At 50.2% G+C, this 71,547-nt stretch overlaps 2 long non-coding RNA genes across 2 annotated transcripts; one reads left to right on the top strand and one right to left on the bottom strand.

Annotated features, from left to right (window-relative positions):
• Nucleotides 1–51,326: 51,326 nt before the first annotated feature.
• On the bottom strand, nucleotides 51,327–58,786 carry LOC121825052 (uncharacterized). Its single transcript, XR_013047043.1, has 4 exons — nucleotides 58,650–58,786; nucleotides 58,032–58,198; nucleotides 57,195–57,357; nucleotides 51,327–53,388 (listed from the first exon to the last, which is right to left on the bottom strand). It is a non-coding gene; the product is annotated as an uncharacterized LOC121825052 (long non-coding RNA).
• A 536-nt stretch (nucleotides 58,787–59,322) lies between these two features.
• Nucleotides 59,323–68,603, top strand: LOC121825050 (uncharacterized). The gene is made up of 3 exons (XR_013047042.1): nucleotides 59,323–63,660; nucleotides 67,569–67,696; nucleotides 68,187–68,603. It is a non-coding gene; the product is annotated as an uncharacterized LOC121825050 (long non-coding RNA).
• The last annotated feature ends 2,944 nt before the right edge of the window (nucleotides 68,604–71,547 follow it).

The following is a 71,547-nucleotide window of genomic DNA, read 5'->3' as shown; positions in this document are numbered from 1 at the left end:
ATATGGAGGTGCATAACCTTTAATCCCAATTCTCAGGAGGCAGAAGAAGGCAAATTTCTGTGAGTTTGAGGCCAGCCTGGTCTACACAATGAGTTCTAGGACTACCAGGCTTACACAGAGAGATCCTGTTTCAATACACACACACACACACACACACACACACACACACACACACACACACACACACACACCATCCATCCATCCATCCATCCATCCATCCATCCATCCATCCATCCATCCATCACCCATCAAAGGCTTGAAATTGTTCAGGGATTGATGAAAATGTTGGAAATAAGACTGGCCTGTAGGTTGAATACTTCAAAGTATTTGGGTCTATCTGCTTCTAACAAGGCAGATCCTAGCATCCAAGACTGATAGCCTGAGAACTCGGTAGGCTGGGTACCAATTCATAGAGAGAGACAGACCTCTGGAGGGGAGTTTATCTTACTGCTCCAAGGTCAAGGGCAGGGCTTGGGGCCAGAGATACTGAAGTACATATGAAAGTTCCACCAACCTTCCTAGGGAATACCGTTTGTTCTCTCTCCATTGCCTCGAACTTGGGAGGTGGGTGGACGGAGGACACACTGAGCTGGCATCAGTGTCCTGTGGAGTGACAGTGTCAGCAAAAGAAACAGACGAGTCACTGGAGCAGCAACCGGGCCTTTCCTAGTAGGAAACACGAAGCTGAGTGGCTCTTTTATGATTTCCAACAAAAAACTATCTTCAGCAAATCTGAAATAAACATGTGAATAAAAACAAAAAAGAGCGTGGTCATGTCCCGTCACAGAGGACAACTGTATGGAATGCAGTGGAGGTTTGCAGCTGGCCTCGAGATCCTGACGTCTGTCCATACCTCACCTTGGCTGTTTTGGCAAGATGATGCCATCAGGTGAGGTGAGTTCTAGCGCAGGGTTCCGTTAGCATCAGCCTCCAGGCCAATCCTGGTTCAGGTCCTCTTCAGTAAATAAGGCTCACTGACCCACAAACTTCAGGCCTATTTTTATTTATTTATTTTTTGGTTTTTAGAGACAGGGTTTCTGTGTGTAGCTTTGCACCTTTCCTAGAACTCACTCTGTAGACCAGGCTAGCCTCGAACTTACAGAGATCCACCTGCCTCTGCCTCCTGAGTGCTGGGATTAAAGGCGTGCGCCACCACTGCCCCAGGCCTACTTTCTTAGGACTGCATGTTGATACTTCACACCAGGGTGGCAGAGTTCAATGTTAGGAAGAGAGCATGCGGCCCACAATGCCTAAACTATTGAAAATCTGGCCCTTCACTGAAAAAGTCTGGTGACCCCAGGTCTAAGGTCTCTCCAGGTGGACACTGTCAGTCTTATTGAAAGTCCTCACAAAGGAAGTACTTGTAATTCTAGACTGTTCTTTGTGGAACTGTTGGTTTGTGAGATGTATAAAAGACTCACATTGTAGGGCTGGGGAGACGGCTCCGTCAGTAAAACACCTGCTGTGTAAGCGAGAGGCCCTGAGTTCAGATTCCCAGAACCCATGAAAAAAGCCAGGCAAGGTAATGCATGCCTGTAATCCTAACACTGGGAAGGCAGAGGGTGGAGGGAAGGTTAAAACAAACCACAGATCCCCCAAAGTCCATTGGCCAGCCATCCTAGCCAAGTCCATGATATTCAGGCTCAACGAGAGACCCTGTCTCAAGAAACAAAGGTAGGCAGTGATCAAGGAAAGACTGGCAACATCTGCGTCAAGCTTCCACATGCACAGGTACACACAAGAATATACACACAGCTCAGCACACATACCCCGCACATAGCACCCTGCACATACCGATAGACAATCAAATAAATAAAAGAATATTGTTGTGAGGACAGCTCTCCAGAGGGAGGTGCGGGCTCCGATGAAGCTTCCCCTGAAGTTTCTTCTTCCTTCTTACCTCCTGGCCATCTCCACTTCAGTCCTCAGCAACATGGGTGTGTGTTCACCTGTCTGTCTCCTGTGGTGGTTTGAATAGGAATGGCCCCCACAGGCTCGTAGATTTGGATGCTTGGTCATCAGGGAGTGGCATTACTTAGAAGGATTAGGAGGTGTGGCCTTGTTGGAGGAAGTGGGTCACTAGGGGTGGGCTTTGAAGTTTCAGAACCTCAAGCCAGTCCCAGTGGCTCTCTGTCTCTCTGTCTCTCTGTCTCTCCCTGCTACCGGCAGATCTGAATTCAAAGGTAGAACTCTCAGCTACCTCTCTAGGTCCATGCCTACCTGCACTCTCCCATGCTCCCCACCGTGATGACCGCGGACTAAACCTCTGAAACTGTAAGCCAGCTCCAGTGAAATGTTGTCCTTTATAAGAGTTGCCGTGGTCATGGTGTCTCTTCACAGCACTAGGACACTGACTAAGAGACCTCCCAAACCAGCTCTTAGGAGCACAAGGCCAGGATGGAGGAAAACTTGTAACATTTCCAGACAGGGATCTGCAACTAAAGTGCATCTTCTGAAGGTTACCGGATGAGCAGGAACTTTACTTGTCATTCTTTGTGACCGGCTTTGACCACAGCCTTAATTAATGGTCAGCGCGCCTCCTCCTTTGAACAAACGCAGATCACAAAACCGAAGCCAGACACGGTGACATACATTTGGATTCCTAGCACTCCGAAGGGTCCTCCTGAGGCAGGAGGATTTAGAGTTGGAGGCCAGCCTGGACAGCACAGTAAGACCCTGTCTTAAAAAACAGAAACAAACAAACAAAAAAGGAGAGAAGTAAGTTGTCACTAGGTGAATCCCATCCAAACTGTGGCAAGCCCTTGCTCAGTTGGAGAAAGCTGCCACGGCCGTCATCAAACTGACTTTTCCTGCTGCACTGCTGCGGGGAAAGAAGATTAAATTTACAATTTGTTCTGTCTCCCTCCCTCCGTCCTTCCCTCCCTCCTTCCCTCCTTCCTTCCCTCCTTCCCTCCCTCCCTCCCTCCCTCCCTTCTTTCCTCTTTCCTTCCTGATACTGAAAATAAAGCCAAGGCTCCCACATGCTAGGCAAGCACTCTATCACTGAGGTACATCTTTAACTTGATCAATTTTTACTTAGCATCCTTTGGGGGAATTCTTCTCCTCCTCCTTCTTTTTCATCTTGTTATTCCTCTTCTTCCTCCTCCTCCCTTCTTCCTCTTCCTCTTCCTCCTTTCTCCTTTTCCCTCTGCCTCCTTTTCCTTCCTTCCCTCCTCCTCCTCATTATTATTATTCCTCTTCCTTTTTCTCCTTCTTCCTTCTCCTTCTTTTTCTTTCTTCCCACTCCTGAGGATGGAACTCAAGACCTCACAGACACCAGACAAGCACCCTACCACTGAGCTGTGTCCCAACTCTCTTTTTACCTCTTGATTTGGAGGTAAGAGTCTCACTTGCTTAGATTGCCTGGAACTCACTCTATAAACCTGTCAAATCTTACACCTGTGATGCTCCTGCCTCAGCCTCACAAGGAGCTGGAACTACAGGCCTGGGCCATCAGGCCTAACTTGAAACTGGCTATTTCTTTTCTGTTCTACTTTGCTTTTTGAGACAGGGTGTTGGTATGTAGCCCTGGCGGGCCTGAAACTCATTATATAGACCAGGCTACCCTTGATCCTGTGTTATTCCTCTTACCTCCACCTACTGAACGCTAGGATCACGGGCAGGCAGGTGCTACCTCTCCAGGCAATGTTCCCAGCCCGAAAATGACATACCAGTCACAGGGCATTCGGCTGTTGTGTCTGCTTGATTGCCGGGCCTTGTTCTGCTTCCCCTCCCCCACCGATGTCAGCTGTCAGTCATCGGGCCCAGCTGTCAGTCATCGGGCCCAGCGGTGTAGAGGACTGATCTCTGCATACCTCTGTCCCAGACACTGCTCACACTCCCTGCCACTGAGTGAACCCTCATTGTGTTTTCATTATTGTTTCCACTTGCTGGTGGTAGAAGTTGACATCCCTGCCCAGAACGTGGACACTAGGAAGGATCAGAACCAAGGCCTACCCCTCCCTTGGGCTGACATCCCGCGGCCTCTCTGCAGATGTGGCCCAGGATCGTGGCAGCCCTCACTCACAGGCCCACTCCTTCTGTTTGGCCTTCAAGCAGCAAAGTGGAACATCCCCAGCATTCTTAGATCCAGAAGCCACGCCCCTTCACGGAGACCTCTGTCCCTTTCTCTGCCTTCCTGGAGGTGGCAGTTCAAAGGTCAAGCCGTGCCAGCAATCAACAGTCCTGGGAAGGAAGTACAAGTGAAAACCCAGCCATGATGAGCCACCCTTTCACAGCTACTAAACTGAGTGACTAAATCAAAGCACCGACAATTCCAAGTGTCCACAGGAATCTGGAACAACTAGAGTTCTTACATACTGCTGGGACATAAGTTAGTATAACTGCCTTAGAAACTTCTTACTGATTTTACAGTATTTATTTTTATGTGCACTGGTGTTTTGCCTGCATATATGTTAGATCTTGGAGTTATAGACAGTGGTGAGCTGCCATATGGGGGCGGGGAATTGAACCCAGGTCCTCTGGAAGAACAGTCAGCCCTCTTAACCGCTGAGCCATCTCTCCAGCCCCAAAACTTCTTACCTTTATCTACCAAAACTAAATAGATTCCTTCCCCGTTAGTGTTATTCCATTCCCAACACAAATATCTTACCAACGTTCATGGCAGCACCATTTGTCATAACTAAGAACTAGAAGAACTTCAAATGCCCATCAAAATAAAATAGGGAAATTGCAATATATCCGTAAAGTGAAACACCATACAACAATAAGACTGTAGGAAGCACAACTCACACAATGACATGGAAGAATCTCACCCACACAGTTTTGAACAATCAATCACACACAAGACTATAGCATATGGTTTCATTTGGGTGAAGCACCCGGCAGCCAAAACTGTTGTGTGCAAGGTAATGGTTCCCCCAGGCAGAGAGATACAAGGACTGGAAGGACTCAGGAAAGGGGCTTCTGGGGCTCTGGCAATGCCGTTTCTTGAGCTGAATGTAAGATGCAAATTCATTCCTTTTATGAAACTTGATTCAGCTACATCTACTCTTATATAGTTTGTGCATCATACTAAATGCATGTTATATTAAAAAAATGAAAAGTTTCAAAAATACAGAGGCATGCGGCCAGTCACTTCTTTCCACCCCATCCTTACCCAGTAAAGTTCATTTTTAAGGGAAATGAGTTACAGATGCCGAGGGCTACATCTGCAGTGCCTCCAAGAGGAGGTTAGCTCCCTCCCAGCATTCCCAGATCCAGAAATCACACCCTCTTCTCAGAGGCCTCTTGCCCATTTCTCTGTCTTAGGGGAGGTAACAATGGGGAGATAAAACCATGTCACGACTGAGAATCCTACGGAAGGGCCTCACTGGTCCCTGGGATGGTCTCCTGCTATGTGGATCATCTCTGGGTGTGCACGCACTGCAACTCCCGTGTTGGACTTGGGCCCTGAAGATGATAGGATGTGAAGCCACAGGACTTTAGCATCAAGCAGACCCACTGTTCATTTCCCACATCCGATTCCTTCCTACCCCTGCTTCCGTCCGTGGCCAGGCTTCTAGGAGTGTAGCTCCGCGGCCTCTCTTGTTTCTAGAGCGTTGGTAGCTGACCCTTGGAAACGCTGACGATGGGGGAATGGAGCATGTGAGAGCACGAGAGTTCTTGGTGACTTGGTTGCAACAAGCCCGGAGTCCCGATCTCTAGAGAGTGAGAGGACCGGGTGGCCTCTGAGAAATGTGAGGATCCCTGAGTTAGGACTAAGGGAAGAGTTCCTTCCAGGCTGTGGTACAGGGTCTGGGGGAGGGCAAGAGGTCAGATTGTGGTCACAGTGAGGTGTCCCAGGGTGCTGTCCAATGTCATCTTCAACAATTGGGTTTTTTGTTTGTTTGTTTGTTTGTTTGTTTGTTTTCAGTCCCTGCAGGTCCCAGATGCTTTATTGTCAGAGGACATCGTGGTGGACAGCGCAGCAAATCCATCGTGGAGGAGCAGGTCATCTACCGGACAGTGGGGTTCAATATTGACCTTAAATTTTTCAAATCACAGCAAGCAAATCCCCAAGTCTGTATTTTGAAATCTGTTGCTATTTCCAGGGCACTCCCACAGCACCTAGACGGCGATTGCCAGAGTTACGTGGCACGTACCCAGCATCCTCCCCGAGTGTAAGACATGAGTGTACAGATGCAAGGGTGTGCCGTCAGCCCGCAGGGACTGACGTGAGGTGATTGACATGTGACAAATGGTGAGTTTGAGTGGCACAAGTTGAAAGCCTAGAGCAGCGAAGGCCCAGAACAGCGGAGTCATCTTGGGGAACGAGATGTCCCCAAAGATGGTGACAGTTTCTACCAGCAGGAGAATCAGAGACAGTCTAACTCGGAGGGTACACACAGGATGAATCAGAGCAGATGGGCTGCTTTGCAACCTCACCGGGAAGGCGGGAGACGAGGGCATCAGCCTGCACCGTTCGCACTCAGGGAGATTCTGGCAGGAAACTTATGCTCTAGCGCAGGTGCCATGATTGACTATTGAGGGGTCTGTGGGAGGAGAAGGTGACCCAGAGCAGCCTCCATACTCACTGGGCTCATTCCTGCCTTGGGTGCCTTGCTGATGCCAATCCTGTCATGGAAGACCATTCCTTCTTCCCAGATTGCGTTTCTCTCCTCTCTCATCTCTAATAAAATCCTCTGCAAAGTTGCTCTGCCTAATCCCCCCAATTCTAGCCAAGACACAACCTATTTCTGACCAATCAGGAGTACAAAGAATTTTATGGTGGGGCTCTTGGAAAGGTCATGTTTTCTTGATAAAAATACAGATTCGGCGGATGTGAACTGTTTCCCCTTTCTCCCACTCTTCAGGCCTGGAACTCAAATGTGATGCCTGGCAGTGATGAGGCCATTTGTGGTCATGAGGACAGAGTCAAGGATAGCAGGAGTCTTAATTGTTAGTGACTCGAAGAGCAGTTACATCTAACCAGATCACCTACATCCGGGCTTCTACGACGCGAGGAACAACTCTGATTTGTCAGGAGCTTCAGTAACCAAACGTGACTTCCAACTCATTACATGGCAGCCCTGAATGCCTATTTCTTCTTGGCACAAGCACAGCTTGGCACAGCCGTAAAACCCAAGGCAAGGCAGGCAGACAAAATTAACCAAAACAAACAGGCAAACACAAACAAACAAAATCAAGAGCCAGTGATTTAAATAAGGAGATTGATGATGAGAAGTAACCAGAGGCTCAGAGACATGTCCACCCGAGGGCCTGCCTAGTTGGCTGTTCTGAGGGTCAGCAGGCACTCTGCAGTCCTCCAGGGTCAGCTTTTGTCTTCCTTCTTGCTCTCTTAGGAAGAACAGGATCCCAGGGAGGAGAGGATCCATGACTCTTGTGTTTTGTTCCCATTATAAAGAAGAACTTCTGAGCAAACCCCTCCCGACTTTCATTGACTCACTGATCAGAGGTGCCTCTTCCTACCCTAGCCCACTGAGAAAGACTGGGTCACCATCAGGGCAAATGGATGTTGGAGAAGCCATCAGGACCAGAGAAGGCAGGCAGGCAGGCAGGCAGGCAGGCAGGGGAGTCTCCTGTTCAAGGGAATTGCATGGGTTCACGGTCTAAAGCAGGAAAAGAAGACCCCTTGGACAGAAGGCAGGCATGGAGCAGAGGCTGAAGGCCACCCCAGAGTTTCTCAGAGAGGCAGCCGCAAGTCTGAAGGTCCAGGGGCCTGATCTTAAAGGAAGGGAGCTCCCTGTCCTTATGACCCCTGGGTCTCTGCTCCTGAGATGAGTGGCTTTGGCAGAATGAGGTCAGTGAGAAATAGACAACTGATCAGGCCTGTGAGGTCGACTGAAGACAGGGCTGGTCCCGTCCAAGGTGAGGAAGCTCCGGGGATCACTCTGTACTCCACACCCACATTAACAACAACACACGGTCGTATGTGTTTCCTGTTTGCAGAACTCTCTGGACAGAAGTGATAGTACCCAGGCAGCGGAGTAAACCCATAAAAGGTGTCAGGCCCAGAAAGTACAGACAAAGGTATTCACTCCAGAAGGCTGGGGCCTGCAGAGTCCAGTTTGGACCACTGGTTGCCAGTTCCGCAGGCACAGACTCGGGAGGTTACTCCCGAGGTTTCCTGGCCAGATAACAGGATTCTCAGTTCTTCAACCTTACTCCCCTTTCTGGACAGTGAGGTGCTTAGAATATACCCCTTTGGGGTTCCTGGAATGACTCAGGGGAACTGGGAAGCCCAACCCCACTCAGTGTTTCAGAGAACAATCGAGGTCATCTCAGTGAATGCTGCTGACGCTTATGGAGGGCAAACTGTTCCCATCTCCAGACTATACCTGAAGGAAGCCTGGGCCCCGGCACAGGCTGCCACCCAGTACCTGGCCACCGCTTCCTCACTGAGTGGAAGTCCAGGCTGGGACCCAGGCCAGGCGCCTCCCCTACTCCCTGGAGGCAGGCGGCTGCTAATGGCTCTCCCCACAAGCTAGCTGGTTCATTAAAGATTTGTTCTGTGGAGTTGCAATCAAAATAAACAGACGGCCTGAAAGCCAGGGAACTAAAAACCAATTAAGAAGGAATAGAGATGGAAGGGGGGTTGGGGGGGAAAGAGGAAAAAGAGGCCTGGGCCTTCCAAAGACTCAGTTCCCATGGCAGCCAGCTTCCAAAATAGTCTGGGAATGAAAAATAATGAAAACCACCGGGGAGAGCAAAGCTGTCCTGGCAAGAGAGTCCCGACCTCGGGGTTGGCTAAATCCCCCTGCCCACAGCTCCCAGAGGGCACCTGGTGACCCGGTGACCTGCCCCACCCCCACTCCATCTCTGTCTTTTCCAAAGTTGTAAATAGCGCTGCCCCTCTGATGGACCCTCCGCCTAGGTGCTAATGCAAAGAAGCCATACTTAACATCCACCTTGTGGGTGGTAGGAGAAACCAGAGAGATGTGAGGGACTAGGGATGTGGCTGTCTGAACTCGGACGGTCAGGACACCGGGAGCGGAACAGGAAAGGGCCCTGGGCTGGCTGTGGAAGTGCATGATTCAAAACTGAGATCTGAGGTCTGAGTAGGGGCTGAGCCAGAGGCAGTCAGGGGTCCCCTGCAGGAGGGATCAGTGTAGCAAAGCGCCTCCCCCACCTTCCACTGCCCCTAAACTGGGAAAGTTTGGGAGTAGGAGAAAGAAAACCTTGGTGGTCAGTCAAGCATGGTGGTGTATGCTTGTAATCCCAACATGGCTTAGGAAAGAGGATAATGTGTTCCAGGCCAGCCTGGGCTACGTAGTGAGATCCTGTCTTAATACATACATAAATAAAAAGGCAAAACAACAACAATAACAACAACAAAAATCAAAACCACCAAACCAACAGTTTAGTGGGGCTAACAAAGATTAATCTGGGCATGCTCCCTGCCAAGCTTCACGCTTACTTAGCACTAAGAGGCCAGAGCTCCAGGAGGCAGGGAGTCAAGGAGCCCGGCATTGACCTGTGGACCAGCTGTAACCCTTTTTCCAGGGCCAGACACACAAAAAAGTGGGAGCACCAAGCATGACACCTACCACAAGATCAGCAGCCCTGCCGAGGCCTGCTCCAGAGAGACCCAGTCTCCCAAGTAAGTGACGGAGCCAAGGGCGTCTACAAGAGCATCCGCTGTGCCTGTCTGGAGCAGTGGAGGACAGCAGAGGCGGTGTGAGGGTTGATGCACCACAGTTGATGGGAGCTGTTCTCTGGGGGCAGAGGGCACAGCCATTGTCCCCCAATTCAGTGTCCTCTGATGCCATTGAGCAGAACAAAGGGTATATGGGCCGAAGCACACTGGCCCGGGGGGGCGGGGGTCCCGAAACAAACAGGCCACACTGGTCCTGTCCCCAGGTGGAACAGAACTACGGTAAGGTTGTTTTTGATTTTTACATTCTTTTTTTTAAAAATTTATTTATTTATTATGTATACAGTGTTCTGTCTGCATGTGTCCCTGCAGGCCAGAAGAGGGCACCAGATCTCATTATGGATGGTTGTGAGCCTCCATGTGGTTGCTGGGAATTGAACTCAGGACCTTTGGAAGAACAAGCAGTGCTCTTAACCTCTGAGCCATCTCTCCAGCCCCGATTTTTACATTCTAATTCATCGATTTCTAGGGAGAGAGATAGCACAGTGCACTTGTGGAGGTCAGGTTCTCTCCTTCCCAGCACATGGGTCCGGGAATTGAACTCAGACCATCAGGCTCGGTGGCAAGCACCTTTCCTCAGCCAGTGAGAGGTCACACAGCTTCCAGACGGTGGGGCTTAAGACAGACACGCCTGACCACAAAAATCTGCTCTGTGTGACCTCGTGCTGACGACTCTTTGTCTGAGCTTCAGCCACCCTCTTAGCAGCCAGTGAGTATAACAACACAGCCCCCCATGGGGTGTATCCACCAGCACCCAGGGCGGACGGAGCACCCAGTCCTGCCCCTCCCCCGAGACTTCAGCTTCCTTACCTGAAAGACTGGACGGGGCCATCTTGGGTTAAGTGTACAGAACACTGAAAACTGAAAGGGCTGCAGGTGTATTCACAAGCATCCGGTTGGAGAACATGCTAGAAGCCTCCCCCACCCCCACCCCCCATTCTAGCCCTTTTGTCCTCTGCTTTTGTCTCAGCCCTCCCCTCCCCTGCACAGTCTCTCCCTGGTGGCCGTGCAGATGAAGGATGCTCTGGCAGCTTGCTGACTCACAGGGGGCCTAAGAAACTAAGAGGGCAGGGTGGTGGTGGGAATGACTAGGGGCTTTTGGGGAGGGGTGTTTTGTTTTGGTTTCATTTTTGTTTGTTTGTTTGTGGCAAGGCCTCGCTCTGTATTTTAGGCTCCTCTGAGATTCACCCTGTAGCACAGGCTAGTCTCAAACTTGTAGCAATTCTCCTGCCTCAGCCTTCCAAGTGCTGCACTTGTTGATATTCTGATCCCGCCCCTTGGCACCACCCTGTGCCCTGATGTAGAACCCTATTCTTAAGGGAAAACCCCGCCCCTTCCCTTCTTCTCCTTAGCTTCATTTCCACGAGGCGAGGCGTGCACCTCTCGGACCCCTCCCTCCCCCCCTCTATTCCCCTCTCTCTCTCTCTCTCTCTCTCTCTCTCTCTCTCTCTCTCTCTCTCTCTCTCTCTCTCCCTCTCCCTCTCTCTGTCTTTCTGCCTCTTCATCTCTCTACTATAATAAGATGCAGCGTCTGGGTGGTGTATCTCCACCTGCCGCCCTGCTGTCATGCCCACATGGACTGGGACGCCCGCCACCCCGTCGCTGCTTCTGGGGGTCCCGCCACGTACAATTCCTAACACCACTTACATGGTTGAGCACCACGCCCAGCTCAGAAATCAAGACTATCATTCCTCTTGTGCTACCCCCAGCCCCCCCCCCCCCCCCGCACCCCGCACCCCTTTACAACGGAGGGAAATGTGGATCACAAGCAGGGGACTTAATCTGGAGTCACTTGGTTTGTGAGGACCTGGGTTCCCCAAGGTGCTCTTTCTCCAAGGCTATTGCTCCTGCCCCTGTCCCCAGTCACCAGCAGGATGACTTTTCAAGCCTTGGGACCTGTCTAGGGCCAGTGTGAGGAACCATCTGGGGCCTGAGTGCAGTCAAAATGTTAGGGCCATCCTGGGGTAGGAAGAGAGTAGGGAGACATGTCAAACCGTGGCCAGCTTGGTTGGTTGCCCAGGGCCACCCGGAATGAGTGGGCAAGGCACTCAGTGGCAGTCCTACTCAGGAGGAGGGAATTCTTACTGGGCAGTGAGTTTGAGTGTAAAGTTGGATACTTTCCCTAACGTCCTCCATTCCTGCTTACCTCCCTAAGATTCGGGACAGGAAGAACGCTTGTCTTATCTCACAGGCCTCAGGGAGATTCCAAAGCTGACAGACGAGTGTTCAAAGCCTGTAAACCTCTCCTCGTTAGTCATTAACACACTCACTATTTGTTTGTGTTTCCAGGCAGCAGATCTGCTGTTCAGGTTAAACCTCTTCCCTCTCCTCTCTCCTAGACGACGGAGCTCTTGATGGGAATCTTGTCTGTTCCCAGACCTAGAAGTGAGTCCAAGCCCGGGGCGGAGCAATCCTCGCTTTGTCTTGGTGAGATTGCTGTTTACCTCTCAGGCAGGGTGTGGGCCCTGAGACCAGCCAAGCTAGGGGAAGCCCGTGTGGCAGGCGGGTTTCCTGTTCCCGCTAGGAAACCAACAGGCAGGTCAGATCAGTGGCCACAGGACACACATTGTGTGGTGCTGGCGTGTGCTGGCGCTCACAGAAACCGACGTGGTAGCCCTGGGAAGGACTGGCGGCTTTCCTCCCTTTCTTTTTCTCCTTCTGTCTCTTCTGCTCCTCCTCCCCCCATCTCCCTTCCTTTTGACCCCAGGGCGGAGGCAGGAGAGGGAGAGTGCTGGCCTCCATGTACCTGTTTCCGTTAAGGAGGGAGGCTCCCTGGGAGGTCAGGAGTATGGCTCGGCCAGCTTAAAGGAACCAGGGGATGGAGAGTGACAGGCAGATCAGCAAGGGAGACCTTATTGGACAACTCCAGAAATACTGGGCTAAGGGAGTGGCCTGGCGACTCAGGGTACCAGTCTGACTGGGGGAGGGGAAGGCCTATTTCCTAATATTCGGCCTCTGAACACAGCTAAACCTAATGCTAACAACCACTGAGTCAGGATCAGGCACACAGGCCTGCTGTCAGGGAGCGTCAAACCACACAGCTGTAGGGAAATGGAGGTCTCCCTGACACCCAAGGGGAAAACCAGGGACCTCGGCACCACCTCAGACACAGCAAGAGGAGTGGCTGATGGAAGGGTCCAGAGCAGCACAGAGGAGAACCCAGTACCAGCAGACTTGGTTTCTGACCAACAAAGAGTCCAAGTTCTGGGGGTTGGGATGGGGGCGTAAAGGCGTGTCCATCCCAGGGAAGTGGAGGCAGGAGGATCAGAAGTTCAAAGTCATTCTTAACTACAAAGCGAATTTAAAGCCAGCCTAGGCCACATGAGATTCTCTTTTAAGAAAAAAAGAAATAGGTCTCTTGATGTCTCCTTTAAGGGAGAGGCAGATCCTTCTCCATCTGTCAGTCAGAAGAAAAGAAACCCACGCTCTCCATGAAAGTCTCACATGGCCCCAAGGATCACAAACTCCAAGATCCTCCCAGGCCTCGTATATGGACTAAGGAGGGGCTTTTACCTAGGGTCCTGGCGATTGTGGACATTTCACTTGTGCCCAGTGTGAGTGTGCTTGCTTCCTGGGGGGCAGATGACAGGGTTGCCACTAAGTGTGAGAAATAGATGTGTCTGCCTAGGGAGGTACACACTGACTCCTCACCCCACGTTCAGTTGATAGGTCCACAGATTGCTTCTGTCTGGGCATAGTTATACGCTGACTCCTAACCCCACGTTCATTTGATAGGCCCACGGATTGCTTCGGTCTGGACAGAATGTGCCTCCCTGCAGGGCTATAGATAAAGGCGAGCCCATGAAACTGTCAGGCAAGCTGGTCTGGACAACCTAAGGCCAGGCCACGGTGAATTCCTGCCCGTCACAGAGCCTTTGGAGCCAGGCAGCTTTATTATTTTCAGGCAGATACAGTAATAGGGACCAGGTGTGAGCAAGAGAGGCGCCATGAAAACGGCCTCAGAGACCAGCTAAGGACAAGCTACAAACTCCTAAGGGGTCGATGTGTGGATGGACATGCCTCCCAGGAGCTTTTCCGTGTCTTCTTTGAATATCTTCTTTTAAAAACTTATCTTCTGTATTCATTTTGTGTGTGTGAGTATCTTGTGTACTTTCACAAAGAAAAGACCAAATTCTCCACTGCCTCTGTCCAAACTATCACAAATCTCAGATGATCACTTCCCACAAAATGCCTACCCCAAGCCCCGGCATATGACACGTGCCTTTAATCCCAGCACTCAGTCAGAGGCAGGCAGATCTCTGTGAGTTCGAGGCTAGCCTGGTCTACCTAGAGAGTTGCAGGACAGCCAGGGCTATGAAAAGAGACTTTGTCTCATTCTCCTACCCCATTCTCCCCCACCCCCCACCTAAAATATCTGCCGGACTCAGCAGCCCTGTATTGAAGGGAGTTTGTGCTTCAGAGCAAGGAGAGGTTTGCTGTAATTTCCACACGGAAACAGCCTTGATCCCAGCCCCGACTCACCTCCAAGTATTCCTCTCCAGACTCAGGCACTCAAAATTACTCAACGAGAGTCTGAGGACATAGCTCAGTGAGTGAAAACTGTCTGCTGTACTCGCATGAGGACCTGAGTTTGGATCCCTGGCACGCGTGTAAAAGCTGGGCACGGTGGCACGCATCTGTAAGCCCAGCTCTGAGGCAGACAGGCAAGTCCCTCGAGTGGGCTGGCAGCCAGTCCAGGCAATTAGGGAACTCCAGGCTCAGGGAGAGATCCTGTCTCAAAAACTAATGTGGAGAGTGATGGAGGATCCCCGATGTCAACCTCCAGCGTCCACAGGTGTGCACTTACACCTCCGCTCCCCCCCCCCCCCCCCCCCCCCGCTCCAACCCAAACGCATATACAGAAGCAAACACACAGGGAATTTAGTGATGCTAAAAATAAGAAGAAAGCTGGCCGCTCCTTGGGAGGCTCCGATTTGATGTAGCGCTGAAGGGTAACTGATTCGGCTGGTGGTTGGTGCCTACTTTGTAGCGGAATCTATTGGAGATGGTGTAACAAATAAGTTACGGTCTGTGTCTTCCAGGAAAACCAAATCCTGTAGATTTCAAACCATGAAAGGAGGTGTGCAGGCTACCAATGTAAAGGTATCCAAGTGGACAGAAATAAATAGCATCCCACAGTGGCGTAAGAAAATGGAGTTACTCCCATCCAAAGAACACAGAGGCTCCATGAAGAAGACTATCTCCTCTTCTCAAAATACACGTTCTTATAGTGGTGCTTTCTCATCAGGACCGCCAGCCCGCAAATAATGGCATGAGACTTATTAATCAAGCTTAGGCTTGATTCTAACTAGTTTTTTGGTTTTGTTTGTTTGGTTTTGGTTTGGTTTGGTTTTTCGAGACAGGGTTTCTCCGTGTAGTTTTGGCGCCTGTCCTGGAGCTCACTCTGTAGACCAGGCTGGCCTCGAGATCCACCTGGCTCTGCCTCCCGGGTGCTGGGATTAAAGGTGTCTGCCACCACCACCCAGCCTAACTAGTTCTTATAACCTAAATTAACCCATATTTTTTTCATCTATGTTCTCCCATGAGGCTTGTTACCTCATCTCCATACTGCCCATTCAGACCGGTGAGATCGCTCTGAGTATGGCTAGTGACTCCATCTTCTTCCTAAAGTTCTCTCTCTGCCCGGAAGTCCCGCCTACACTCTCCTAGACGCTTTGGCCATTCAGCTTTCTATTACACCAATCACAGTAATACATCTTCACACAGTGTACAAATATCCCACATGTTCTACCACCCAGCAGCAGCAGCTCTAGACACATGCTGTAAAAAAATGGGGTGCATGAAGACATTCAATCTGGCTTTCTATGTAATGTCTAAAGTGTAGGGATGTCTGTGTAGGGGCAAAAAATGAACAAATAAGGCATATTCACCTGGTGAAATACAATTGCAATGGTGTGAGAGTGGGTCATGTGTTGAAAGGTTGGTCCCCAGGAGAGTGACATGGCAAATGATGCGCCCTAAATTTAAGAGGTGGAGCTTAGTGGAACCATGATCAGATTAGGGAGGCGCTGCCTCAGAGGAGATCTGGGTAGTTTTCAAGGCATGTTGAGTTAGTTCTAAGAAAAGATGATTGTTTCAAAAATAAAGCATATACAGAGACAGAGAGAGAGACAGAGAGAGAGAGACAGACAGAGACAGACAGAGAGAGAGAGAGAGAGAGAGAGAGAGAGAGAGAGAGAGAGAGAGAGAATAGCACTTGGGGCCTAGAGAGACACACCAGCAGTTAAGAGTACTTGCTGCTCTTATAGAAGACCGAGGTCAGTTCCTATCACCCAGGCAGAGTGCCACACAACCATCTGTAACTCCAGCTCCAGCTCCAGCTCCAGGGTATTCAAGGCCTTTAACCTCCTTGGGCACTGTACTCACATGCACATACCCATAGACAGACAGACAGACCACACACACACACACACACACACACACACACACACACACACACACACTTTTAAAAATAAAGTCTAATGTTTCAAATCTGGTCCCTATTCCTTGCCCTGGCTTCCTATTTGATAATAAATATGATCTCTCTCTCTCTCTCTCTCTCTCTCTCTCTCTCTCTCTCTCTCTCTCTCTCTCTCTCTCTCCATCTATCCATCTCTATCTCTCATTCTCTTCTACCACTATGATACCATCCACCATGAAACCATCACCAGAACTGAGTCAACGCCAGCATTGTGCCCTCAAACCCCAAGAACTGCGAACTAAATAAACTTCTTCCCCAGACTTCAGAGATGTTGTTACAACAATGGGAAAGACTGATTAATATGGCTCTGCATAGTGCAAAATGAATGTGTTAGAGCTTAATGGATCTACATGGGAGACATTTGGTCAACAACACAAAAATTGCAGAAACATAGTTACAATGATACAATTAGTATACATTTTTTTGTTGTTGTTGTTTTTGTTTTTTCGAGACAGGATTTCTCTGCATTGCTTTGCGCCTTTCCTGGAACTCACTTGGTAGCCCAGGCTGGCCTCGAACTCACAGAGATCCACCTGCCTCTGCCTCCCGAGTGCTGGGATTAAAGGTGTGTGCCAGTACCATCCAGGATACCTGTTGTTTTTGCAGAAAGTGATCCAGTGCATGAACATAAAAGCTATCTATTGACTTGAGAACACTGTCTATGGGGACAGAGAGAGATATAAGAGGAAGAAGGTGGTCCTAACTGTGCCTTTAGTACTTCACATTTACTTATTTTGTGTATACAGAGGTGGGAAATGTCGAAACAATCACTAGACTGGCCAGAGACTTTCTATAGCTGCATTACTACAGGGAACATAGACTTCATACAATGACGTCAACAAAGTCAACTCAACAAACGGCAGCTCCAACCAATGAATTCTCCAAGAAGAGGCTGAGCTGAGTTCCAGAGTCACTATGTTGTGCCACCTATCCCCAGAGACTGTTGAGAGACAGACTCTTGAAAGCAAAAAGAAGCTATGCAAGGGGCTATCTACCGAGAATTCTATACCCAGCAAGACTGTCCTAAAACAAACAAACAAACAAACAAAAAAAAAAACGAAGATGCACTTAAGATCCTCCCAGATAACCAAATAGAATAGATACCATTGTAGCTAGAGTTTTCCTGCCTTGCCCACAATCAGGACAAATCTCTGTCACCTGCCAGTCCCACAGTGGCTCAGACCCAACCAAGTAAACACAGAGACTTATATTGCTTACAAACTGTATGGCCGTAGCAGGCTTCTTGCTAACTGTTCTTATAGCTTAAATTAATCCATTTCTATAAATCTATACCTTGCCACGTGGCTCGTGGCTTACCGGCGTCTTCACATGCTTTTTGTCATGGCGGCGGCTGGCGGCGACTCCTTCCGCCTTCCTGTTCTTTCTTTTCTCCTCTCTGTTAGTCCCGCCTATACTTCCTGCCTAGCCACTGGCCAATCAGTGTTTTATTTATTGACCAATCAGAGCAACAGATTTGACATACAGACCATCCCACAGCATACCATGTTGACTATAACAGTCTAGACAGAGATGTTCAAACTGAAGGTTTCAGATCTCCCTGTAGTACTGTTTACAAGAGATTCATGGGCCCTCAGAGGTGTGAAAAAAAAAAAGGTGAAATGGTTGTATCATGATAAGTGAAGGGAAGCCAGCACACTGCCTGGGTTCTTTCCTTGCGGCTGTGATAGAATATTCTGCCAAAACTAACAGAAAGGGAGTCAAGCTTCACTCTTACCTTGCAGCTCAAGATACAACCCACTGGGGTGGGGAAATCAAGGCAATGGGAACATGAAGCAGCTGTCACATCACTTCTACAGTCACGAAATAGCAATGAATACTTGGCTAGGCTCAGCTCACCCTCTCCATTTTTACGGTCCAACATCCCAATCTGGAATAATTCCCAACAGGCACACCCAAAGGCCCACTTCCAAAGTGACGTTAGACTCTGTCAAGATGACAATTAGCACCGATCAGCACAAAGAGTGATACCAATATCAGATGAAACCTACCTCAAGGCGGAAAGTGTATTTAAAAATGTAGAAGAATCATATATAATGGAGCAAGGAAATTGACCATCTGTAACCCACGTTTTTCTCCCGGACTATTTGTAAAACCTCACTGTGCACTATGTATAAACCAGAAAAAAACATTTAAATAATGTAGAAGAAAAGAAGTACTAGGAAAAAAAAAAGAGTACAGCGATTAGTGGACTAGAAAATGAGCACAGCAAATATCAACAAAACTAAAAAGCTAATTCTTCAAAAGACGGTGAAATAGAATCAGGCATTGCGGCTCATGCCGGTGATCCTGGGTTCAGGATCTCAGGAGGTTCAGGCAAGAAGATAAGTGATTTAAGGCCAGCCTGGCTAGATGAGACCCTGTCGTAAAGAAACAAACAAACAAAACCAGAAACAAAATCCACAAGTCTCTGGCGAGCGAGCAGGATCAATGTCAGAGGAGTAAAGGTACAAAGCCGATTTGCTGTAGCAGCCCTGGTCCTCCGCCTTCTGAACTGTGTTGTGGAACTGGAGTGGTAACACATTTCTGTGATGCCCAGCCTTCAGGAAGCGGAGGCAGAAGAATGGCGAGTTCAAAACCATCCTGGGCTGCATAGCAAGACCCTATCCCTAAAAACTGCCCGGGAGCGGGGAAGATGGCCCCGTGGGTAAAGATCCTTACTGCCAAGCCTGACAACTTGAGTTTGAATCCCAGGACCCACGGAGTGAAAGGAGACAACAGACTCCCGTAAGTTGTATTCTGATACTCACATACATATAGTGGTGTGCACGTGTGCATGCACACACACATACACACATAATGTGATTTTAAAGTTTTTTTTTAAACACCTTTTATGTAGAAATGGTCTTCTGTCTTGTTCATATCACTATTGCTTTGAACATTGTTTGCCGCAGTCAACCCTAATCCTAATCAACGCTAGGGCCTGGGGCAGAACTGGACTGGGTCAGGCAGGATGGGGGATTGTGGAGAGCGGTGGACAGAGCCTGGACCTTGGGTGGTCAGGCGAAGTGGTTATAGAGGTAACAGGTGAGGCCATCCTGTGACCAGGCTGAAGCAGCCCCTTGAACAGCCGGTGGCATAAGTGGCAACCATCGAAAATGACTGCCACGCTTGCTTTTAATGGCCTCCTAGCTTCCCCGCTGGCCTTTCCCACGATCCCTCTTAAAGGGCAGAACAATGGGCAGATCTGGCTCTTCTGGGACTAGGAATATCACGAGTAGTATGTGTGTTAGGTGTTCATCTGAAAACCCGGAAAACCCAACTCAAACAAGCTTAAAGAATGGAGGCACTGAGTGTGTGTGTGTGTGTGTGTGTGTGTGTGTGTGTGTGTGTGTGTGCATTTAGCCCAGCTCACACCATGGTTCCAAAGACCCATGATGCTGGCTGCACATGGTCCTATATCGCACCTCCCTCCATGAGCTGCAGCTTCTATGGTGTGAGAGAAATGACTTCAGCAGATCTAATTTCCCATCCTCCAACCAAACCACCTAAGACAAAAGAAATCTCCAAATGCTTCCCTTGCAAGTCTTGTGACTAGTACTTTCTCATTAGCCAATATCTGGTCATGGGACCTGGATCCAAGCCAAGACTGAGTCCAGCCAATTGGGAACCACCCCTGGAGCTACCACTAAGATGAGTGGTTTGGCTCAAAATATTGAACCTCACTCTCCTTACATATTAAAGAGGATGTTTCCAATGTCTCATGTGTGATGTGTTCAGACAACATAGATAAGATCAACATTTAGGCTCTTAACACAGTGCCCGGCATGCTCTGATTTGACCAACAGCAGCCATGAGCACTGACGCTGAAGACCGGGCCTCTGTTCCCACTCCTGAAGTGAGCAAGTTGGGCCATGGCCTGAGATTTGAACCGAATGTCAATTAGCACTCAAATCAGGCTGGGGCTGGCCCCTGAAAGATGGGAAATCAGCATAGAATGTGATCCTCAGTCTTTACGTATAAACTTAAGGCACAAGGGGCCCAGGGGAGTCTCCAGTAGCCCCAAAGACGAAGAGTTATAAACGGCTCTGCTCAAACATGGCTTTCTTGTCGGGGAGGAAGCCCTCTCTACTTTGCAGCCTCCCAGGGGATCGTGTTGGGGTCCTTGCTATAGGACCAGACCATAAAATGGCCACAAGCAAGTGAAGAAGAGCAGAAAGGCCGTAGTGTCCCCTCTAGCTCAGTTTGTGGTCGGTGATGGGGGTCATATGCCCTGACAGGCCTTTACCCAGGGGGAAAAATCTTTCTAATAGCCCCGAAGAATGCCCTAATCTGACAACTTGTTTAGCAGATTATTGGGCCTGGCTTTGATCTTCACTAGGCATAATGAGTGTGGCTCTGGGGCCAATCAACAGTCACTAATTACGAGAATAGCCAGCAACAGGGGGCCTTCCCAGGAATGGGGCCCTCTGCTTGCAGAATTAGAGGGTGGGGGTGTTTATGAGTGAGTCAGACCCAGGGGGAAGCCATGGGGCTGCTGGGTCACCAGGACTAGCCCTGGGGTCACTCTGGGAAAGTACTGTAAGCTGGGAAGCCACATGTGACACTTGATACCGCCCAGGGGCTGGGCAGGGTAATGGATTCACTCACTCCCTGCAACAGCAACCGGACAGTGAGAACACGGTCCTGATTCAGTACTAACACGCGTGTGGCATCAGGAGACAGGGAGCCGAAACCACCCTGACCTGCAGCTGGCCCACTTGTGGGAGACTTAACTGACTCTCAGCTCCCGCGTCTCCCCCTTCTAAGGTCCCTGGGTATTGACAGAAGAGGAGGTACTAAGCCCTGTGACTCATCATCCTTCAGAGTAGAGGGATCTGCCCTTGAGGTCCTACATTAGGGATGTGGTCAGGAAGACAGAGAAAAACAGGGCTGATTGTCCGGAGTCACAGGGGCCAGAAGCAGCGTGGGGGTAGGAACACTTGCTCTAGACACGGTGTAGAAAGAACTGCATCCAGACTGGGAATGTAGCTCAATGGGTAGAGTCCTTGCATTGCATGCGCAATAGCTCAGGTTTGATCTCAGTACTGCATAAAGACCAGAGCCAGCAGTGCAGGAGTATAATCCCGGCACCGGGGAGGTACATATAGGAAGGTCAGTAGTTCAGCTACATGAGACCGCTGGGCTAAGCCATGTACACTCCTCTGAGCAGGGGTTGTTTTCAACACTGTTGTGACCACAGACGATGTACTTTGTTTATGTGGAGTACCAAAATACAGAGATAAAATTATTAATACAGCTCAAAATTAGTGAAATGAAACGTTTAGTTTATTTTAACTTCAAAAAATAATGACCAGTCAGGAGGTGGTGGTGCACGCCTTTAATCCCAGCACTCGGGAGGCAGAGGCAGGCGGATCTCTATAAGTTTGAGGCCAGCCTGGTCTACAGAGAGAGTTTCAGGACAGGCTCCAAAGCTACACAAAGAAGCCCTGTCTTGAAAAAACAAAAACAAACAAACAAAAACCAAAAACCAAAAACCAAACCAAAACATATTATACAACATTAAATATATACTTAGAGAAATAGAAACATCATTTTAGTTAATAGAATAAATTATTAGAATCTTACTTCTTTTTTTTTTTTTTCTTCTGAGACAGGGTTTCTTTGTGCAGCTTTGTGCCTTTCCTAGATCTCTCTCTGTAGACCAGGCTGGCCTCGAACTCACAAAGATCCGCCTGGCTCTGCCTCCCGAGTGCTGGGATTAAAGGCATGCGCCACCACCGCCCGGCCAGAATCTTACTTTTTAAAGGAATCATTTTAAGCCAGGTGGGGCAGCACACACCTCTAATCTCAGCAGCACTTGGGAGGTGGAGGCAGGGGGATCAAGAGTCAAGGAAAACCTTGGCTACTTAGTGGGTGTTAGCCCGGCGATGTGTGCGCCCACCCTTCTGAGTCATCCCTCATCCCCAAGCGTATCTTTGGTGTGTGTGCAAATCACGCCTGCTGCAAAAACCTTCGCTGTCCAACATCATTGAGAGAACAGCAAGAGGAGGGGGTAAACTAACGTGAAATATCTTCTTTGCACACCACCACTGTGGGCAGGCGGTCTACCTCCCTTAATAACTCAATGGAAAAATCTTTTGGCATTTTTTTTTCTTTCTTTCTTTCTGGCAGGAGTGGTAGAGACTGAGGTATTTTCTCTGGTCACGAGCATTCGGTCCTGTTTTGGTTTAAACCTTCCATAACCTCATCCGGCACCCGGACCCACCCTGCTGGTCATATACACTGAAACATTCAGTGTTCTTTGAACTAGAACTGGAGCCTGAGGGGAAGCTGGGCTGCATCAATTAGCATGTCCCTTCTCTTCCTAACAATTATAGAAATGTTAAAAAAAAAAAAAAAAGCTTTTGAAATAAGTATCTTTGTTGTTCTAGTAAAATTTTACTGCAACTCATAAGACATAAGTTGCTTTGAGTTTAGAAATTTAGATTTTTTTTTACAATAATAATAATAATAAACTACTGGTATGTGATCATTTAAAAACAAAGAGCCAACTCCCCAGCACCCAAGAGGCAGAAGCAAAGGGGAATCTTTGTGAGTTGAAGGCAAGTCTGGACTACAGAGAGAGTTTCAGGCTACCTAGGACTGCATAGTGAGACCCTGCCTCAAAATAAACAAACAAATAAATAAATAATTCACAGAGCTGGAGCTGGAGATGCATGCATAGGTCCCACTACTCAAGAGGCTGAGACAGAAAAATTGCTCATGTATGAGAGATTGAGGCCAACCTGAACAGTGTAGGAAGACCCAACTCAAGGTAAGACACACACGCACGCACGCACGCACGCACGCACGCACGCATGCACGCAGAGAGAGACAGACAGAGAGGCTTCTTTTCTAGGCTAGGACCTCTGTCAAGGAGGACTGTGATGATGGAATGCAGCCAAAGCAGGGGTCCTTGAACCAAGCGTGGAAAAGAGGTGAGAGAGCCTGCTCCCCTTGACCCCCCACAAATACACAAATGCTGGAGAACATGGGTGCTGGGTAGGGTGAGGATGTCGAACTCATTCAGGTCATTGGGGAGAGGAGGGTGGCATAGGTCTACTAGGCAGAGCTGTGTGCCCAGGCCCTGTGTTGAGCTCTGGAATACATGGTGAGCTACGCCAACATGGCTTATGTTTTCATGAAGCTGACATTCTTACACGTCATCACGTTAAATACTCACCGCTAGGAATGTCCAGTGAGTATAATGGAAAGAAAGGTTTATTGGGGGAACTTCAAGCTGACATGGCGATCTCTTGGGGGCAAAGAGAATAGCAAACTGGTAGGGGAAACCTTGTCAGTTTTATGGGGAGCTGTTAGCAGTGGGAGGGGGTGAGCAAGTGAGAACAGCCTGGGACCTATCGACTTTGATACGGGTTACAAGTCTGTGTTAATAGGGAACTAGATGCCCCATTGCTGGAGGTAGCTGGCTGCAGAAGCAGATAAGGGAAGTGGTGTCTCTTCCTGACAAACAGACATGGCTTCACAAGTTTCTGAGGAATGCTGATTTTATCCACCAGCAATCATCCTTCTGTTAGAGTCCAGCCTGAGCTGAGACCGGACTGTGAGTTAGGACATTGTCAACGGCACTGTCATTTTGGAGGGCGCACTTTGGAGAAGGTTAATTTGAGGCAGCAGGAGCTCGAAGCCGCTGGCCACATCTCATTCTCCGTCAGGAAGCGGAGCGCTAACGAATGTGTGTGCTCAGGTCTCTTTCTCCATTTCACACAGTCCAGGATCCCCGCCCAGGGAATGGTCCCTTCCACAGTGAAAATGGATCTTTCCACACCAATTAATATAATCAAGACAATCCCTCACAGACTTTCTTTCTTAGAGGCTAGTCTTAAACACCTCACAGGTGTGCCCGAGGCTGGTCTCCTAGGTGACTGTAGATTCTGTCAGGTTGACAACTGATACCAACTATCACATTTGCCAAGATATATTCAAGCCTTTGGGGGCCTAAAACCACTACAAGGGAGAAAAAGAACACGAAAAGACAAATACAACAGCTAGGCTTGAAAGGTGGAGGTCCCTTTAAATTGCCTCCCCAGTTTTAGAAATCTCGTCAACTCATCCTTTTAGAAAGATGGCATACACCCAAGAAACAAACAAGGAAAATAGCAATTTCATAAATCAACTTGCCAACACACTCTTTGCAATATTCTTTCCTACACTTTGGCTCCATCATCTCTTTGGCGGCTCTATCACATGCCCCTCACCTTTTCTAGATGAGCAGGGCCATCCCTCCAACATAGACAAAATCTGTGTCTTATTGTTGGGGACTTAGAAACGCTTATGTTGAATTCGCAGGATGGGTCTTACATCAGTCAGTGTTTTCAGAGTAACAAAACCAGTGAACTGTGTAATTTTGCTCCCAAGGTCTGCAAATGGGGGCGGAGCCTCAATGTCCAAGGACAGAGGATGGTTACGCCCTTTCAGGGAACAAATGCATCTTCACCCGCCTCTTGTTCTGTTCAGCCCTTAAAGGTTGAGTTCCTCACCATGTGGATGATGGCAGATCCTTCCTCAGTCTACTGACAGTACCCATCTCTCTCAGAAACACTCAAATGTAGCAGACGATGGCTAACTTTGTATCAGCATTTGAGTAATGTTGGCATTACACCATAGTATTTAAGATGTAAAAAATTAAGACTCAGGATAGTCATTACTTGAACCATTTACTCCCTGGATAAGGGATCGTTCTTAAGAAGAGATTGTTGCATTTTAGGTGGAATCATGATCTTGGTGTTGACTTTACTTGGAGGTTAAATATGGCTTAAGAAGATGTGTATGTGTTGGCACCAAGTTCACAGGGAGTGGGTTTGTGATGGTTAATTTTATTTCAACTTGACTGGGCTTAGGGAGACCCAGAGAGCTGGTAAAACATTATTTTGGGGTATGTCTACCTTTAGTAGTTGAGTATATCCATTTGGCTCCTGCTACCAGGACCCAGCTGATCTTGTTGAATTTGGGCTTGCAATTGAATGCCTCAGATTTCCATTGACAAGTCAGGCCTACAGATGAATGGCCACAGAGTTCTTCCAGGATGCTGGGGCTCCCCTCAAAAGTCTACTTGTTAATGTATGAGTGAAATGAATCCCCTGCCCAGTGCGGGTGAATAGGTCTTAAATGACAAAACCACTAAGCCTTTTAATCTTCCTACGTTTCTAAATCTTCCTGTACATGAAACCAAAGAAGGCAAGCATCTCTAGCTGTCTCATCATTTTAGTTAGGGTTTCTATTGCTGTGATGAAACACCATGAACAAGGAACTCGGGGAGGAAAGGGTTTATTTAACTTATGCTTCCATATCACAGTTCATCATCAAAGGAAGCCAGGACAGGAACTCAAGCCAGGCAGGAACCTGGAGGCAGGAACTGATGCAGAGGCCATGGAGGGTGCTGCTTACTGGCTTGCTCACCATGGCTTATTCAGCCTGCTTTCTTATAGAACCCATCCCAGGCAGGCACTACCCACAATGGGCTGGGCCCTCCCCCATCAATCACTAATTAAGAAATGCTCTACAGTCTTGCCTGTATACTGATCTTATGGAGGCATTTTCTTAATTAAGGTTCTCTCTCTCTCTCTCTCTCTCTCTCTCTCTCTCTCTCTCTCTCTGGTTTTTCAAGACAGGCTTTCTCTGCGTAGCTTTGCACCTTTCCTGGAGCTCACTTGGTAGCCCAGGCTGGCCTCGAACTCACAGAGATCCGCCTGGCTCTGCCTCCTGAGTGCTGGGATTAAAGGCGTGTGCCACCACCGCCTGGCAAGGTTATCTCTCTCTCTCTGATGATTTTAGCTATGTCAAGCTGACATAAAACTGTCCAGCACACTCATGGTGGGTCACCTTTTGATCCACATTTCAGCCAACCAACTAACCAACCAGACCTCTGGAACCCCTCCCAACTAGCTAAGTGGGAGCATTAGCTGCAGGCTCTTAGTTGGTGAGCCCGTATCAATGCATTTTGCCTGATGAAACTCTATGATCCATGTGCCCCAATTCCTTGGATTTCTGCTTGAACTGATTAGAAAACATAAGCCATTGTTCTGAAGTACATACAGCGTGTTCCCATCCCCGTGCATCACGCTGTGTGCCCTGGCTTTATAGGGACTTGAATCTAGTTACAGGTCTAGAAGTATAGCAACTGTCTCAGGAGGGGTCACCCTTTCCTTAGGCAAAGAACCTTTGTCCCTATCACTTGGAGGAGGCCACTTCTGAGAAAGAGTCACAGCTCATTCACAATCAGAAAGCAATAAGTAAATGAAAACATGCTTAGCGTACTTTCTCCATTTTATCCAGTGTCTTGTGGTGAGAAGGGAGGGACGGAGGAAAATTGGATCTTGAAACCATGGAGGCTCAGAAGTCTCTCGATCTGCCAGGTTCAAGCTGGAAAAACAAGAAAGCTGCTGACATCATCCAGTCCACATCCAAGAACCTGGGGACCAGGAGCACTGAAGTTCCCTCAGCAGGAGATGAATGCCTCCACTCAGAGACAGAGGAAATCTGCCCTCCCTCTGTCCTTATACTCCATTCAGGCACTTAGCAGAACCATCCTCTGCCTGGATGAGGGCCGTCTTCTAAGTGCCAATCACTCACGGTAGCACTCTCATGATACACCCCCAAGTATGCCAGCTGATGCATAAAGTTATTCATGCACATTTGGGTAAACGCAATCAGATTTTATAAATGATCTATAAGAGTAAAAGAACTTTTCTCAGACTAGCTCCTGGCTCTGTACATTTCCAATCTTGTTTCTCTGTCATCCCCCACATGCTTCCTGTACCAAGAACCATGGGACAGGCTCACACCACATCACCAAGAGTTTTCCAGGAAGCCATTCCTCTCCAGTAACTCTAACAGAGTTAGAATGAACCCACACATGCATATCCATCGCCCCATTTGAAGTCTTTCTGTTTCTCATACTCAGTGCGTTGGATCCCCCGAATGCCCCCCAGTTCCAGTACCATTTGACAGAAGGGTAAATGTTACAGAGGGAAAGCCAGATTAAAAAGAAACAGTGGCCTTTAATGACTGTACTTGGAATAACACTTCTGGCAATTTTATAAAAACGCAAGGCCTTATGAAAGCATTGCTGGGGGGGGTGCCCCCCCCCAGCCTTAGAAGGAGGGCCGAGAGGCCGGCAACGGCTCTGCAGAGGGGCATAGTCCTTAGAGATGAAAGAGACCCAGCAAAGGGTAATTACTAAGGTGGGGACCTCAGAGCGGCAGCCTCTGGCACAATTATCCTAACAAGTTAAATTAGCCCCAGATAAACTTGCACCTAATAACTCTGGGCTGCTTGTGCCTGGAGCTCCCATTTAGAAGCAGGACTTCAAAGCCCCCGGCCGGGTCACCAGAGGTGGTAATCCCCCCACACACACTTGTGGGTGCAAGGCCAGTGCATGGGTGGAGGGCCTGAATATCACCTCTCCCCAAATCCCAGGACCCAAGAACACCCGCAGGTTTGTTTACAAACACACATTTACCCATCCCTAAGCCCTTTGCAGCAAGCACCCATGCATGCATGCATGCAACCTACAGATGCACACACACACACACACACACACACACACACACCCCTAAGCCCTTCACAGCAAGCACCCATGTATGCATGCATGCAACCTACAGATGCACACACACACACACACACACACACACACACACACACACACTCACACCTAAGCCCTTCACACCAAGCACCCACGTATGCATGCATAAACCCTACAGATGCGTGCATACACACACACACACCTCTTTTTTTTAAGCAGAAAGTTATTTATGTGTATGTTGTATCTGCATATCTGCATTTGTGTGCAAGTGCCCACAGCAGCCAGAAGAGAGCATCAGGTTTTACAGGGTGACGGGCGGCCGTGAGCTGCCTGATGTGGGTACTAGGATCCGAACTTGGATCCTTTGGGAAAGCAGCAAGTGCTCCTAACTGCCGAGCCATATCTCCACTCCACACCCTACACCCTTAAGAGCAATTCCAAGACACAGCACCAGCTCCCCCAGGAGCTTCAGGAAATTCCCTCCGAGGGGAAGGAAGCGGTGCAGGCGGAGAACAGAAGAATGCTGCTTTCTCCTCTTCCCTGGATGCAGGTTGGGAGCCATCATGGGGAGCTGGCTTTCTCCTTTATATTTACACCAGGGCTGAGCTCCACGGTTCTGCAGACTTCATACGCTTCTCCTGACTCTCCCTTTCATCCAGTCTGCCATGAATAGGATACACATTCTCTCTCACCCATGCTAGAGACTTGGTCCCCAATGCAACAGTGTTGGAAAGATGGCGGGACCCTCAAGAGAGAAGTCACCGGGTCGTGAGAACAGCCCCTTCAGAAGAAGCCTAGAGAGTGGGCTGGTTCCTCATAGGAACCAACTAGTTATGAGGGCAACACTCCGCCACCTTGCTCGTGCCCCCACTGTGTGACGCCATCCGCCATGCTGTCCCAGAACCCTCTCACCCGATGGCAGCCTCTGAGCCTCCCAAACTGTAAGCGAAATAAAACCTCTTTTCTTGATCATGTATCCCGCCTCAGGTCTTTTTGTGATAGTAACACAAAACAGACCAAGCTGGGACTGCAGAGATGGTTCAGTGGTTAGGAGCAGGGGTGTTGTTCTGGTAGAGAACCCAAGTTCAGTTTCCAGCATCCACATAGGTTAGATCACGGCACGTGTGATTCTAGCCTGTTCCTAAGCATCTGTACCCTCTTCTGGACACTGCAGACACCTGCCCCCACACATGCACACACCCCCCCACACACATATATTTGTGCACTCAATTAAAAATGAAAATAAATCTTTTGTTTGTTTGTTTGTTTGTTTCGAGACAGGGTTTCTCTGTGTAGCTTTGGTGCCTGTCCTGGATCTCACTCTGTAGACCAGGCTGGCCTCGAACTCACAGAGATCTGCCTGCCTCTGCCTCCCGAGTGCTGGGATTAAAGGCGTACGCCACCACTGCCCGGCAAAAATAAATCTTAAAAAAGGAAAAATCAGACTAAGGTATATCCTTTTAATTTTTTCATTACATTTATTTATATATACATATATATTATAAAGTGTGGATAGTGTGTGTGTGTGTGTGTGTGTGTGTGTGTGTGTGTGTGTGTGTGTGTGTGTGTGTACCTCAGTGCACATGTGCAAGTCAGAAGGGAACTTTCAGGAATTGGTTCTCTCCTTCCACCAAATGGGTCCCAGGGATTGAAGCCAGGTCAGGTCATCAGGCCTAGTGGCATCTCCCTGTACTGACAAAGATATATTTTAAGAAAAGACAACCCTGAGCTGGACAGCAGAAAAAGATGTTCAGCCAGCATCTACAAACTCTATATGATAACCGTTATGGCTGGAGCCTGGACCTTACCAGCTCCACACGGTGCTGTGGAGAAGACGGGGCTGGGGCCTGCCCTCAGCCTCCACTCAGGATGAATGAGAACAGTGAGGAAAACATGGGGGAGGTGTGAAGTCGCTGACCACCCCTGGTCTTAGGCTAGCTATGATCTTGCTCTGCCTTGGCTTCTCTGTTCCAGGGCAACACCAATTCTAGAACCTTCGTTAATGTGCAAAGGAGACTCCAGAAATATCAGCTGGGAGTCGAGACCCTGGGTTCAAGATCTTGGGGGTGAGGAGAGAGTGAAGTTAGGAGCAATAACGGTCTGAGCATCTCTGACTTGGGGGCGGGGGCTCAGCCTCCAGAGTGACCAGAGCTGGGAGCCCCAGACCATTTAGAGCTGACTGTACTGAACCAGGGCTTCGGGGCTCTTCCGCTCAGGAAAACCCTATTCTGTCCTGAGCCGGTGGAAGAAAGAAAACAGGAAACACATGTTCTTAAAAGGAGGCTGAGCACCTAGACCCAGAATGCCCTCCAGGGAGAGTCTGTGCCTTGTCCAGGGCTTTCTCACCCCACCTGGGGACCTACCCTGACCAGCCCTTGAGGGAGAGACACATTTGTCAAACTTACCCCAAGAACAAAAACACTGGTAGGCAGGATATCTGTGTTCTTACCAACTCCTGTGCAACCTTGAGCAAGGAGCGCAGCCTCTCTGGGCTTGTGTCTCTTCTCCCTGGAAAAAAAAAATGGAGGCTACTCTTGTCTTCTCTGCTTCACCTGTCTCGCTGGCTTGGAATGATAAAGTACCACACACGTAGAAACAAGTGGGAACGCCAAAGAGAGCCTTTCTTCCCGCGTTCCCCACCCCTTCCTGCAAGTTCTAAGTACTAGGACGCCTCCTCTGAGTGCCCCAGAGAAAATGAGTGACTCACCCATGACAGCCCCCCCTGGCATCCATCCTTTGCTTCTCCTCTGTCAGAGGCCTGATATTCTGAGGTGTCTGGCCATCTTGTCATAAACTCACGAGCACCTGACGTCGGCAGCCTGGTTATTCTTCCCATTCTTCCTTTTGTCTGCAGGTGCATCAGAAGCCCTGGCTGGAGGTACAGGATCCGGGTGAGAGCAGGTCATGACAAGCCTGAACCCCATCCACGCCTCTTCCTTTGATCCAGTCCTGACTGATGGCGACTTTGGATTTGACCAGCACAGTTACTAGGCACAGATAACCAGACCCAGGGGAGAGCAGCCTGAAGGGGTGCTATGATGTGTCTCTGAGCTGTCTGTGGCCCAGGTAAGGGGACTCAGGAAGCCTTTCTGGACTCGCCTTCATCTGCCCACACCAGACCCAGCCACAGGTCCGATTTGTCCTGCCTACGCTGCATCTAGGTAGATGCCAGGGTCTCTTAGGAGAAAGAGGGTTGGGAAGCATTCAGGATGTTGAAAGTTTCGAGACTCTGGTGTGTATACCAGCTCGTTCAGAGTGTCGACCTATGCCATCCATTTCCTGCTGTGGGATGTTCTGTATGTCCTGTGGGAGCCCTTCTTGGGTTCTTTGTGGCGTTACCCAGCAGGTCCGTATAGAGGATGATTAGGACCATGGGCCTGAGTGCAGGTGTTTGAGATGGTCTGCACTTGGCTGTGCTGGGGGATGGTCTGTATGTCAAGTTGCTCTGATTGGTTAATAAATAAAACCTGATTGGCCGTGGCTAGGCAGGAAAGATAGGCGGGACTAACAGAGAGGAGAAATAAAAGGACAGAAAGGCAGAAGGAGACGCGGCAGCCGCCGCCATGACCAGAGACACTGCAGCCGCCGCCATGACCAGCAGCATGTGAAGACACCAGTAAGCCACCAGCCACATGGCAAGGTATAGATGTATGGAAATGGATCAATTTAAGATAAAAGCACAGTTAGCAAGATAAGGACAGTTAGCAGGAAGCCTGCCACGGCCATGCAGTTTGTAAGCAAATTAAGTCTCTGTGTTTACTTGGTTGGGTCTGAGCGGCTGTGGGACTGGCGGGTGACAGAGATTTGTCCTGACTGTGGGCAAGGCAGGAAAACTCTAGCAACAATTTCCCCTCAGGAGCATCCATGGGTTTTCCTCTGTGCCACTGTGGGAAGTCCTCTTAGAGCCCGGCCTCAGACCAATAAATAACTAGCAAGGAGCTTAAAGAAGAGCTAAGAGTGCCCGGGCGGTGGTGGCACACACCTTTAATCCCAGCACTCAGGAGGCAGAGGCAGGCAGATCTCTGTGAGTTCGAGGCCAGCCTGGGCTACAGAGGGAGTTCCAGGACAGCCAGGGCTACACAGGGAAACCCCTGTCTCAAAAACACAAAAACAAACAAACAAAAAGAAGAGCTAAGAGGCCCACTGGGGAGGAAGTATGCCGGGCGCTGGGCTCAGCTCTGTGTACAGAATGGAGATGGAGCTGTGAGCTAAGTCTTCACGGAGGGAACCTAACCTCATCCAGGCCAAGTGAGTGAGATGAGTGTGTATCTCCTACCTCCCCTCTTCAGTCTGCCTACTGGATGCAGAAGACTCTGAGGCCATAAGTTCAGGAGCCTGGGCCCCTGAGTCGACACATGCATGGCCTCGTCCCTGCCAGGAGCACCACCCACATCAGACAGTTTAGACAGTTGAGTGAGAATTAGCCTCTGTGGTGTTCAGCCAGGGAAATTTACGGATCTGTTTGTTTTATCAGCAAACATTACCATGAGGCAATTACGACTGCAAGAAGAAAATGGCCCAACACTTCTAGTATCTTCTGGCCTACCTCCAACATAGGGTTTGGACTGTGGTTGGATTCCCTCGACCAGCCTTGATGCCATAAGTGTGCTGTGTCAGAAACAGAGATGAATGCATGGGTGTCCTTCCAGGACGTCAGAATTTGTTGAATAACAAGAAATCCACAAGGTGCAGCTGTTTCACTGGCAGGCCCTCTAGCAAGTAGTCTCTCTTTCCTTGATAGCTCTGGCCAAGGCAAACACCGGCTCTTTTACTACAATCTTAACGGCTAATATTAACTCTCAGTCCATACATCACACACACACACACACACACACACACACACACACACACACACACACTGAAGAGAAAAAAAAAAAGGCCACAGAAGAGTTCAAATGATTTCAAAAGGGACCAGAGAGTCATGGAAACAGCAAAAAGAGTCTCCATAGGCCTGGCAATGGTGGTGCACGCCTTCCACACCATCATTGGGAAGTTAGAGGCAGGCGGATCTCTGTGAGTTCGAGGCCAGCCTGGTCTACAGAGTGAGTTCCAGGACAGCCAGACAGGACAGAGGAACCCTGTCATGAAGAAACAACAACAAAACCAACCAACCAACCAACCAACCAACCAACCAACCAACCAACCAACCAAGAGTCTCCATAGGGGTAAGGATATGAAACAAGGTGGGAAGTCTGCTAGAGTCGTGACTGGAATTTGAGCAGAGTTCCGGGAAAGGAGTCTAAATACTGAGGCACTGCAGGACTGTGGAGGCCAGTGGGGCAAAGGGCAGGACCAGGTCAAGATAGATGGACAGACAGAAGACCCTGATAGACAAACAGGAAGACAGGCAGATGACAATTCAAGTAGGGCTGCATCGCCAGAGGGGACCACACCAAATGGAAGCCCGGGGAACAGTTGGGGGTTCTGTCTTTTGGTCCCTTGACACACCTTCTGCACAAGCCGGGTGACCAGGTGCCCAGCTGATGGGGGGAGGCGCATTGCTACTGTTGGGTTAAGGGCCCTCCTCTTTTGGGGGTCCTTCAAGGGAGCTGCACCTTTTCCGATCTGGTTTTCTCGACATGATTTTAATATGCCATTTGCTCCTGCAGTCTCAATTATTAAAGGGTGGCACCCAAGAACAAGTCATTCATCAGTCTCAATCATGTGATTGGCTCCAACGGATGGTGCCGCTCACGTGACTACCAAGGTACGGCATCATCCTCCATCCTCAAAACGGGGTCAAAAGCTGCACGCGAAGTGGAGTTTCTTGGGCCGATGCCCAGTCTGAAAAGCACTTTTTCACACAAGAGAGAGTAACTTGGGGGGACACTGCCTGACCGTGTGTCATGGCGGGCCCCAGGAGGGGGAAGCTCTAAAAAGGAGCCCTGAGTGCATTTGTCCTTGTCTTACACGTCTTCCTGTTCCCATCCCAATCTCAGCCCTCAACCCAGCCTGGCCATGCTGACTGTCTAGATTCCAGCTGTTAGCAGCATTGTTGTAGGGCCTCTCTGCTTTGGGGCTCCCTGGGATCCCCGTCCCTCTTCTTCCCTCTCCAGGGTCTTCCCCTTCCTCTCTCAGAGGCCAGTGAACTCTGTGACAGTCCAGAGGCCAGATGAGCCCTGCCTCTATGGTAGGCTTACAACGGTGCCATCCCTCCATGCTAAAGGTGTTCCGTGTCTTGTCCATTGAACAAGGAGCAAGCTTGTGCTACAAGAGAGGGGACCCCCAACCTGCCTCTGCACCTGCATGTCATGATTCCCATTTTCCAGATAAGAAGACCGAGGCATGGAGAGTATATGTCACCTACTCAGGAACACATTCTAGGACCAGGCCTAGAATCCAGGAGTGAAGCTTGTGCTCTGTATCACTACGCCTCATTGCCTGGAAACCACCAGATGTTCCATAGATGTGCTCAGTAAAACCAATGTGGCAGATTGCTTCCCGTTGACCAAACAAAGCCTCCTAGAGGGGCCTCTGCAGTATTCTGAGGAGGCTTCCTGGAAAACGTAGCATCTGGGGATTGTCATATAATCTCACTGGCCTGACTTACCTTTCAAGGTTCTCAGGAGTGTGTGTGGTATATGGGTATGTGTTCTTATATGTATGCATGTGTCCTACATAGGCCCAGCAAGGAAAGTACAGAGAGAGATTTGGAGTGCTTGCTAGCCAAGAGAAATGAGATATAAGCCACAAATATATGATATATGTACCAGCATATATAAAATAACTTTTCTAGTAGCTACATTTAAAATGGAAGAAATATGAAAAAATAGATAAAAGAAAATGATAAATTAACCCTAGTATCTTCTATTAGAGCCATTTTATAAGAAATGCTATTGTTTTAACATGTAACCAAAGTAAAGAAAAGAAAGAAAGAAAAAAAAGAAGAACATAGGATTTTTTTGTCACTGTACTAAACCAGCAAAGGCCACTGTTCATTCTTCATGAACAACACTGCTCAAGAAGACCAGCCACATCTCAAGAGCCACATGAGTGGCTTGTTGCCACTGTCTTGCAAAGCACAGCTCCGGTCTGGGCAGCCGAGGTTAGCCTGACCCTGAGAATATGCTCTGGAAGTCTCAACATGGTGCCTCCCAACGCTCTGGAAAGCCCACGTGGTCAGGCCTTGCTTAGCAAAGCACGTTATAACTCCGTAAGTAGCAGGCAGGGAAATCCATGCTCCATAAACACGAACTGCTGTGTGTTAAGATCCAGGGAAAGCGGCAGACAGTTTTAATCTGCTGCAAGGCCAGCATGTGTTTATACTTTTCTATTTACAGTAGGCCCGACGACGAGGAGGAGGCCTGTAAACAGCTCAGGGCGCGCCAAGTGGCCCGGCACTCCACACAGCTGCGCAGCCGAGGTCCCCAGACCCTCAGGTTACAAGCAAGCCCAGATTAAACCCGAAAGTTTTCATGACCAAGGAAATGTGAGGGGGTGGTGGGAAGTGGAGCAAAGAGCCAGGCCAGGAAATTGTTGCCAGCTGCGGTATGTAGACACCCAAGATGGTAGACGCCTGGAGTCTGCCCTGTGTCTTCTGGGCTCCCAGAGTCTACACCTAGGAGAGGTACTCCAAAAACTCTAGCGTAGCCAGCTGGCTGAGAATGACCCACAGGAGGCTGGGTCATCGTCTTGAGCAGGCACAGAGGGACCCTGGCTCAGCAGGCCACCTAACTTTGAAAGCTTTGTACCGCTACCTTGAAAGTCTTCATTTTTGAGCTGTAGGTTTACGTTTTCATTTTGTACTGGGCCCTGCGAATTGTGGATCTGGTCAGGGGTAGAGGCTGGATGCGGGCAACAATAAGCTCTTCCGGCCCAGGATTCCTGATGGGGAGGGGTTGGGTATGCTGTGGTTACCCTGTAAGTAACTCAGGAGAGCCAAGCCCTGGAGAACAGCGCCGGGAGGCTGTATATTTTCCAAAGTTCAGATCACAATGGTTTCTTTTCATTTAAAGAAAAATACCGCAACCATTTCCTACCAAAGTTTAAGTCTTACACACACACATGCACACAAACCCCACATATTTTTAACCTACCAAAGAATGTGCTTTTTAAAGCTGTTTCCAGCCCTTCCTGAGGCTGAGAACCTTCTCTCTGCTTAAAGGGAGAGCCCTAGGTTCTAGAGAGGAGTCTGGTCGGCTTCAAAGCCACAGCCTACAAAGCTGGACAGGGAGAAATAATGAGCTGGTGTTGGTGGGCCACCCCTAGATTTACCAAAGACCTACCGATCAGGGCAGGCATTTCATCCTCCTGGATGAAATCCACAATAACACCACTGTATCCTGCTCCTTCACCTATTAGAAATATCACCTCAGTCATTCTTCCGACCACCTTAATTCTCCTCTCTTTGGATGGGCTATCCTCACTCACGCACAAATGTGTCCCCAAACCTTCCATCCTAAAACAAAAATTTCCAGCAAGAAAAATATACTCGACCGCTCCCTGTTTATTTCCCTGGAGAGCAAGCTTTCTGGAGAGAGTTATCTAAACTTGCTCTTTGCATTCACTTTGCCTGGGTCCTTCCCTCTAGGCTGTGTGGGGTGTGTGGGTGTGTGCACACGTGGGAGCATATAGAAGTCGGAGGTCAATCTCCTCCATATGTGTTTTTCCTCAGGACCCAAGCACCCTGTTTTTGAAACAGGGCCTCTTACGGGGACACCTGTGTGGGAGTGCTGCCAGAGTTCAGCTGAAGGAGGAGAAGCCACCCTGAATGTGGGTGGTGCCCTTCCAGGAGGCCCTAGACTCAATCAAAAGGAAAAAAAAAAAAAGCAGAAAGCAAGCTAAGTGTTAGTATTCAGGAGGGGGTGTGGCCACTGCCCCCCACCGCTGCCTCTCTGCCTTCCTCACCACGGTGGAGTCTCTTTGAACTGAGACCTAAAGCCCTTTTGTCCATAAGATGCTTCTCGCAGGCATTTTGTCTCAGGAACGGCGGCTGATGCAATGCTTCTACCATTTCTGGATGATCTAAGGACCATGCACTGTTTTAACTCTACTTGAGAACATCCACCAACACATGCTGTGCATTTCAGATGTGTCAAATATCTGCTTCAGACCCTACAAGGAATCATCTTTTATATATATATATATATATATATATATATATATATAGAGAGAGAGAGAGAGAGAGAGAGAGAGAGATATCATACACACACACACACACACACACACACACACACACACACACACACACACACTTTGGACTAATACAAAGTCCAGAGGCCTTTCCTTTTTTTTTTTTTTTCATTTATTTATCTAGGGAGTGTGTGCACATGTGTGCACATTTATGGTACTGGGCATTAAACCCAGTACCTCACACATGGGAGGTAAACACTCCCCCACCCCAGGCCCAGCCATCTTTTTTTTTTTTTTTTTTTTTTTTTTGCATGTGTTTCTTTTATTTTGGATGTTATAGTTACATCGTTTCTCCTTTCTCTTTCCTCCCCCTCTAACCCTTCCACAGACTCATCTTTGCTCTCTTTCAAATTCATGGCCATTCCCCTTTGTTAGTACATGCATACATGTGATACATCCATCCTTGATTGACTGATTGATTGATTATTTATTTATTTATTTGTTTATTTATTTATTTATTTTGGTTTTTCGAGACAGGGTTTCTCTGTGTAGTTTTGGTGCCTGTGCTGGATCTCGCTCTGTAGACCAGGCTGGCCTTGAACTCACAGAGACCCGTCTGGCTCTGCCTCCCGAGTGCTGGGATTAAGGGCGTGCACCACTGCCATTCAGTTATTTATTTACTTTTAGATAATATCTTGCTAAATTGCCTAGCTAGTCTGAAACTCAAGATCCTCCCACCTTGCCATCCTAAGTTCTGGGACTGCAGGTGTCTGTACCGCATCCACTTCACGGCTGCCTTTTCTATGATTCTTCCTGCCTGCCTGCCTCTCCAAGATCGCATCTGAGTGCATTTCCCTCTGCTGCAGACAGCTCTCTGTTGCAAGTCATCAGAGGATGAGATCGCCCTGGGTTTGTGTTTCTCAAAGCATCCCTATTTCTTCTCTGTCTTTGCTTTGCTTCCACATAGTCGTAGCTGGAAGTCAATCACAGGCTTCGGGGCTTCATTCTGTGGACCTCTGGATTCAGCGCTCTCGCTGGAGAATCGGTCATCTATCTGTTGCGTCTTTCTTCTGCCTTTCAGGATGTTACCTTTGCGTTTGCTTTTCAGCCTGCACTCATTCTCCCCATAAAGGATAAGATGAAATATGGGAGGAAAGGAAGCGGCATGCTTCTGTTACCTCAGACCAGACCAAGGTGTCTTCTTCATGATGCTCAGAGGAAGTCCTGGAGATGGTACCATGTATCTGGCAGCCACCATAGCCACAAGAACCGGGACCCTTTCCTAAGGATGCTGTTGAATCTGATCACCGAACTGCAGGATCCTGGCCCTGGGCTAAGGTAGAGGAAGACCGGAAGAAGGGAGTGGAGGCAGAGTCCTACCTGAGCTGTTGGCATCCGGAAATACTGAGAGCTACCTTGTGACTCGTGGCCCTTGGCCAATGGCATGTGAGAGCACATGACAGATGCCATGTTCCAGCAGACACAGTAAGAGCCAGTGTCTCGATGAAACCTAACGTTCACAGCCAGATGAGCAGAGTCACAAGATCAGTACCACGAGAGCAGCGACCTTTGTTGTGTTCACTGCTGTGTCGCTGGCTCATAGATGGGCATCTGTCTGTCCCGTAGCAAGTACTCAATACACATTTATCAAATTAACTGAATAGGGTGAACCTTGGCTTCTGCCTCAGTGGAAGCCTCACTCAAAAAAAAAAAAAAAAGTAATATATTTGCCCAACTGGACATGCATCTCCATTCCCAAATAAAGACAATACCCTCTAGCTGCGTGGTCAGCCTTCCGGGTGCCCCCTTCTCTACCGGCTCCTTACACAGGCTAAGAGACAAATCTATGGCCTCCCACTTTGCTTCATTCTTGGCCTGCACTTGAGAACATGGTCCTCATGGTAACTGCTGCAAAACACGTTCTTTTTTTCCTTTTGGTAAAAACAGGGAATATGGCTCAGTCGGTAATGTACTTCCCACGCAAGCAGGAGGATCTGAGGCTGAGCCCCAGCACCCATGAAAAAGCCAGGCACAGTAGCCCATACCCATAAGCCAAGCCCTGAGGAAGTGGTGATGAGCCAGGCCAGGCAGTCTAACTGAAGATTAAATCCCAGGCTCAGTGAGAGACCCTGTCTAAAAAATGGAGTGGATGAAGGAGGAGGGGCTTGTGTTGTGGGAAGTAGACAATGGGAAGAGAGACACTGGATAGAGGTATGAAATTGTCAAACAATAAACAACACTATTAAAAAAAATAAGGTGAGGAAGACACCGTATGTCAACCTCTGGTCCACATGTGTGTGTGTGTGTGTGCGCGCACACACACACACACACACTGTATTTGTCTCCCGACAAGCCTGTGAGCAGTGTAGCGAAGAGAGCTGGGAAGAGATGCTGGCCGAACTCTGTATTTAAAAGTCTAACCTTGGGACACTGCCAACGGTGAACCTGAAGCTTCCCGGGCCGAAGACCCCAGGAAGAAAGGCTCTTGCTGGCACAGGACCATGTGGGACTCAGAGGCTTTAGAATAAGAGAAGGGTCTTGTAAGCACAGCCTGGAGAAGGCTGGAAGCCTGGACTAGAACATGGCTGGGAATTTTCCCCAAATGGACGGGAATTGACACCAGGCATTTATTTACTTTATATTGTGGGAGGACTGCCATGGATATGTCAATTTTATCTATCTGGAGACTGTAATAGAGGTTACTATCTCTTCAATGAATCCCCTTTGCCGCTATTGCTGAGTTCTAAATATAAAGACACCTCCCCGCCCCCAAACATGGCTGAGGCAAACCAGTGGGCTAGCTTCTCTCCAGTGAAGACCCCAGGCTCACAATTACCCTAACCATGGCTAGGGCAGAACCAGGCCTGTGCCTGTCTGGAGCAGTATGTGTGTGTCACAGGATCAATACACTGTGAGTTGTTCCCTCTCTAGACAAAGATAAACACGCACAGAAAACTGACCGGTGGGTCAGTGGAGAAAGACTTAGGATTCTGAACTCTGTTTTGCAAATGGCTGGAAAGGCATTGGCTAGAACGGAACACGGTCTCCACGAAGATTAGGATGCCTTCCTCTGGGTTTGTCCAGGGAAAGCCCCCAAGTGTTCTCAGACCGTGGCAGGCCCGCAAGCGCTCCAGCCGAAGCCAGTCCCTAGCCACATCCCATCTACCCCAGAAGGGCGACGGGGGAGAAGTGGAGTCCGGCTTTAGCGTTTTATGAAATTGTTCTGACTTTCTTGTTTGTTTCTGCAAGAGAAAAATACTCAGCCCTGACCCCAGGGGAAGCAGGAAGGAGCAAACTGCAGCCTGTTTCTGGGGTGCTCTGAGTCCCCCCAGGAGGAAGGGAGCACCCAGTTTGAAGGGCCAGGCCCCCACTTCCTGGAATGGAGCTGACAAGCTGGTGGGCTGCTTTTTTTGCAGACTGTGACCATTTCTCGATGACATTAATTCACTTGTTATACTCATTGGTAGCCTTACTAGGTGACGTGGAAAGAGCATTGTCTTAGTTTAGCTTGCTGTAACAAACAAGCCAGTCATACCTCGGCGGGTGAGATGATGATAGCCCACCATGTAAAAGCTCTTGCCACGAAAGCCTAGCAATTCCGGTTTGGTCACTGGAACCTACATAAAGGTGGAACCAACGCCACAAAGTTGACCTCTGACCCCCCTCAAGCACCCCGTGGCACGCATGCACACGGCTGCACATGTGCACACACACAATCTTGCACGATAACAATGAAGTTTAGGGCCTGGAGAGATGATGGTTCAGTGGGTTGGGACAGCTGCTGTCCTTCCAGAGGACCTGAGTTCAGTTCCCGTCACCTACCTCAGGCACTTCACAACTGCCTGCAACTCAAGCTCCCGGGCATTTGGTGCCTCTGGCCTCCTCTGCACCTGCACACACATGCAACATCCCCATATACAACTTAGAATAATAAAAATGAACATTTTTTTTAAAGTTTTCAACTTAACATATCTGGGAGGCTTAAGCAACGTTTATTTCTACATCTGGGAGGCAGAAGTCCGAGATCAGGGTGCTTGGCAGGGCTCTGGTGAGGGACCTCTTCCTGGTTGCATATTATTTACCTCCTGTTGCGTGCTTTTACGGTGGACACTCTGTTGTGTCTCTTCACAAGGGTATGAAAGCTATTTGTACGGGTTCCGATTTCATAACCGAATCACCCCCCACCCCAGTCACCTTCTAGTACCCTCCATTAGCCGTTCTTAACTTTTGTGTGGACCCCAACTTTCAGCCTATTTTATAAAAGAGGAAACCAAGACTCCGTAATGTTAGTTAACTCACTGGAGAATGATACAGAGAGACTCCTAAAGTCAGCCCTCTGACTCCAAATCTCCAGCCCTACCCATCACTTCCGCGTGCTCCCAGGCTTTGCCTTTCCTGCACCTCTGTGCCAGGTTGTCTCTGCAATCCACACCACAGAAAATACCTAGCCCCGAGAAAAGGAGCTCAGTCCCTACTGATCTCCGTCGATGGCTGGTTGTGTGGTCTCAGACACATCCTTTGCTCTCTCGTTGAACCTCAGTTTCTTCATTTGATTCTTCATTCACTGTCAAATGAAGAATCGGTCCTGTCTTCCTACCTCTATCAGTTGGTGGAGGGATCAAGTAAAGTGACTTTTATTTTAAAAAGGGAGGCAGAGGCAGATACAGAAAGATCATCGTGGGTTCAAGACCAGCCTGGCAGGCAGCAAGGCTCAGTCAAGACTGCACAGTGTGATCCCAGCTCAAAAGATAGATAGATAGATGGAAAGATAGATAGATAGATAGATAGATAGATAGATAGATAGATAGATAGATAGACAGACAGACAGACAGACAGACAGACAGACAGACAGACAGACAGACAGATAGATAGATAGATAGATAGATAGATAGATAGATAGATAGATAGAGATAGACAGATAATAGACAGACAGACAGATGTCTTTGCAAAACAGTCCAGTCCTTTGAACATAGCAGTGAGGTGAAGAACAGCTCGATTTTGTAGAGAAAGTTCCTCCCCTCCTTCCTCCCCCGCACAGGAAGTCAGGCAAGGGAATAGCAAGCAGCCCCTCAGCTCTTGGTCCTGCAACTTCTGGCCATGGCTGGAAGCCACCAGGCCTCTCCATGGTGACAGGAAACACAGCTGCTTCTCATTTGCCCCCCAGTCTAAGACAAGACCCACTCTTCCACCAGCCAGCCCACAGGGGTCTCAGGCAGGCTCTCGGGGCCACGGCTTCTAAGTGGATCTTGCTTCTCTTTCTTTAAGAATGGAAAAGGCAAAGGAGAAGAGTGGATGCTCGGAAGCCCGGCAGGAAGAGAGGCATCACTGCTGGACATGGGCCGTTGTGCTCATAGCTACTCCCTCCCCTGCCCACAAGAAGGTTATCCACCCCTGCTCCAGACCCTGGGAATTTGGGATGACTCCTGGAGGAGGCACTCCCTTTCCTCACCGACCTTGGCCAATGCCATGTTAGACCTCATGTACATGTCGAAAGAACCAATATTGTTCTGGTCTCCACCAGCCCTCCACTGTCTTCCCCTCCACAAAGGCTGGCTTTCATCCTGGCTCCCAGAATGAAGATAGGGGTAGGGGTTCAAGGGCGAGTCCAGTTGTGTACCATGAGTGAGAAACAAAATGCTGTATTTAAGACTCAGGCACATTTGTTACTGCAGCCTTAGCTAGCACACGCTGACTGGTGCTCTGTCTAGTTCCTCCTGTCTTGGAGCCGAGTCTCAATCACATGCTTGTAGCCCAAGATCTGAAATTCCTGTTCGACTTCTATGTCCTGTGTGGAGGCTTCGTCTCTCCCATGGTCGCTTCTGGGCATCAGATGCCCAGTATATAAACTCTGCCCTGGGCTCCTCAGTAATCGGGCTCTTCTCTTCCATCGCAACCGTCCACCCTTCTGGTTAAACTTCCCAAGCACACTTGTGAGCACTTTCCCTCGCTCTCATGAATGGTCTACATGCCACTCCCTCCCACAGACAGCCCAGGGCAGCAGGAGGAAGCCAACTTCAGGCACTCCCTCTGACCTCCCTGACAGAGCCTCCACCTTCCGATGGGGTCCCACAGGTGCGTGCAGGGGTGACCTCGAGGGGAATTCTTTCTTCCAACTCTCATAAGGTAAAGCAAGTCCCATCCGCCAAACCAGTGCCTCTTGTCCCCACAGGGTCTGGGCCTGGGGGGAAAGAAACCAGACTTCGCTGCAGCCCTGGTCTTGGAAGCAGGCTCTAACCACGTTCTTTGCCATTGTGTGTGAGTCGCCCCCCACCTGAGGCATGATAAACTCTGCTCTCTCTCCCCTGCCACGCCTTGCCTCATTTCTCTGTCCACAGGGTGTGGATTTCCACACCTTTATCTCACAAATGAGCTGTGAGCCTCAGCTTGGAGCCCAAGACACTGTCTCCCCTCTCCTTCCCACAGCGGGAAGTATGAAGGCTCATCCTCTGGGCTGCAAGAAAGCATGATTAAAAGATGGTATCAAAAAGAAATTCATTCTGGCCGGGTGGAGGTGGTGCAGACCTTTAATCCCAGCACTTGGGAGTTCGAGGCCAGCCTGGTCTATAGAGCGAGATCCAGGACAGGCCCCAAAACTACACAGAGAAACCCTGTCTGGACAAACCAGAAAGAAAGAAAGAAAGAAAGAAAGAAAGAAAGAAAGAAAGAAAGAAAGAAGGAAGGAAGGAAGGAAGGAAGGAAGGAAGGAAGGAAGGAAGGAAGGAAGGAAGGAAGGAAGGAAGGAAGGAAGGAAGGAAAATTGCGATGGTAAATTCTATGTTTTCAATCGAAAATCTTTAACTTTTAATTTCTTTTCTTATTCAATTTTTATTTATAATCATAAACTTTGTAATCAGCTGGACTTGGAGGGGAATGAGGGAAATATGGACTCCAAAGAACTTCAGTGAGAGCAGAGATGACTGGGTACTGCGAGCAGATGGGGTGGGGGTGCTCTCCTGAGCGACAGAAGGGATGGTCTGGTGGGTGAGATGCCCGCAAGTCAAAAGAATTAGAGTTGTCCACAGTCAGCAACAATGATCTTGCTGGCCTTGCCATTCCTGGACCAAAACGCTCCACGGCTTCCACGATCCTCACTCCGGTCCTTTTTCACGTTCCCAAGACCACATCTTTGCCATCCAGCCGCTCAGTCTCAGCGCGGATGAGAAACGGGGAACCGTTTGCGTTCGGTCCGGCGTTTGCCATGGACAAGATACCAGGGCCTGCATGCTTCAGGAAGAAGTTCTCATCCTCCAGTTTCTCCCCGTAGATCGACCTGCCAGCCACCAGGGCCACCGTGGCGTGTGACGTCACCACCCTGGCACACGAATCCTGGGATAGTCCTGTGAAAGGAGGAACCTTATATCCAAATCCTCTCTCTCCGGCGTGGAAGTTTTCTACTGTCTTTGGAACTTTGCAAACGTCTTGAAGGAGACGCGGCCCCCCGGGCTCACCCAAGAACACCGTGGGGTTGACCACGGCTGCAGTATGTGGTGACGGGGCTCGGCGCCACCTGCAAAGCTGCTTTTACGTGTTTTTTTTTTTTTTTTTTTCTTTAATGAAAAGTTATTTTCTAAAAAAATCAAGTCAAAACCAGGGATGGTGGCACACATCTGTGATTCTAGAACTTGAGAGGCTGAGGCAGGAGGATGGCAAGTTCCAGGACATCCTGGGCTACAGAGTGAGACCTTTCCAGAAAGAGAGATTGAGAGAGCAAGGGATGGCGGGAAAAGAAGAGAGAGAGGAGGAGGAGGAAGGGGAGGAGGAAGAAGAAGACATAATCATGTAAATAGATTTTTTCCCCAATTCATTCCCCCATTACATCGACGGTACAGAAGAGACCTAAAGTGAGGTGGGGGCTCCGGTCAGAGTGTTACCGCCCAGTCACGTCCTCCTAAACCCGAGTACTCAAGCTAGACTTGCCAAGCCGCAGCAGAGTCAGCTTTCTACCCGGCAAGCAATAGGGGAGCAGTGAGTGTTGGGGAGCAGTGGGCGTTGGGGAGCAGTGAGTGTTGGGGAGCAGTGAGTGTTGGGGAGCAGTGAGTGTTGGGGATCAGTGGGCGTTGGGGAGCAGTGAGTGTTGGGGAGCAGTGAGTGTTGGGGAGCAGTGAGTGTTGGGGGACAGTGAGTGTTGGGGAGCAGTGGGTGTTGGGGGACAGTGAGTGTTGGGGAGCAGTGGGTGTTGGGGAGCAGTGGGTGGTGGGGATCAGTGGGTGTTGGGGATCAGTGGGTGTTGGGAGCAGTGAGTGGTGGGGAGCAGTGGGTGTTGGGGGAGCAGTGGGTGTTGGGGGAGCAGTGGGTGTTGGGGAACAGTGAGTGTTGGGGAGCAGTGAGTGTTGGGGAGCAGTGAGTGTTGGGGAGCAGTAGGTGTTGGGGACAGTGGGTGTTGGGGAGCAGTGAGTGTTGGGGAGCAGTAGGTGTTGGGGACAGTGGGTGTTGGAGAGCAGTGAGTGTTGGGGAGCAGTGAGTGTTGGGGAGCAGTGAGTGTTGGGGAGCAGTGAGTGTTGGGAGCAGTGGGTGTTGGGGAGCAGTGAGTGTTGGGGAGCAGTGAGTGTTGGGGAGCAGTGAGTGTTGGGGAGCAGTGGGTGTTGGGGAACAGTGAGTGTTGGGGAGCAGTGAGTGTTGGGGAGCAGTAGGTGTTGGGGACAGTGGGTGTTGGGGAGCAGTGAGTGTTGGGGGAGCAGTGAGTGTTGGGGAGCAGTGGGTGTTGGGGAGCAGTGGGTGGTGGGGAGCAGTGAGTGTTGGGGAGCAGTGAGTGGTGGGGAGCAGTGGGTGTTGGGGAGCAGTGGGTGTTGGGGGAGCAGTGGGTGTTGGGGAGCAGTGGGTGGTGGGGAGCAGTGAGTGTTGGGGAGCAGTGAGTGGTGGGGAGCAGTGAGTGGTGGGGAGCAGTGAGTGTTGGGAGCAGTGGGTGGTGGGGAGCAGTGAGTGTTGGGGAGCAGTGGGTGTTGGGAGCAGTGGGTGTTGGGGAGCAGTGAGTGTTGGGGAGCAGTGGGTGTTGGGGAGCAGTGGGTGTTGGGAGCAGTGGGTGTTGGGAGCAGTGGGTGGTGGGGAGCAGTGGGTGTTGGGGAGCAGTGAGTGTTGGGGAGCAGTGAGTGGTGGGGAGCAGTGGGTGGTGGGGAGCAGTGGGTGTTGGGAGCAGTGGGTGGTGGGGAGCAGTCGGTGTTGGGGAGCAGTGGGTGGTGGGGAGCATCTATCCATGTGGTTCCGTGTTCTCCCAGGAGTCCTTGGGCAGAGAGCTCCTGCAGCCTTCCGCAGGCTCCCCAGCCTTCCACCTCGGGTCCTTGCTCCCCACTGATCACACAGATCCTCTGAGGACAGAAACACTTGGTCCTGTTTGTTTTCCCCTCTTCCTCTGCCCCTAGCTTTCCAATTCCGTTCCAGATCCCCAAGAAGAGAGGGCAGGGGCTCCAGCAAAAGCACAAGCCTTGAAGTGAGTTTGCCAGTGAGTCACGGCAGTCCTTTTGGTGGTTTGGGGGGTGTGGGGGTGCATACATTTTTATTTATATCAGTATGCGGATGGCACAGTGAGCAGGCACAGGTTAGAGATTTGAAGTCACATTCCAAGGGTTTACCCAGAATGTGTGTTTGCCCTCGGGGCTATCTTACCCGCCCTATTTAAGACAGGCTCTCCTGTATCCCAGGCTGGCATCGAACTTGCTATGTGGCCCTTGAGTTTCGGATCCTCTGATTTCTGCTTCTGGGTGGTGGGATTACAGATGCATCCCACCATGCCCAGTGTTATGGAGTCCTGGGATTCGAACTCGTGTCTGCTCATGCTAGGCAAGCACCCCACTAGAATCACTATTGCTTTGTTCTGAGACAGGGTTTCACTACACAGCCTTGGCTGACCTAGGATTCAAGGCTGACCTTGAACTGACAGAGATCGAGCTACCTCTGCCTTCCAAGGGCTGGGATTAAAGGCGTGCTCCACCAGCTCCCAGCTAAATCATCACTGTTTTAGTCCTGTACTGGCACTTTGCATTTCATAAGCATCTGGAACGACAAAGAACCTTACCGGTGAATTAACCCCTGAGAGTCTGGAAGTGCCGAAAGGCGGGACTTTCTACGCAGAGGGAATGTGAAGGAATGGCCGTTACTAGGTCTATTCTAGTTGTTATCAGTAGCCATGGCAGCCGCCCCATCACCGTGTGATGTTTCAGAGTTGACAGGGGAGTCTCCTAGGTACATGTTATCTCTGGTGACTCGTAAGTAACCTACTCAGGTGGGCTGCTGTTGTTGCCCCGTTTTACACGTGACGGGAAGAGGCTAAGGGAATACACGTGGCCACCCAAAGGCACATAATGAGAATTTGGACTTCAACTTAAATGGAGGGGTTGTGTGTGTGTGTGTGTGTGTGTGTGTGTGTGTGTGTGTGTGTGTGTTTCTTTTTAACTTCAAATATAGCACTGGCCGTCAAGCTTTGGCCCTTGATTCATTTAATTTCAAAATTAAAACATGAATTTTGATGATTCCCAACATAATGTATCCTATATATAGAATAGAATGCAAGTTGCCTTATAATCCAAAATTTTCTAGAAGTCACATTTAAAAAGTAAAAAGAAAATAATAAAAGTAAATCATAAGCCGGGCGGTGGTGGCGCACGCCTTTAATCCCAGCACTCGGGAGGCAGAGGCAGGCGGATCTCTGTGAGTTCGAGGCCAGCCTGGTCTCCAAAGCGAGTTCCAGGAAAGGCGCAAAGCTACACAGAGAAACCCTGTCTCGAAAAACCAAAAAAAAAAAAAAAAAAAAAAAAAAAAAAAAAAAAGTAAATCATAAAAAAGTAAAAAAAAAAAAAGGGTGAAATCAATTTTAACAACAATTTTCTCTAACTCAAGCTTAAATTTCTACACGAAGTAATAAGAGATTTCATATTGTTCTTATCTTGTGTCCCCCTGTCTTTAAAGGACTCTGTAGCCAGGCATAGTGCACTCTCCGGCAAGCCAAGAATTTGGGAGGCTGAAATAGGGGGGTCCTGAGTTTGAGGCAAGCAAGCCAGGGCTGCACATCCAGACCTAGCTGGAAAGAAAGAGAGAGAGAAAGGGAGGGAGGAGAAGAGAGAGGAGGCGGGGTGGAGTGGGGGAGGGGGTGTGAGGGGGGGTGGCGCGGGAGAGCAGAGAAAGCAGTGTGTAGTTGAGAGTTCCCGTTCCTCCCTGTACCAGCAGTGGTCACTTAGATGTGGCCGAAACCACGGACTAGGGTTAAGAACGGGACCACAGATTCTATACACTCTGGTTTTTGTTTTTGTCTTTTTTTTTTTTTTTCAGAGAGAGAGAGAGAGAGAGAGAGAGAGAGAGAGAGAGAGAGAGAGAGAGAGAGAGAGAGAGAGAGGAGGTTAGGAACAGAAAGGGACTCAAGATGTTTCTCAGTGACCACACTAAGAAAGTCCAGCCAGCAGATAGGGCAGGGTCACATAACAGGACGCCTCTGTGCCCGCGAGAGGAGTCACTAATTCAGATAACTATCTGAGGGCCATTCTCCCCTTGTGGCTCTCTCCAGTCATTTTCCAATTTGGACCAGGCCACTAGGACTACCACGCCAATCAAGTGTAACCAAGAGCTATCTTTGAAAGCTGAGTTGGCTTTAACGGAGCGGCTCCTGGACCCGGCTGCTAGTCTACCAGTGTAACCTCTCTGGGCTCTAAGACCCCAGGAGAGACCTCGGGCCCCCGATCCCATCTCCCCCCACCCCACCCCCCAACTCCCAAGTTTGTTCATTCAATGAACAGGAAAAAGAGAGGACTCCTCTACCCGGCAATGCAAAAGTGGAGAAAGCTCCAAATAATAATACCAATAATAATCACGGCCACATGTGCATTGGCCCTTTGGCACCACTCAGACTATCCGCATTTCAGGTTATCAAAAGGCACGTGTGACTAGTAGTGATGGTTGTATGGAGAGCTCAGTTCTGATGCTGAAAATGAAATTTAAACTTGAACCTTGAAATTTCCGACCAAATTATTTTAAGAGTCTTTTTGTACTGGGAGTTAAACCCAAGGCTTTGTAGGTGCCCAGCAAGCACTGTACCACTGAACTGCCTTTCCCGGCCCACTTCATCTTCTAATGGGGGCTCACTAAGCTGCTCAGGCTGGCCTTCAACTCACTCTGTAGCCCAGGCAGATCTTGCACACGTGAGCTTCCAGCCTCAGCCCCCCCAAGTAGATGAGCCTTCCGTCACCAATCCAGCTTCAGGTCTACACATTCTTGCAAAATAACAACCCCAGAACTGTCTCTGGGCCAACTACCACCCCCAGTTATAAAAACAAAAACCGACACTCTGCGCATCGCAAAGCACTACTGCCATCTGGTGGCCTCTCCGTCACAAGCGCGCTCCCCAAGAGGACCAGATCAGCTTTTAGGATTGTGTTGTTCAAAATGTGCTCTCTGACCACGGTGGGTCCCAGGGAGCTTATTAAAAATGGACATTGCTGAGCGCTATAGAGCCTGGGTCTCCATTGACACACTCCAAACACCCACGCTTAAAGGGAATGTCCCAAGTGATCGTCGTGCATGGTCAGCTAGAGAGAGCCGTCAGTCTAAAGGATGCAAGCTGAGAAAACTCAGAGGCCACACATGGAGGACTCATGCTCGCTAATGCTGAGCAGAACGAAGATTGCTGTTCTCTGAGTCTGCTGGGCTCCGTGGAGTTGGTTTATGTAGAAATAACAACCCCGGGCACTGTACACACAAAGCTGAAAAGAATCTAAACGTCACCAGCTTGCTCTCTCTCGTGTTCCCTCCCTCTCCCCTCCCTCTCTCCTTCTCTCTGTCCACTCCACATCTGGATCCAGCCAGGTGAACTCCTTCATAGTCCTCCCACTTCACCTCTCTTCTCTGCAACTTTGCAAACGGTCCAGTCAGTCTGGAACAGCACTCTCCACCCCTCCCAAATATCCAGGCATCGCCTTCTCAGGAGGCTCTCTGAGGAGACCTTTAGGCTAAACTACATACCCCCTTCTTAGCGCCCCACCACAAAAATGCGCTATAAGTGCTGTATGCAATCGCATTTAAAGACACACACACACACACACACACACACACACACACACACACACACAACTGTAAACTTTTCTCAGGCAGAGCTGTGTCTCCGTGGCTTCACAACCCGGCCAAACCTCTAGCGCGTAGCTAGCATGCTTTGCTCAGTATTTACTAAGTGAATAAGTGTTTTCAAATGCAACCAGAAGCCTGTCTGATTTTTTTCAATGATAAAATAGTAAAACTGGGAGGGGTGCGGGGAAAGGGCAGGAACAGAGCAACCTGGGAATGTCCTCACCACCTCCCAGGAAAGGAGTGATTTCCCCAGAGGACAGAGGCCTGTCACATCTTGCTCAGCTAATCTGACAGAAGCCAGCTGCAGTGGTTGGTCTGCCCTGGGGAAGGCGTGCTGAGGCTGGGAACCACATGCCACTGTTTGCCCCTGGGGACAGGGGCACAGGGGGAGGGTAATTGACTTGTCTCCCAAATTTATTTATTAATTCCTAGCTACACCATTTGATGTGGTTTCCAGGAGGCATGCCGTTGAAATCTGTTCACTGCCTTCACCGCCTACCCCTCACCCCACGCCGTGATGGCCCCTAGGGAGCCTGGTAAGCCTCAGAGCCAGCTCACCAGCAAGACTCCAGGCAGGCAGGATCTAGACATGGTGCCCACCACACAGAAGAGCTGGGCTCCTGTGAAGGGCTCTGTACCCTAGGCTGCAGATTTGGGTACTGATGAGAGTGGATAGACAGCTCAGGAGCACGCTCAGGAGGCCTGGATCTCCATGGGATGTCCCTGGGATCATCAGGAAAGGGAGGAATCAGTGGCTTCCTGAAGCCTAGGCAGGAAGACCCAATGAGCTGGGCGTGTTGGAACAGACCTATTATCCCAGCGTTGGGAGGTAGAAACAGGAGGATAAGGAGTTCAAGATCATTCTTGACTGCAGAACATGTTCAAGGTCAGCCTGGGCTACAGGAGACCCTATCTCAAATGTGTGCTTGTAAACACACACACACACACACACACACACACACACACACACACACACACACACACCCCAAAGAGGCTATAACTCCATTGGCAGAGTGCTCTCTAGCATCCACTAAGCCCTGGATTCAGTTCCCAGCACTGCATACACTGAGCATAGTGGCCAGCCTGGGCTACACCAGACTTTGTTACAGGGAGGATAGGAAGGTATGGTAGGAAGTGAGGGGTCCTGGCTTGCCCATTTGTATGGTTCACCTGACCACAGGCATTGTGGGTAATTCTAAGTGAGCAACAGTGTTTATCATTGTGCTGGGCAGATGCCTCGAGTTCCGCTCCCTGCTTTGTGCTCCCCAAATTTCTGCCTGTTTCCTACAATTAGTATAAATAGGTTTTGTAATTGGAGAAACAAACAAAACGAAGACACGAGCATGCATCTATGTATCCTACACACAGCCTTGTGACCACACTTGGACAAGCAGGGCCGTGGTGGCCTGCATGCATGCTGTGTAGACACCACTGAAGGTGGCTGATAAGGACTTTGCTCCTCAGCTTCCCTGTTTTCTAGTCGTCCCCCGACCCCGACCTTCCCTACAGAAACTAGTTTTTTTTCATTTTCCTTTGAAGACCGTTGCCCCTCCACCCAGTTCTGTTCCCTGATTCTCTCTCCTCCTCTCAGGACTCGAATGTATTCAGCCACAGCGGGACCTGCCCTTCAGCTCCCTGAGCTAGTAATGCAACCCTGGAAGTCTTTCTTCCCCCCTTAACCCCTACACACACAGTCACAAGCATACACACAGCGCATGCGCACCAGACTCTGTGAGACCCTCCTGGAAAAGTCTTGTCTACTACCATCCGACACATCTCGGCTCGTGGGTACACCAGGGCCAGACCAAGGACTCCTTTCTCTGTGTGTCCTTTACCTTTGTCATGGACTCTGACCTAGGCCAGGAGGGGCCAGCAAGGTCCTTGTCTCAAGAACAAGGCTTAACGGAATGGCCCACACCTCAACAGTCAACTCAAATATTTGAAGCAGTTTTTTTAAAACCCCAAATTAACTTCACATATCCAGGATGAATGAAATGTCAAAACCTTTAAATAAAGAAGAGCTCCCCGTGACTGATGTCTTGGGTGCCTCAGGCACAACTGAGTTTGGCTTCGTATGCTCTCCAGAATGAACCCATCTGGAACAGAAAGGCATTCCTCAGCAGGAGTCAGAATGTAAGACTAATGTGGCTCTGAGCTCTGCGTCCAGCGAGCGAGTCTGTGCCTGTCTCTCCGTACAATGACACTATGACGTGAGGAACTCAGGGTCCTCAGCAGCCCGAGGGACACAGCCCTGAATTCGCCAGGACTCAGAAGGTCAGCTGTGTGGCTAGTTCAGAGTCAGGCATTCCGGCCTCCGCAGGGCCAGGTCCAGGAGGCAGAGGCAAACATGTGATGTGTGGACAAGGGGACTGAGAGACGGGCTGAGGAGGCTGAGGAGCCAGGAGCTGAGCGGGTCGCTGCGGATTTTTCCTCCTAGCAGCGTTCAGGCCTGTTCAGGCAGGTCAGCCTGCCTACCCACTTGAGGTCACGTCAGATGCCACCTCCATGACCTCCTCCAGGCAAACAGATGCCTCAAGGAAGACACCTGGCCCCTGAGCCGTGGAGACCAAGCAGGCCAGCATTCCAGAGAACTCTGGCCAAGGGACCCTCACAGCCTGGCCTACGTGACTTGCTGGGACTCCTGAGTGTAGGGATCCTGCCTTATATATTTTGGCCTCAGGATCCCACTTGCTCAGCTCCTTGGAATCTTATCAGGATGTTATTTCTACCAGGGAGGGTCTCCTTTGCCTAGAAGAGACCACTTCCCTGGCCCAGGAGCCTCTGAAATTCCAGGCCAATGTCATCCAAAGGCAGGATCTTTCCTCACACTAGCAGAAGCACTGAGCTCAGAATGGCTAGAAGAGACAATGCTAGAAGTGCAACCTGCAAATACCAGGGGTACCCGAGGAGGAGCAAAATGCAACCATGGCCCCAGTTCTGATGGTGAAATCCCCAGCCTACACTCTGTGTGTGTGTGTGTGTGTGTGTGTGTGTGTGTGTGTGTGTGTGCGCACACGCATGTGCATGTGTGTGGAAGGGACTGGTAACAGGTCCAGCCTGTAGCCATCTGCTAAAGAGGCCCAGGCAGGCTGACCTCACACAATACAGGTCTCTGGCGGGTTTCAGTGGGCTATGTTGTCAATCAGAAATCCTGTTTGTCCTGGGAGCCTGAGCCACGATCACATTTACATTGACTCACCCAACACGCGTGGGTCCCCCACTACGTGCCAGGCCTGAGGCTGGGTGCACCCCCAAGCACACTGTCCACACACCCAAACCGAGCAGTCTTTTTCAGCCCTCACCAGGGCTGCATGGAATAGCCTTTGTGGTTGTGTGCAGCTGGTCCGCACGGACATCCGCACACCACAGTCATGGGCTCTCTTCCTTTCTGACTGACACCCACTGCCAGTAACAGACACGGGATCTTGGTACCAGTAGGTGAAATACCCAGCGGCTCACTGCAGAGACCACACACCCTGGCCAGAGCCAGGGAGACCGGCTGAAGTCTGAGCTGCCTTAGGGCCCTGGCTTGGCCTCTCGGGCCCTGCCGGTCCACTGGGCTGTGAGGAAGGAGTGATATCAGGCTGACACAGGATTCACAGGTCAGGGGACTCCACACAGAACCAAGATCTAAAAAAAAAAAAAAAAAAAAAACCCGAAGGCATCACAGTTCTACCACATTGTTTCTCAAGCCTAGGCCCCCACGCACAGCCCAGGCTTCCTCACTGGACACACCAGCCCTGCCTCACCAGCAATGTGGCCTATCATGAAGCCAAGTTGTCTTCTAGGGAACCCCGTGGGCACACACACGCACGCACGCACGCACGCACGCACGCACGCACGCTTTCATCAGGTTAGCCCTTGCTAAGAGTGTTCAGGTGCTCCCCACCACCTAAGAATGAACTCTGACCAGCTAGCATTCCAGATCCTTCTGAGGACTGGAGGTGATTTTCTTGGCCCGGCTTCCTCTTGTCTCTCCAGAAGCCTCCCACCCAAGCCAGTGTGCACACGCCTTCGACCTAGACTGTGCCTGTTTACACCTGTGCATGTTTTGCAAAGCCTTTCTGTATCTCCCCCTTACGACCTCCACCACCACCACAACCATCACCCCCCACCCCCCGTCCTTCCTACCCATCCCTCCCTGCAGGGCCGAACTAGAACTACCAAAGCTCATTCAAGGAGCCTTTTGGGATGGCCACAGCTGGACACTGCCCTCTTATCAATGCTGTACTCCCTGAGTGTGTTGTCCCTACACACACACACACACACACACACACACACTCACACACACACATCGTCTCCTACTGGGGAATTGCCTCCTGCCCGCTAGAGCCCCAGCTAACCTCAGAGTTGAGGTTGGGCCCGGGCCATGCATCTCCTCTTTGCGACTTGTTTTTCCCGCAGCGCAGGGCTGGGCAGGCTGGCACAGATGCTGTCACCCACTTAGCCCATATCAGCCTCAGGGGTGGATGTGTTGTCTCCCTCCGGAAGGGTGTGACCCCAGCCCCCCGTTGAAGGCATCAGCCTCTGGCTGGGTGGCTCTAAGGCCCGAAGTCAGGCTGGGGCCTGCTCAGCTGGGCGGGAACCGCACACATTCCTTCGGAATTAAACAAGGTCCCGCTGGCTCCAGGCTCCTCAGGATGAAGATCATCCGGTTTGCTTTTAGAGCAGCATTTCTGCTTCCCCGGGCTGTGAGCCCATGTGGTTCCAAAAGAAAGTTCTTCAGTCTCCCGGGGCAGTGACCTCAATAGCCACAGGGAGGGGTGAAAGGTCACATCTGTGATCCTTTGGAAGCCTGGGTCAAGGCCAGAGCCTCTGCCCTCTGCCGCCTCCTGCCTCATGTCCCCTCCTGTCATATATCTGCCACACTTACACACACGTGCACACATGTACGGCGGCATGAATACACAGACACATGCACAACCACACAGATAAGCATAGGCCATTGTGTACACACAAGATATTCCTATAAACACACAAAGTCGTTCCCACACAGATGTGTAGGAATAGTTGTGTGCATAGAAACAAATACACACTGGCATACACACACACACACACACACACACACACACACACACACACACACACATACACACAGAGAAGTATACACAAAAACACAAGTGTCATGATGTAAATAATACCTCTTAGCTGTGGTACAATCCAGTGGCCACCCTACATATGACCCACCCCCATGACCCCTATGTCATGCGCTGAACTGGGCACCCTCAAACTCCTGTGTTGAGGTCCTAGCCCCCAGCACCTGTGAATACAACCATATTTGGAGATGCGACCACAGCCGGTTACTTGAAGATGGGATTGCTAGCTAGGGTGGGCCCTAACCCAGTCTGGCTGGTGTCCATATAAGGAGAAAATATTAGAACACACAGAGAGACCAGGGGCTCAGCATAGAGGGGGGGCCCCCGTGTGAAGAGGGGTCGAGCCAAGCAGGGAGGCTAGGGAAGTCTCTGACCCTGACAGCTTGATCTTGAACTTCCTGCTTCCAGTGTTGTGAGAGAATACATTTCTATAGTCCAAGCAACTTGTGTTGATGGCACTACTGATGAGAAGGGGTGTGTGTGTGTGTGTGTGTGTGTGTGTGTGTGTGTGTGACCATGCCCGGGAAGCCATCATGCAGCACCCGGAGCTCTGAGTCCTGGGGCTGAGCGGTTGTGGGGCTCTCTCTCTCTCTCTCTCTCTCTCTCTCTCTCTCTCTCTCTCTCTCTCTCTCTCTCTCTCTCTCTCTCTCTCTGCCTTTGTCCGTCACAGGAACAAAGTTCTAAGCCCCTCAGCACAAGCTGCTCCCGGTTCAAAGGTCACCTTGCAGCACACTGGAGGCCGCTGGGCGAGGCCGGAGGGGTCAGCACACAGAGCAGCTAGGCCTCTGAAGCCCGGGCCGGCTCACGGACTGGCACTGAGCCCAGCATCCCTCTCTGTGCCGAGGCAGGGCTTGGCAAAGCCTTCTTGTCAGAACCCCACGTCCACTCAGGGCAGACTCAAATTAGTCCGCTCCGCGGCACTCAGCTGGTTGCAATTGCGGCCCCTCATACTAGGATTTCACTTTCGACACTGATTTATGGGGAACACAAGGGCTGCCTAAAAAAAATCACTTGAATTCCTGCTCAGTGAAGCAATGGTTCAGCGAGGCGGAGGGAACGAGCCCGGCCCTGCCACCCCACAGGGGTGGGGAGATGAAGGTGGGAGGGTCCCCACCGCGGAGACTACGCCCAGTGATCAGAGCCACTCGGGTGGGCCACCCCCCCACCCCCAGCCCCCTCAGGGGCTGCCAGGGCTCTTTGGAAAAATGACATATTCCTGCAACTGGTTTCTCAGCGGCCCTGAAAATAAACGAGCCAGAGGTACACATGTCAACAGGCATGAATCTCACCCACATGTGGGGAGAAAAAGCTAATTGCCGAACACATGCTACAATGTCACAGTTTATACAAGATTTCAAAGTGTGCAAAACAACCCTGGAAACGCCTTTTAAAGACTTACACATGAGGAGAGGATCATGGGAGGGGAATGTGATCAAAATACATTATGTATGTGTATGAAGCTGTCGTGATGAAACCCATTATTAGGGATAATTAATATAGTCTAATAATTTTGTTTTGGTTTCTTTCTTTCTTTCTTTCTTTCTTTCCTTCCTTCCTTCCTTCCTTCCTTCCTTCCTTCCTTCCTTCCTTCCTTTCTCCCCCCCCCCCCCAGACAGGGTTTCTCTGTGTAGCTTTGCGCCTGTCCTGGAACTCACTCTGTAGCCCAGGCTGGCCTCGAACTCACAAAGATCCGCCTGCCTCTGCCTCCCAAGTGCTGGGATTCAAGGTGTGTGCTACCACCGCCCAGCAAGACAGGGTTTCTCTGTGTAGTTTTGGTGCCTGTCCTGGATCTCGCTCTGTAGACCAGGCTGGCCTCGAACTTACAGAGATCTGCCTGGCTCTGCCTCCCGAGTGCTGGGATTAAAGGCGTGCGCCACTCGACACCCGGCATATTCTAATAATTTTTTAAACTGTCATGTACATCAGGCAACAGCTGCACGTTCCTGTTATCACAGCACTTAGACTGGGAAGGCAGAAGAAGCAGGAGTTCAAGGCTAGCCTTGGCTCTATAACAGATCTGAGGCCAGCCTGAGCTACAAGAGACTTGCCTCAAAAATAACAATAACCCAAGCTTGCATGTACTTTTAGAAAACAATACAGAAATTCAAGAAAGCGAGAAATTCTCAATGCAGGCCAGTGGTTTCTTTGGCAGGTGGGGGTAGCCGAAAGGGATGGGTATTTGGGAGCCACACATAGTGGCCCTGGTTGGATTGCTTAATCCTATATCTGAAACTGGTTCACAGCTCCACAGGTATTCATTATATCACACACACACACACACACACACACACACACACACACACACACACACACACACACGTTGGTTACTCTGTTGGTTACTCTGTTGTTGTTGTTTTTATATTTAACCTTGTTTGGGTTTGCATTTAGAGATGAAGCAATGTTTCCAGCCTCAGAGACAGGCATGGCAGCACATGCCTGCGATCCCAGCAGGAGGCTTGCTGTAGGTTCAAGACCAGCCTGGGCTACATAGCAAGACCATGCTCTGGAGAAGAAGGAAAAGGAAGGGAGAGAGGAAGAGGAGGACGATTTTTTTTTTTTTACAGTTTCCCATCTCAGATCCCCAGATCCAAAGTCCCCCTCGAGCAGCATCCCAAGTGGCTCGGTGACATTAGGAGCATCACCATGGACAGAATAAACATCCAGCCTCAGAGCCTCACTGCATTCCTGCCACACTGAGGGATGAGGGTAGGGGGTAGGTCCGCAAGCCTCAGCGTGGACTCCCTGGAATGGGGTGGCAGGAAGCCTTCCTTGGGCTCAAATCTAGAGAGTAACCAGACTGGAGGCTCCTGCCTGAGGCCTTGGAGCTCTGTAATCACCTCAGCCCTGTTCTCCCAGACTGCTTAACCCTCACAGGCCCAGGGCCCTTCCTGCACACCACTCCGGGAAAACCATGCCCCTGCATGGCTGTGTTGGCCAATCGGGCAGGCCTGGACCACAGCTGCAACTGTACACCCCGGTTAGAGTGTGGCCACCCCCCAGTTCTTCCCCCAGAAACTGAGTCTGGCCCTGGATCCCAGCAGAATTAGCAGCCTCGTTTGTTACCATTGAGTCTCTCTCTCCAGCGCCCAGCTTGTCTGGGTGTTATCTGGGTGCATGGCTAACTTCTGGAAGCTAGAATCGCGTCTTATTTATTCATTCCACAAGTATGATAAGTACCTCTGATGTGCTATATGCCTCGCAAGACACTGGGGATTCAGTAATGAGTAACAGTGCTCCGTCTTACTCAGAAGGTGACTTATGGAGTTAGGACAACAGAAGGCTAGAGTCATCCACAGAGAGCTTGGAGACTGGGTGCAGGCCAATGATCATCTAGTCAGAGTCATCTACGCACAAGGGAAACAAGACACCGGGGTGACATCACTCCTGAAGGTCACATGTTAATAAGGCGCAGAGCCAGGATGACCCCAGAAACCACAGGGACCTGAGACCAAGTTGAATGTCCGGCCTGAGCATGGTAGCCACTGCCAGGCTGGCCTTGGAAAGCCGTTCTCAGAATACCTTGCTGGTGGCCAAGTCAGGCCTCTGGGAGGTCTGTCCCCCCCTCTATCTGGAGGCCACACACTGGAGATAAGCTGGGGTCACATTCACGGTGCCAAATCTCAAGCCAAAATCTTCACTCCCCCTCTTTCCGATGAGGGGTAAGGGGTGAAATCTGGAAAAATGAGGGTCGCCTCGTCACAGGCAGTGACTTTTGGGACACACACTCCCACCCTGAGAAGCATGAGGCCTCCTCTCTTGCACAGACCATATCCCTGGAATCTGACCTTAACTTACCCTCCCCCTACGCCACCATCACGTCACTCCCAACCAGTGGTTCTCAACCCATGGGTCTCGACCCCTTTGAGGGCGGTCACAAGTCAGATCTCCCGCGTATGGGATATTTACGTTACGATTCGTAACGGTAGCAAAATGACAGTTATGAAGTAGCAATGGAAATAATTTTATGGTTGGGGCAGGGCGGGGGGAGGTTGGGTCACCACAACATGAGGAACTGTATTAAAGGGTGGCAGCGTGAGGTAGGTTGAAAACCACTGCTCCCAACATCAATATGAGGCAAGGCTCCCTGACAGAGCTCCTTACTGTCTGCCCTCTGGCCCCGGGATCCCCAGAGGCCAGGCCTAGATGGACCCCCCCCCCCCAGAACCTGCTAAAGGAAATAATAGGGTCCCGGGCCCCTCTCGGTCCAAAGAGCAGAGCAGCGTGGGTGGCATCGGCCTCAGGAAATGGGCTGTGTTCTCAGCCCCTCTGCACCAAGTGCTCACTTTCAGAGCTCCCACTCGAGGGTCCCTGATGGAGCGCCGGGGCCGAGCGCCCAGTCCGGTGCACATCTCAGATGACAGACAGCTCTGCCCCATTTCACAAGAGCGCGGCGACAGCCCAGCCCCAACCCGTCCGGGACTGTTTTGCTTGGCCCGCAGCGTGTCTGACAGGAATCGGGTTGCCAACATTGTAACTCTAGGAGAGGTCACATAAAAATCCAGATTTGAAAGGAGAAGAACGGCTTCCCTGAACCTGCTCCCTCGCCCCCCGAGGAAGAAGCCCCAGTGCCCCCCCCCCGCTCCTCATTGTCACCCCTCCCCACCTTGCCCACCAACGGAGGGCCATCTATCTCCTACCATCGGCCCCGTCTGTCTCTCCTTTCAACACGTTACTTTCCCAGGCCACAGGGGGCTCCGGAATTTGTGAATTCCCATTTTAGGGTCTGAGAACGATTTCGCCCGTGGAAAGCGTGACTCCGAGGTCTGTGAATTCTGCAGGCTCGCGCCCTCTCCCCACGAGGCAGCGCTCAAGTGAGGAGGGGAGAGCGGCGGATAGGAAGGCGATTCTGGCTGGAGATGCTGGCTTCGGTGAGGACCGCAAGGAGAGGCCCTGAGCAAGACACGGAGGGAGGTCAGAAATGAACCCGGGGAGGGCTGTGGGCTGGAGTCTGAGCCTCAGCATGGAGGGTCGGCTTTTTCTCTTTGGATTCTAAAGTGGGTCCGTCCCTACAGCACAACATTGCCCTTCAGCCTTCCTTTTCCTGTCCCAGACTCAAAGCTCCTCTCAGCCCTGTACATAGAAAGGAGAGGAATCGCCAAGGCCTAGGCCAGGTCCCAAAGACCTTGACCCAGATGGCCTGAGAGGCTCCCTCCCCACAGAACGCACAGAAAAACACAGTCATCTACATCTCTGTGTTCGCACAAGTATCTGTTGGCTTAACGTTTGTCCGCCATCATACAATTAACCAACTCTCCTTGGAGACAAACCCAAGATGGAGATCATTGAAACCATTGTCCTGCCAACTGGGGCAGAACAGTCCTGATTGGGTGTGAGAAATGCTAGACGAAGGTATCTCTTCTCCCCGAAGGAGTACCAAGCTCCGCCCGGCTTTGACGTCACCACCCTAATCCACTAACTATTACTACTCCTGCTGGGCCATTTTGAAACGACAAGAAAGAATCTGCCGTGGGATGAGCCTTTGCACACTGTGGGCCCCAAGTACCTGGTGGTGGAGGGGGAGGGTCCCCTAAAAGTGGGAGGGTTCTACATGGAGCCAGTGCCCAGCCCAGTTTGGTTCGCTGACTGGCCTGTGTTAGAGTGACAGCCGATGAAGGCCCCCAGGCTCATGTCCAGGACGACGACGACGACATGGGGGCTCCTCTTTGTATCAGTGACTCAGACACACTCAACTGACTCCCAACATCACCCTCCCTCCCCAGCTCTTTTCCTTTCCCCGTGAAATTTGGCTCTGTAGCGGGAGACGGCTTCTTTCTCACTGCCCCCCCCCCCCAAGCCCTCAGAGCACCCTTTTCCCACAAGAGGTGGGCTGCCAACACTGAAGGAAAACAGCGGGAAGGGTCAGAAGAAGCTATGGAGAAAGGAACCCTGTGTCTGTGTAGGCAGGCAGTCTGCCTTCCCGTTTTTATAGTTACGGTCCCGGACCGACCAGGGCTAATGCTCTTTTTGCCCTGAAGCCAAGCATCCTCCCTTTTTAACCCCTGCTCTCATCCTTCAGCTGCCTCCTCCAGGCCCTTTAACTGCCAACAACCTACTTTCCCGACGTTGATTTATGGGGACGGGAGGGATAGCGGGCCCCACCCGCAACACCATTTTCAAACCACCCAACGTTCCGGGCAGAACGTTTCCGTTGAAAGGCAAATACAGACCTACACAGTCCCCCCACGGAGCTGCAGACAGACACACACCTCCTCAGGGCCAGAGATAACAGTGAGGGGCAAGCCTGCCTCAGACCCACTGCCCACCCTGACATGCTCTCTCACAGCCTGGGCACTCGGGCACACGCCCCACCAGCCTGCCCTGCACCGTGAGCCATTTGGGCCTTCTTTTGAGGAAAAACACTCGGCTCCCAAGAAGGTTCCTGACAGGGCCTTTTTTTTTTTTTTTTTTTTTTCCAGAGCCGCTGGATAAATTGCTTTTGTGCAAAAATAAACACAAGCGAACTGCATTAGCCGAGCGAGTGACACATTAGTTACAGATGCAGGGCCTGTCAGAACATTGAGGGAACAGCTTTTATTGGGGAAAGGCTGAGAGACTCATAAATAACCAGTTGGCAATCTCACATAAACATTTGTGCGTTCACATAAACACCGCCTACCACAAACGGGGCCTGGCTGCCAGCAGGGCTTTTGGAAGAGCCCTTTCTGCCCGTCCTCCGAGAACAACGATGACGAGGCCGGAGGGGGGCGAAGGGCCACAAGCCCCCTTTCTCCCAGAGTTCTCTACTTCTTGGACCCGCACCCTGGGCTCTGTGGGGTGGAGGGAGAGATCCAAGTTCTAAATCCTAAGTGTCTGCCAGAGAAAGAGGGTCAAAATGCCCAGCTCCAGAGGAACAACTGGTCCATTTTCCTCCCTCCACAGAGAGCTCGCCTTAGCCAGCCCCGAAAGGAGAGACTAGGATCTGCTGCTGCACCCGGGGGCTGGCCTGCTGAATAAAGCCCAGTGAAGGATTTGAAAAGAGCTTGGAAATCCTTCTCAATACAGCCCCAGTGGTTCCCATCAGAATCGCTGGGAAAATGGGATGAAGCCAGTATCCCCCCCTCAGCACCAACGACCGAAGGCGACAAAGGGTGGCACCAGCCTCATCCCGTCCCAAGACGCAGGGCGCCTAGGCTTCCTCCCATTGGCTCTTGAGAGTGTCCTGGGGTTGGCCCTGGACTCCCTTTCTTCCCTCTGAGACCAACACTTCAGACCACATCTGTTTGAGGCTCCAAAATAAGGGCAAGGCTGCCCGTGTGGACTGACCAACCAGTTTGTTCTCGTTGCTTTCCCTTCATGCCAACTCCACCCCTTCCCAGCAAATGCCCCCTTGGAAAGGCTCCGGTGCCCTTGTTTGCACTGAGGTGAATGGAGTCTTGCTACGGGGCTCGGTGGGCACCGTTTGGTCCCGTCTCCCTCCCAGACGGGCCAAGTGTGAGCGTGTAAGAGTCCATGCAAGCCCGTAGCCCCGAACTCCTTGTCAAGTTTTAGAATCGGCTACAGGGGGGAAGGAAAATGCTGGGTCTTCTGGCCCCCACCCTTGCATTTGGGATTCCTTTAGGAAAGAGAGTAATAAGGACAAAACAGAGCTCCCACGGGCCTCAAGATACCCTCACAGCGAAGACTGGCCCCGGCGCCAGCAAAACTACCATCTTCCCTCAGCTCCACATCAGCTGCTGGTCACTGCTTCCCGCCACAGTGAAGGAGCAAAAACACTTAGGCTGAGTGCCTTTCTGTTTTATCCATCATGTTCCTTCATCTGCTGCCATGATTTCCTCAGTCTACCTTCCCTCTCTGCCCCCCAAACACCTCAGGGGGTGTGTGTCCAGTCCATCTGAATTAAATCGCCATCTGGGTCCTACTCTTAGACTTTTTCTTTTGAGTGCCTTTCTCCTTCTGCAGGCCCACATCCAACCCATCTGTCCAGACACCTTGAAAACTGCCTTCCAGAGTCTTCTCTCTGTCTCTTTGTCTCTGTGTGTCTCTCTGTGTGTGTCTTTCTATGTGTCTCTCTATGTGTGTCTCTGTGTGTCTCTCTCTGTCTTTGTCTCTGTCTTCCTGTCTCTCTATCTCTCTCTTGTCTCCCTCTGTCTCTCTGTCTCTCTCTCAACCCTGAGAGAATGCTTGAGTGCCTTACTGTTAACTTTCCCTCTTGTCCTGGGTTGTTTGTGCAGAGCGAGTATTCCCTTGTATGCCCCGCCCCCAAGGCTCAAGCTCTCAGATCTGAGGCATCCCTCTTTGAGGTTCCCCTTCCTCCAAAACCCTCCTCCAGTGCCCAGGATCTAGTACCTGTGCTGAATCAGTGAAGGGAGACGGTGGTACAGTCTGGAGTCATGGTTCTGACACTGTGGGATGAGGTGATGGGGTGGTAGGGAGGGAGATGGTGGCCATGATGGAAACTGGCCCGTAACCTTCCCCTGGGCAGCCTCCTTTAGGCTTTCATTTGGTAGCTGAATAACTCTGCTTTGGAAGAAAAATTAAGATGCCAGGCAGGTGCCAACAGCCAAGCACCACGGCTCTATTGACTAAGGCTCTGCCATCTAGGCCCTTTCTTCCTGTGAACAAATGGAACGTTTTATGGGAAGATAGAAAGAACAGTCCTAGATGGCAATGTGGAAGGTCCTTTGGCCAAGACAGCCCTCAGGAGAGAACACAGTGCAGCCATAATTTATTGCATTCGATATTTTCACGTCCAACCTTATTTTTATAGACATTATTTCATAGGCTCCAGCTTAAACACAGATGGAAAAGATTCTGGCTTTGTAATAAGAGATGGATTATGGTGGGCCCACCCCGCTGCTCTGTGCCTGTGAGTGAGTAAACGCACATGATCATGGCCTTAGGTGGGGCTGGGAGATGCCTTTATTGTGTGTGCAGATTTTGATCTGACAATTCTACACTCATCTCTTCTTCCTCGTGGCCAGGCCCTCTGGATGCTTCCGGGGGTTGGAGGGGGGGGGGGATGGGATGTGATGACCATGTCAGTGGGCAAGAAAAAAGTATGGCTGAAAAGAAGGAAGGAGGGGGAATGCATGGTATTGTCTACATGACTATGCTGTATGCATTGCCTTGCTCTTTGGGGGGTGTGTGTGTGTCAGGATCTGGTGTAGTTGGAAAATAGCGTCTAAATCTCTCTAATGTTGCGGGAGGTACTCTCCCTCCATGCTGGGGCGCAGAGTTTCATCTCAATGAACGTCTTTAAAATCAGGATGGAGGAGCTGGGGAGACGGCACAGTTGGGAAAATGAATGCCTTGTAAGCCCAAGGATTGGGCTTCAGTACAAAAGCTGTGCTTGGTGGTGTGGACGCAGAGACAGGAGGATGCCTGGGACATGGCATGCTCTCCAGCTGGCCTAGCCTACTTGGCCTGTTCCAGGCCAATGAGAAGCCTGTAGAAAGAAAGAAAGAAAAAAAGAGAGAGAGGGAGGGAGGGAGGGAGGGGAGGGAGGGAGGGAGGGAGGGAAGGGAAGGAAGGAAGGAAGGAAGGAAGGAAGGAAGGAAGGAAGGAAGGAAGAAAGAAAGAAAGAAAGAAAGAAAGAAAGAAAGAAAGAAAGAAAGAAAGAAAGAAAGAAAGAAAGAAAGGGGAGAAGGGAGGCAGGGAGGGAGGGAGGGAAGGAGAAAGGAAGGAAGGAAGGAAGGAAGGAAGGAAGGAAGGAAGGAAGGAAGGAAGGAAGGAAGAAAAAGAATAAATAAATGGTGGACGGTGCCTGATGAATGAAATCTAAGGTTTCTGTATATCCCCTGCCACATAAACACATACACACACAGGCATGCTCACACACAGCAACATGACTGAACCTGCGGTTTTTAGAGCCTGGTGTGGCAAGCTTTGTTGAACCCTCCTTATTTCGGGAAAAGAGAAAAGGAACACAAGAGGAGACCGAAAGGGGGAAATACTTGAAGGGAAAGAAGTAAGAGGGACGTGGGAAGGTGGAAGGACAATTGCTCAGACCAGAGCCAGCAGGAAGACCCCGAAGGAGATGACCTAGCCCGGCAGGAGTGTCTTGGCCCACGGCGTGGCCCACACACATCCACAAACTCCATGAGTGCAAGCTGAGGCCAGCTTCGCTGCTGGCAAGCCGCAGGCCCAAGAGAGCCCAGGCAGGCAGCTTGCACACATGCCTTAGCAGCAACGCCCCCCTTCCCTCCCTCGGGGGAGTTTTCGTCAGACTTGGTGAAGCTTTGGGGGTGTGTGTGTCAGGAATCGCTAGGGACTCAGGCTCATGGGGGGTCAGAGGCAAGAACGGCCCCCACTCAGCTTCGAGGGTCAGTGGACAGTGAACAGAGGGAGGGGAGACTGAGGGAGGAGACCCACTTCTGAGGATCCTGTCCTTGTGGAGGAACTGCTGTGTGCAGTGAAATACCCCGCAGAGGCTGAGAGGCCATTCCTGAGTGGCTCTATCCACGAGGCCCGCATGGCAGAGCTCTGTGGGAGATGGCGGCCGGGAGCTTAGCAGAGCTGTTTCTTCGGTCTGTAGACATTTCTGTATTGCAAAGTCACAGAGGTAAAATTCTTAGGACCCATCCCTGGGGTATCCTTGAGGGTTTGACATACCAGCAGAGGTAAGAATCAGCGCTGAGAAAGCCTCCTACCCAACTCGACTTGGTATGTCAATCATTCGTGTCTGCTCTCCTGAAGCGGAAGTCCCGCCTGCACCGGGGGAGCCATGAAGGACTGGAAGTTTTTTGTTTTTTTGTTTTTTAGTTTTTTTTGGTTTTTTCGAGACAGGGTTTCTCTGTGTAGCTTTGCGCCTTTCCTGGGACTCACTTGGTAGTCCAGGCTGGCCTCGAACTCACAGAGATCCACCTGGCTCTGCCTCCCGAGTGCTGGGATTAAAGGCGTGCGCCACCACCGCCCGGCAAGGACTGGAAGTTTTGAAACAGGAGTAAATGAGGAATCCGCTTCAGGTAGCAGAGAACTTCAGGAAGGCGGTGCCCACCACCTGACCTACTTGAGGAGTCTGGCCCAGGGACCCAGGAGCTTATGAGATACAGAAGACTTGCTACTTCCCAGATCCCTTATTTGGAGGAATTGCATCCCTCTACACACGTATACACTCTAGGACTGGTGGGGTTACCTGTCAATCAAAAGGCTCCTCAACAAGCACTCTTGAAAAGCAATTTGAGCCCTAGCTTTCTGACCTCCCAGTCCTGAGAATCTAGATATGCCCCTTTAACACAAGCCTATTTGAATTGGTCTTGGTCACTCATAGCTAAAAAAAAAAAAAAAAAGAAGAAAAGAAAGAAAGAAAGAAAGTCCCAACTAGTACCCATGGGTAATGAGTGAAATATGCTTCTCCTAGACATGGCCAAGCCACAGCCCATGGGCCACATGTGCCGCAGTACAGCTATGAATGTGGACCAGGACAAAATCATAACCTTACATAAAACACCATGAGATATTTGGTGCTTTTGTGTGTGTGTGACTCAACTGTGTGGTTCTCGGGTGTGAATTTTGTAGACAGTGCTGTGTCGCAATGTCAAAAGTGTTGCCCATGCTTGCAAGTTTAAGCCAAAGAACTAAATCAGAAGAAAAAATGCATTTCCCTAGGAGCAGAGGCCCATAGACATCCGGGAAAGAAGCAGAGAGGCTTGGACAACGGGCTGGAAGCAACAGGCAGAAGAAGCCCCATTCTGTTCCCAGAGGTGGAAGGACCCACATTTCACACATAGGTGCACACATGCACACACACATACACATACAAGCACACTTGTGATATAAAAGCACGTTGATTCTTGTCTTCCTTGGAATCCAGCACTCAATCTCAGCACACAAGGTCTCCAGCTCTAAACATCCATTCTCATGACTGACACTTTGAAGTCCTTGAGTCAACAGGAGACCGAGTCTGCATGTTATGCGAACCATGAATTAAGCTGTCTCCCCCACATCAGCAACGGTAGGACAGACTGAAGGGTGGAAGTGGGTAAAAGAAAAAAAAAACATGGATTTATCAGTCAAGTCCTTTCTCACAAATAGAGAGTGTGACAGCGGTATTCCCTGATAGTGGTAAAACACACATTTTCTTCCACAGGTACTGGAGATTAGCCCAATGTTTGTTACATTTGCAAATCACAGGCGTGGAACATTTTCCAGGATACATAATGTATGATTCACCTACATTTGCACATACGCATCTCAAGATACAAACACATGACACGTGGGACTGACTCTTTACATTGGCAACTAACCAGACGTGGAGCCACACCACAGTGGCGAATGATTTATTATTATAAAAGTGTCTACTAAGGTATCACTAAAATTTCAAAACTCAAGCTCAAAGTCAGCCTCACTTAAACATTTTTATTGAGCTTTATATGTGCTTGATGAAACTCACCAGTTTGAAATTTTCGTAGATAAATGTTGTGGTTTGAATATTGGATGTCCTCCACAGGCTCACATGTGTGACCCTTGGTCCTCAGCTAATGGGGTTGTCTTGGAAGGTTGTGGAAACTTCAGGAGGTGGATCCTTGATCAAGTGGGTCACTGTGGGCAGGTACTGATGTTCTGTGGCCCAGACCCGTCTCCTGTCTGCTCTTTGCCTCCTGACTGTTAATACCTGGTGGCCAGTCATGGTGACACATTCCTGTCACAGTGCCTCACCAGCCATGATGAGTTACAACCCACCGGTAACCATGTCATGGTGCCTCACCAGCCATGATGACAATAAAGACAACATTGTTTATTACACTTATTTATGTGTCTGTTTATTTATTTTAGGTTTGTGTATGTGCATTCACACCACAGCACGAAGGGCAACTTGCAGGAGTCAGTTCTCTCCTTCCGCCTTGTGGCTTCTGGGGATCGAACTCAGGTCCTTAAGCCTGGTGGTAAACCGCCTTTACTTGGTGAGTCATCTCAGCGGCTCTGAAGACAACATTTTTAAAGTGTACATGAGAAGGGGTGGGTAGGTGGTTCACTAGGGAAACACCTGCAGACCTGACTTCCATCACCAAGCATCCAGGTGTAGCACAGCTGTGGACACCTGGAATCCCAGCACTAGGGAGGGAAAGATCGGACTTCGTGTAATTTGATGATCAACCGGTCTAACCAAATTAGTAAGCTCCAGGTTCAAGGAGAGACTCTGTCTCAAAAAATAATGTGGGACTAACTGAGAAAGACACCCCACGAGGCCCTCATACACACACGCACACACCCATGCAAGTAGACGCATACACACATTTTTACATGAGAAGCAATCTTAAATTTAAATCTTTTACAGTTTACCCTGCAGTTTTAAAATTAAAATAGGGTGACGTTCCTGGGCCGATTCGCCGTCTCTGTGTAATCAGCCCCAAACCTGAGTGGCTCACAATGAGTTATTTTGCTCTTTCACAGTTCTGCCAGTTGACGGTGAGAGGTGGTTGCTTGGTGATGCGAATTTCTCATTCAATCAAGCGGCAGCAGGGCCTGAAGCCTGAAGCCAAATGCAGCCTTGACGGTATAGTGCATCCAAGATGGCAGCATCTACATCCTCTTTCCTCTGCCTCAGATGGGATGGCTGGAGCACACGGGGTATGCTTAAGCATAATTTTTATGGCCACGTGGCCTTTCTTATGGCTGCCTTGACTCTCTCACTGAGGAATCAAACTCCTAACATGATGATTAGCCTACCCCGCAGGAGTATTCTGTTTGTTTGTTTGTTTGTTTGTTTGTTTTTGAGACAGGGTTTCTTTGTGTAACATCCCTAGCTGTCCTGGAGCTCACTCTGTAGACCAGGCTGGCCTCAAACTCACAGAGATCCGCCTGCCTCTGCCTCCCAAGTGCTGGGATTAAATGAGTACATCGCCACCACTCAGCCTACGGTGACTATTCTAAGACCCCAGGTAGAAACCAAGAGCCTTTTATGACCGATACTCAGAAGGCGTGTAGCATCATGGTCACTGCTTCTGTGGGTCCAAAGTAAGTCACAGAGACAACCCAGATTTAAAGGAGTGGACCACACAAGTGGCTAATAGCAAGAAGTAGTGTTGAAGGGGGTTGTCTTTGAAGACCAATTACCCATGTCTGATCCCAGTGAATCACCTTCCTCTAATGTGCAAATCCACCTGCCCACCAAGAACCCCCAAGGTCATTAAACGGTCTCGGACTCAAGTTCCAAAACCAAGACTTAAGCATCTAAGTGGGGTATAGGTGCACACGCAACCCTTCAGGCATGGTTCTTCTTGGTCCTAAGGTTTGTGAGCTAAGAGACGAGTTATTTTCCCACATTCATGGCACAACAGTGGGGCAGGCAGGCACAATGGAAACATAGTGGGTACTCGCCTCCCAAAGGGAAGAGCAAGCCTGTAACCCAGCTACACACACGCCACCAACTCCTTCATTAGGTCTACTTTCTCTCTTCCAGAAGTGTTTTCCTGGCTCCAAACCCTTCATTATTGTGCTGGCTAGCTTTTCGTCAACCTGGCATAGGCTGGAGTCATCTCTGCCGATGGAATCTCCACGGAGGAATTGCCTCCATCAGACTGGCCCATAGACAAGCCTGCAGGCACTTTCTTGACTAATAGTTGACCTGGAAAGGCCCAGCCCACTGTGGGCAGTGCCACCCCCCGGGGAACGTGGTCCTGGATTGTAAGGAAACAGGCTGAGCAAGCCACGGGGACGAGCATTCCTCCAAGGTCCCGGCTTCATTTCGCGTCAGGGTGCTGTCTTGCTTGGGTTCCTGCCTTGGCTTTCCTCGGTGATGGACGGGACTGGACTCAAGGTGTCCATGCCAAGTCAATGCTCTCTCCTCCAAGCTGCTTTGGGACAGAGAGCAAACCAGGAGAATTGTCCTTCCTTTTCATAAGAAATAACTAATAGCTGCCGCCAAGAGGCTTCTCTATTTGAGCTATACGTCTTTTGGTCCAACTTGTAGACTTATTTTTTGTTTGTTTGTTTGTTTTTTGGTTTTTCGAGACAGGGTTTCTCTGTGTAGCTTTGCGCCTTTCCTGGGACTCACTTGGTAGCCCAGACTGGCCTCGAACTCACAGAGATCCGCCTGGCTCTGCCTCTCGAGTGCTGGGATTAAAGGCGTGCGCCACCACCGCCCGGCCAACTTATTTTTAAAACTTTGCGGGCTTCCCATTCCCCGCCCCCCCCAGTTTTTAACTATGTGTAAATGTGTGGAGGGGCATCCGCCTGTGAGTGCAGTACCATGGAGGCCAGAAGAGAGTAGACGATGCCCCGCATCTGGAGAAACCAGAGGCCACGAGATGCCCAATGTGAGTGATGGGGAAGGAACTCGGATCCTCTACAAGACCATAAACACTCTTACCCTCTGGGCCCTCTCTCCAGCTCCTGTAAGCTTTTGTGTATCACATTCTAACTTCCGCCATTAGGCAAAAGCCACAACCATTTATTTATTTACTTTAGGGCTTATCTTGACTTAAGCCACCAGGAAGGGGCCCGTTGACGTCCTTAGAAGCCGTGCTGTCCAGTAGAGCTAAGACAGTATCTGAGAGGTCTTCAGAAGCCTTGCTTCTACCCACGAGGCCTCCAAGCCATGCCCTTGAGTGTTACTGAGGCATTACTGAAGGATTACAGCCACACCCTTGGCTTCCTCTGCATCTCAGCCCACAGTTTACTGGCAGCACCCCGACGTGTGCCTTTGCCCTGAAGCCTGTTCTTCCGTTGAGAGCCTTCAGCTGGAGCAGCATGACTACCTCCTTAGATTTCCTCAGTTCTGCTCCAAAGTGGAACAGCGCCTTCCTTAGTTCACGGTCATGACTCTTCCGCCCGACAAAGTCAGCTCGGAGAAGCTCCAGGGCCCTTCCACTGGGTTGCTTGGAAATTGCTTTAGACAGGATGCTCTCTCCTGCCATGTCAGTGAAGGCCATGGCCTCACGTCGGCCAGTGATGATCTCAGGCGTCCTTCTCTCAGATTTCCTCCTGGGTCCCAGGACTCCAACCATGTTCTCCTCAACGCTCCTCAGCTTCTGCCTTCTGAAGGCCCCCAAAGCAAAGGCCACAGGTTTCCGTTGTCTTCTCTCTCTCTCTCTCTCTCTCTCTCTCTCTCTCTCTCTCTCTCTCTCTCTCTCTCTCCATCACCGCATCCAGCCTAGAGGTACCAGCCTTCCCAAGAATGCCCCAGAGAACACTTCATTGTTTCAGTCCTGTGTACTCCTTCCCCAGTGAGTGAGTCTGAGCTGGCCTGTGACTCATGCTAACAAATGGAATGTGCTGGAAATAAGTTGCTTAAGTTTGGAAGCACTCTTTCAGAATACTGCCAGCTCCCGCTTTCCCCTTCCTAAGCACTCACTTCTGGGAGTCGTGAGCACCTTGCAAGACTTCCAGCTACCTCACTGGAGAAGCCAGTTGCTCCATTACAGAGAGGTCCACAGACATCCCGGGGAGAGGGAAAAGGCCAGTGCTGCCCGCCTTCGGTCCAGCCAGCCTCCTACGATCCCAGACACCCTTCCCTAACCACGATTGCCTGAGACTCCCAAGCAAGAACAGTGGCAGATGCCCTCCCCAATCAGCCCACTGGGCTCCCAGCACCACAAGAGATAAATAATGGTGGCTATTCTGGTTTTGTTTCAAATTCCAATTTTTTTCTTTGTTCTTTATTCACTTTGAAAGATTTTTTAAAAATTGTGTGTGTGTATGTGTGTGTCTTCACATGGGTGTGCACATGTAAGTGTGAGGGCCCAAGGAGGCCAGAAGAGGGCATCAGATTCCCTGGAGCTGGAGTTCTAGAGGCTTGTGAGTTGCCTGACCT

This window comes from Peromyscus maniculatus, chromosome 22 (genome assembly GCF_049852395.1).
Source record: "Peromyscus maniculatus bairdii isolate BWxNUB_F1_BW_parent chromosome 22, HU_Pman_BW_mat_3.1, whole genome shotgun sequence".
In the NCBI taxonomy this organism is placed as follows: Eukaryota; Metazoa; Chordata; class Mammalia; order Rodentia; family Cricetidae; genus Peromyscus; species Peromyscus maniculatus.
This window is presented reverse-complemented; position numbering and strand designations above follow the sequence as displayed.